The sequence below is a fragment of the Homo sapiens genome, chromosome 13, assembly GCF_000001405.40.
Source record: "Homo sapiens chromosome 13, GRCh38.p14 Primary Assembly".
NCBI classification, from domain to species: Eukaryota; Metazoa; Chordata; class Mammalia; order Primates; family Hominidae; genus Homo; species Homo sapiens.
In genome coordinates this window covers 87,852,310-87,924,398 of record NC_000013.11, presented here as the reverse complement: position 1 = coordinate 87,924,398, position 72,089 = coordinate 87,852,310, and the positions used below count along the sequence as shown (strand labels likewise).

The following is a 72,089-nucleotide window of genomic DNA, read 5'->3' as shown; positions in this document are numbered from 1 at the left end:
TATACACTTGCTATCATAAAAAAACGAATGTTATCATTAGGAGAATTCCTGCACTAAGAAACACAGAGAATAGTAGTCAGAAGAAAACATGAAAAGTAGATCTGGACATTAAGAGGTACACAGAGTTACAAGTCTCAAATATTGCTAAAAAAGTTATAAAACTCATACCACATGATTTAAGAATTTGTAGATTCCTGGTGTGTTGAGTATTCCCGAGGCCACACTTAGGCTCAATAATTTGTTAGGAAGATGCATGGGTTTCAGAAAAGCTGTTGTACTCATGTTTGGAGCTTATTACTTTGAAAGAATACAGACTAACATCAACAAGGGAAAAATATTAATAGGACAAAACCTGAAAGAAAGCAGGGGCGAACTGCCAGGTGTCCACTCCCAGTGTAGTCCCCCAGGGATGCCCATAATTCAAACGGCAGTGACAAGTGAGAACACATGCCAAGTATCACTGATAAGGAAGATTACCATAGCCTTTCTATTGGAGTTTTTTTGTTGGATGTCTGTCATATTAGAACACAGCTCCCAGGGGACTGACTTCAGTTACCAAGACGACAGTTCTGCCTCCCCACCTTGAAGCAAAAGCAGGTATTCACCATTAATCCCATGGTTAGGACATTTAAAAAAAGAGTGTGAGAGAGATTGGTTGTATTGGAGTAAGGGAATGAATTTCAGAGACTTGAAAATGAGCAAATCCACACTGAAGAGGCAAAGTCAAAAAGAAATAATAAGTTTAAAAGAAGGTGTGTTTTATCTTCTCTTTCTATTCTCCTTTTTTCCTTTTCCCTTGCTTCCATTTTCTTCTTGCTACATTTCTGAATAAAAGGTGGATCTGAGAAAGATGTATTTTGTATAGGAGCCAGCAATGGGAGATTAGTTACATACAATAAGAGTAATCAAATAAGTCATAATCAATTAACTGTAAATAATAAGAGCTAAATTTCTATCAACTAAATGAATAACAAATATGGAAAGGGAGGGCATACACACACACACACACACACGTACATGCAAAGATACATATTGTATTTGTCAGGGTTCGTCAGAGGGACATAACTAGTAGGATAGATGTATATATAAAGGGGAGCTTATTAAAGAGTATTGACTCACACGATCACAAGGCGAGGTCCCACAATAGCCTCTCTACAAGCTGAGGAGCAAAAAAGCCAGTCTAAGTCCCAAAGCTGAAGAACTTGGAGTCTGATGTTTGAGGGCAGGAAGCATCCAACACGGGAGAAAGATGTAGGCCAGAAGACTAAACCAGTCTAGTCTCTTCACACTCTTCTGCCTGCTTTTATTTTGGCCATGCTGGCAGCTGATCAGATTGTGCCCACCCAGATTGAGGGTAGGTCTGCCTTTCCCAGTCCACTGACTCAAATGTTAATTGCCTTTGGCAACACCCTCGCAGACACACCCAGGAACAATACTTTGCATCCTTCAATCCAATCAAGTTCATACTCGATATTAACCATCACACACATATATCATAGCCCTGTCCACGGAGAGTTATTGGGAGAAGTTTCAAAGCAATAGCAGTGAGCAAATTAGGTACCAAGATCCTGGTTTTTAAATTCCATTTTCTAGTAAAAGAAACCATCATCTCTTGGAGAAATGGTAGATTCCAGGACAGAGAAGGGAGAACATAAGATGAGTTGCAAGCATCTTTTTGTGCCAGAAAGTAAGAAAATTGTCATTCATTTCCAAAGGACAGAGGGCCACCATCGAATCTGGACCCAGGTATTGTTGCTCACTACTTGAAAGCCAAACATGAGAGGCAAGTGTTGGTGGGAAGAAAAGCAGGTTTAATTAGAAAGCCAGCAGACTGAGAAGATAGTGAATTAGTGCTCTAAAGTACCATCTTAAAATTTAAATTTTACCATAGGACTTTAAAAGGGAAGCTTGGTATGAAAAACCTACGGGAGTTGTGCAGAGTGTGGGGTCTGTGAGTTTTGTTCCACATAACTAACTTCAGCCCAATGGTGGCGACTAATTGCTCGTGACTCCCTCTAAGTGGGAGGACTCTGTGATCTAGGTCTATGACTGATTTGTTCCAAGATTAGCCTCTGGAATTTCTGAAGCAAGAACATAATTAGATAAGCATTCAGTGACAGAAGGGCATGCCCAGAGAGGGAAGGAAAGAACAAGTGAGAGGGGAGGGAAAGAAGAAAAATAAAGTGGGTGACTGAAATGTACTTTTTATAACTGAGATCCCTGGTAAGTGTATGCGGGGTTTCCACTGGCCAAATCTGGAATAAGTGTATCATCAAATAATTAATATTGTTAATATATTTTAATCCATAGAGCAATATAGTAATCCTTAAATACATACTGATATAAATAAAATAAAGTCTGATGAAAAATAGAAAGTGTACAAAGATTCGGTCTTTCCAGAAAACACACTTATAAATTAAAAATAGAAAATGAGTAACTACACATTGGGAATGCCTAGCAGGCGCCAGCTTCATCAAATAATCAATTTTAACAACATCAATATTGGACGATAAAATAAAGTCATGTGCCACTTGATAAAATGGAATGAGAAGAGCATGGCATTGCTGATGATATTCCTGCCAAAAATGCATAAACCGAGCCTCATGATAAGGAAATATCAGTCAAATCCAAATTGACAGGCATTCACCAAAATAACTGGTATATAATCTTTAAAACTGTCAAGGACATGAAATCAAGGAAAGACTCAGGATTTTCTCCAGATTAAGGGAAACTAAAGAGACATGAAAATTAAATATAACATGACATAATGTACTAGATGAGTTTGCTCTAAATAATATTATTGGGATAATTTTCAAACTATGAATGAAGCATGAAAATTAGATGTTAGCAATGTATTGATTATTGCTTCCTGATTTTTATGGTTTTATTGTGACTTTGTAGGAGAATGTTCTTGTTATATATATGCACACCTACATAAAGCTTAAAAAGATATCTAATAAGGGAAAGAAAAATGAAATGGCAGTAACTTGAATGATCATGAAGTTCCAAGAAAAGTGTTATTAAGATTGAGTTTGTAAGCCTAACACATCATCTGATAAAGAGAAAAAATGAAGATACAAAAATATTTAATATCTAATTGAAACAGCAAGGTGCCTGATGGTATCAAATGGTATCTATAACTCCATGAGAAAGAACAGAAGCCAAGATGTCTTCAGAGTCAGAGGGAAAAGTGAAGAACAAAAGGTCAAGCTAAAGAAGTATCTTCCCTTACAGGCAGGATAAAAGCATTCACATCTGATGACCTGTATATCTGCAATGAATAGGAGACAATGGCAGAACATAAAATACTTGGAATTCTAAATAAATGTTTATTGAAATGAATTGATTAACAGACTTCAGTCTACAGAAGAGTGATGAAAACATTTATAATAGAGTTAACTATAGTTGAAAGGAATGAAATAAAAGTTGCACTAAAGGTTTATGTGTGTTTAGAAATCATTCATTTATATAGAAATAAAATACTACTTTATATGATTCTTTCTGACTACTCTCAGCTGCTTTAATGGAGGTTTGAACAATAATACTACCTTATATTTGCATTGTGTTTCAAATTTACAATTATTTTATTTACTCATATGGAAATTCTTTAAGTTTCCAATATGTTGACTTGAAACTTGAGAGATACAGCTATTATGTGATTTTTCTAAGCACTTGATATTAGTAAGTGGCTGACATGTCAACTGACTCCAAAATTCTGTGACCCTTGGTCCTCATGTTTGACACTTAATGTTAATACGCTAATCTAAAAATTGAAGGGATTTATATTGGTGAGAATGCACTTGAAATATTTGCTCTATCTGGTCTGCACTGAACTATTCACACAATACAAGGCAATCCAGATGAAGATTAATGGAAAATGAAAATCAATCAAGGGTTTGTAGGTATGGTAAAGGGAAAGAGCAGGTTTGTTGAAAAGAATGAATTACAAGAATCATGAAGATTAAGACAATTGTACAAAGAAAATATTTGTGGATTTTACCCTTTCATAACCTGTATGATCTTCTAATTTCATGATCTTTATCCATTAAACAAAAGAGTTGATCATATGCTTTATATTTCAATTGTGAGGTTGTTTATTTTAGTGAAGTAGAAAGTGCCTCCACACAAATACAAGTAGAGTAAAACAACAGCCAAAATCCTCAGAGATATTAACATGCATAGGAGTTACAGCCTGCTTTTCACCTCTCTGACTTGAAGGCTTAAACTCTTCAATGGTTTTACTGCCCAGGAGTGATGGGCTCCAGCAGGGTTAGCTTATCACTGCAAGCCACACTTGGTTACCAGACCTAACTGAAAGAAAATGTAAAATGACTTCAGGCCTTTTGATATTTCAATGCAGATTATGTAATATGTATGGAAGAATAGGAAATGCTCAACATCACACTGAAATGTAGGCTTAAGTCCACAATTCATGAATTACATTTGATAACTCATGAATGTCTCTAGTACAATGTGAGCATAGAAATAATAAGAACTAACAATTTGGCCTTTGGAATAACAACACAGGTTTAGACAGAATTCAGAATACATAATTTCTACAAACAATAACATTGTATTACTTTAAATATTATTTCATTTTAGTTTTACAAATATTTTCCATCCTGATATTGCTGCCTCAATGCTAGGTAAGAGTACAGGGTAAAAGCACATTGAAATCTTCTGTAAGGGTAATGATAAATCAAAGCTCAGTTCAGAGATGTGCTTCTTTTTGTCGACTAGGAAAGTGTTTCAGCCACAGAGGGCTGCTGATCTACAGGTGGAATCCCTTTAGGTAGACAACAAATCCAAGGAGATTGTTTTTGGAACTTGAGAACACAGCAAAGACACTATGTGATTGGGTTTGAAGTAACCTCAATTCATCCACTTCCAGATAGAACATTGTACTTTCTTCTTATACAAAATTGTTATAATAGATGCAAAACCATGTAAAAAAGTATTTAGATGATTTCAAATAAATTCTGATTAAATAATAAGATGCAAAGTAAATTTTAATACTAAAAGTAGCACATCATGAAGAATGGGGTATCCATCCCCTCAATCATTTATCCTTTGATTTACGAACAACACAATTACACCCTCTAAGTTATTTTAAAATGTGAAATTAAGTTATTATTGACTATAGTCACCCTATTGTGCTACCAAATAGTAGGTCTTATTCATTTTGTTTGTGTGTGTGTGTGTGTGTGTGTGTCTGCCCATTAACTATCCCTACCTTCATCCAGTCTTCCGCTACCCTTCCCAGCCTCTGGTAACCATCCTTCTACTCTCTATGTCCATATGTTCAAATGTTTTGATTTTTAGATCCCACAAATATAGTGAGAACACACAATGATTCTCCTTCTGTGCCTGGCTTATTTCACTTAACATAATGATCTCCAGTTCTACCCTTGTTGTTGCAAATGCCTGTATCTCATTCTTTTTCTAAAAAATATTGACATTGCATGCCAGTTTCAAAACCTCTCAGATACTCCGTAAATATGTACACATACTATGTACACACAAAAATTAACAAAAATCCGTTAAAATAATAAATAATAAAAGCAGCATAACATTTGGGATCAATAATTAATTATGAATGATATGATTATGTTGTGTCTAAAATAATTTTATTCATATAATTTGTAACAGTAGTCATATTTTTATTTTGGATAAAATGTTAAGAAAAAAAGAGTGTCTGTCATTATTTGGTCATGCTTTAGTGCAGCTAAGGGAGTAAAGTGAAATTAAAATGTGTGATATCTAGTGGCCAAATAACTTGTTGCCCTTTAATTATATTTGGACATGGGGAGGGGGCAAATATATATTTAACATTCCTCCTTCCTTATCCAAATGAGATGAAGGAATATAAGTATTGTCAAACAAAATTTGTAGGAGAAGGGGTTAAACATAAAAGGGAGACTTTATTCAAGACTATGGCAAATAGAGGTGAAGACAATTTCAAAGGGAGATTGAGACTGAACTCAATGCTGTTGAAACAAAAAGCAGAAAAGTTTTTAAGCACTGGCATAAGAAAGTGGAAAAGTCCTGGAGGGATTTAGAGGGACGTTAGTCAATGTGATTACAAAACTTTTGGCAAATTGGCATGTATAAAAATTAGGCTACTCTTCCAGGAGACTGGAAGAGAGGGGCACTACATTCCTTGACCTGGGACAGCCCACAGTCCATGAGAAAGGCATCCTTGAGTTATAAAAGTGGCAAGAGGCTAGGAGAAGATTTATGTCTCAAATGGAAAGAGGAAGAATTTACAATTGCACATTTTCTAAAGTAAATGTTTTCTTCTTTCTTTTTTTTTTTTTTTTTCTTTGACAGAGTCTCACACTGTCACCCAGGTTGGAGTGCAGTGGTGAGATGTCGGCTCACTGCAACCTCCTCCTCCTGGGTTCAAGTGATTCTCCTGCCTCAGCTTCCCTAGTAGCTGGGACTACAGGCACACACCACAATGCCCAGCTTATTTTTGCATTTTTTTGTGGAGACAGGGTTTCACCATGTTGGCCAGGCTGGTCTCGAACTCCTGACCTCAGGTGATTCCTCCACCTCGGCCTCCCAAAGTGCTGGGATTACAGGTGTGAGCCAATGCACCCAGCCTGTTTTCTTTTTTTTTAAAAAAAGAAGGAAAATTAGAGGACTATATTCAGAAAGGAACCTCTCTAAAGATTAGTCCAGCTGCTGGTAATATGAAGGCATTCTTAGTCAATACACACACAGGCGCGCGCGCGCACGTGCAATTTTTCCTCCTCCACACTGTTTTATGCCAGCATAGTGTGTTCGTCCATTCTCACATTGCTATAAGGGAATGCCCGAGACTGGGTAATTTACAAAGAGGTTTAATTGACTCAGTTTCACACCGCTGGGGAGGCCTCAGGAAACTTACAATCATGGCGGAAGGCATCACTTCACAGGATAGCAGGAGAGAGAATGAATGCCAGCAGGGGAAAAGTCAGATGCTCTTAGAACTATCAGATTTTGCGAGAACTCACTATCACGAGAACAGCATAGGGGAAATCGCTCCCATGATTCAGTTACCTCCCACAGGGTCCTACCCATGACATGTAGGGATTATGGGGATTACAATTCAAGATGAGATTTGGGTGAGAAACAGCCAGACGATATTACATGGTAAATGGTTATGACGATGACTTTAGTTTTAAAAACGTATTTGCTAAGGCAAATGTCCAATGAGGCTTAGTTTTGTAACCATATGCTTACTTTCTATTTATTATAATTAATTGATCACCAGTCAAGTGAGAAAAATAATCATAAAATATGTAAATGGAAAAATTTTTGGAAGCCAAGATATGTATTAGAAACCAAACTATACATTCAGGAATAATTGAAGCACAGTTGAGGTTTCCTTATTTCCATTAATTCTGTTGTTTCAATTACTACCTACCCATAATTTGTGACAGTCACACCATATAATACTAATATTTTGCCCATAATGTATCCTCCTGACTGTCTTGGGGTTATCACAAGAGTCAGTGAACCAAGTAATGATTTGGAAATTCTGAATCTGAGAATTTAATTTACTTGTTGGATTGTAACCTTAATTGTTGATTCCACTTTTGTATTTTTGTAGCTTTTTGATGTGATATTGAGATGTTTGATACTGAGAAATAAACTTAACCACAAAATTATCATAAATATGAATAATAAAAATAATGGGAATTGAAATAATTATTTGATGACAAATCAATAACTTAAAAACAGTTACATAATTTAAGTGACTTATTTATTAATTTTCTTTGATCATATTTAATCTTGGAGATTAATTATTTTAATTTCAAATAGTATAAAACCTGTCATATAGCTGCTCATACAAGCTGTAGTAAAGTTCTCTCTAATACCATTGATTTTCAAAGCATTAGTGTTTTTTTGATACTGTTATAAATATGATACTATTCATAGCATGGACTAGTAAAGTAGAAGAATGCATACATTTTCTTTTTCATTCTTTTGAGAAGGAAAACATAACTTATTGGAATAGAATAAATTAAGGGAAAAATCTCTACATATAGGATGCCACTCTTAGTTTGATCAATTATCAGAATTCTGCAATATATTTATGTTTGCAGATATTTTAATGTAAAATCTATAGATTTGAATTACTTTCTTATCTGTTAAAATGATAATGTTTGTAAATGGTTTATCAGCATTGTGCCAATTATTCCTAAAAGAGTACATTGGGAGAAGGGGGACTGATACAGGTTCATTTGAATTTTTCAGTCATTTCCAATATGACTTCTTTGTACAATTAGAATTTCATGACATTCTACACTGCTTTCTGGATACTATATTGGGCCCTGGAACAAATATCTTGTCAGTGAAGGGACTTGGTTGAGTCTAGTGAAATACTGAAATGTATCTGAAATAAAATATTTCTACTTTTTTTTCTTATTCTCTTTATTTAACTATCCTAAGATTTTCAATTAGGTAAAATTTTAAAACATATGTTTGACTCTTTTGAGAAAACTGTATTTCCTCACTCACACTGGCATTAAGGAAAACATAAGATTCATTAAAACTTTTTAATTTTATTTATTTATTTATTTTGAGATGGAGTCTTGCTTTGTCGCCCTGGAGTGCAATGGCGGGATCTCAGCTCACTGCAACCTCTGCCTCCCGGGTTCAAGTGATTTTCCTGCCTCAGCCTCCTGAGTAGCTGGGATTGAAGGCGCCTGCCACAATGCCCGGCTAATTTTTGTATTTTTAGTAGAGACGGGGTTTCACCAGGTTGGTCAGGCTGGTCTCGAACTCCTGACCTCAGGTAATCCACCCCTCTCGGCCTCCCACAGTGCTGGGATTAATTTTATTTAATGTTTTCTACAACTTCCCAGGTAATAAAGAAACAAGAACTTAAATAGCAGAGTGAGAATTTAATTTTCTTTTGTTATTTTTTATCTAAGAAACACAGAAAATAAACGCAAATGAGAATATTACATGCTACAAATGATGTGGATAAAATAAGTACAGCCATATTTCATAGTTGTTTATTACATATTTTTGTCTGGGGTATGCCTACCACACAGCTGACACTGGTTGTTCTGTAATGCAAGGAGGAGCCACAACACCATTTTATCCTGTTGAGGAAAGATGACATTCTTGCACACATGTTTTCAGATGCTCCTGGAATATCTCTTATACTCATAAAAGTTATTTCATGGCACCTGCATGTTGAGACCTTTATCAAACCCCTGATTAAAAGGATCACTTTCTGCTCTTTGTCTCCGCTATGGTTAAGTGCCAGCCCCTACTTTATAAGTTACTTTCTCAAATTTATGGAAGTTTCTTGAAGCAAAAAACTGTTTGGCGTTTCCTCTCATTCTCAGAATTAAACCAAGAGCACTGGTAAAGATAATTACATAATTATAATGAACACCATTAAAGCCTTTCTTTAACTGATTTAAAAAGCAGTTGTATAAAATACACACAAAAATATTTAGCAATGAAAATAATGAATTATTAATACATGTTATAAAACATGAAACTCATAAATACATTATACTAAGCGAAAGAAACCAGTCACAAAAGACCACATTAACCAGTCTATTGATATGAAATATCTAGCACAGGGAAATCTATAGACAGAGAATATAGATTTGTGTTTGTTTAAGACTGGAGCGGGGAGACCCACAATACAGAATTGATAGCTAAAAGCAATAGGACAGGGAGACTTTTTGAGGTGAGAGAATATTCTTAAAGTGACTGTGGTGATGGTTGCATATATGTGAATATACTAAAACAATTTTAATGTACACTTTAAATGAGTGAATTTTATAGTATGTGAATTAAATCTCAATAAAGCTGTTAAAACAATTCATGGATGAATATACTAATTGGCCACCAAAGGATATAGACCTTGAATTTTTGTTTCATATATTTTAAGAGTCAACAAAATTTTTTGTTGTGAATTTGTTGTTGAATTTTTTGTATGTTAAAACTAGATGATAAACATAGTAGAAAAGTCTTTTTATGTTTTCATTTATTTTATTATATGAAACCTTGATGAGACTGCTAGTTGTAGCATGAATTTTTAATAGTTTTAAGGTTTCTGTGATGTAAGAATGTGATTGTGTAATTTCCTTTTGTTTTTATTATCTTACCCACAGAAGCCATTTTACATTTCCTCTGATAAAATATTTTAGGGAATAGATGAGGAAATCTGTAGCTTTATTTGAATTTTTCAATGGAGAAAAAAATTTAAAATTTAAAATTATTTAAAATTGAAAATATTAATTTAGTCTTAGATTTAATATTTATAAATTCAATATTCAGAAAACTAAGGATTTATTTGATAACTAGTAAACATTAATGTAGAATCATTGAGAAAAAAATCCCAATTGCACTCAAATTTGTGCAAGAATTCATTTCCATTTACAGATTGTAAACTTTATTATGTTTCTTTCTTTATAGAAGGTTCACTGGAAACAACTTCTAAGAAGATGCTTAGCATACAAGAAGATTTTTAGGGGCTGCTGTCTGGAACAAAAGCCATTAAAGGATAAGCAAAGCAAGATTGGACAGAGGAAGAAGTTAAGCTGAAATACATTGTACACAGAGGGTCAGCCCATCCCTCTGGCAGCTCTGAAGCTGACCTTCAAAGCTGTCTCACATGGAAGCAAAGAGTCTAAGATTTTTACTCCCTCAACACCCACTCAGTGGACCTGGCTGTCCCAGGGAGTGAAACATTTCCTTGAATGAAGCAGCTCCCTTTTGCCAAGGGAAACCCGGGGAGGTCACTGTGCTGCGAACACTCAGGGTGGCCCTCCCAGAAATTGAGAAAAACGGGTGCCTCCACCCTCCCAGCAACTGAGAAAGCAGATGCCCCCACCGCAAAGGGTGCATTGGGGGCTGCATTCACTACAATTTTTCAAAATAAAATGGATAAACTGAGGGAAAATATTTGATACACATATACTTAATATAACTAATTACATTAAGACATGGTGGAAGAAATATGAAAAAATGTAAAGTGTAAAAACAAAGAAAATTAAAAAATATAAAATTGTATTAAATAGAATAATAAAATATATCTTTTTTTCATGTATCTTATATAACCGTTGAAAAATTCATTCATAGGCAACGTTAGCACACATGTTGCACGTTTGGTAATTTTGATAAAATTAACTACTATCTCTAGTAATAAGCATACAGAATATTTTATTTTCTCCATCTTAGATTGTCATAGATTTATTTTGACTTTTGACCAAAATTTGAAAAACAAATAGCTGTTCATGACTTAAAGTGATGAAACTTTCTTTAATTCTATATATCTTTAATGAATGTATAAGTTCTGTATTATTCAATAAAATTTTGTGCTATATTTATTTCTCTGACACTACACTTTGTTAGCTGTGTCTTCTCAACTCTGCTGTAAGACATTTGAGAGTAAGATCATATCGTCTCTCTTTATAATTCAGAATAACAAGAATGGCACTCTGGTTCTAGACGCTAAATACATGCTGGGTGCTCAATTATCCCATCATGTTTTTGAAAGCGGAGATGTTCTCTTATTCCCCTCGCAGGGCGTGTGACAGGGGTGTGGTTTGTTTCTTCAGTGCCCTGCTGCTCAAACCCCTTGGGGGAGCATGCAGAGGGACAGGTCATGGGGAGTATTTTTTCTGACCCCACAGCCTTGTCTAGGGTTGAGTGTTTACAGCTTCTGAAGCCCCAGTGGAAGTGTGTTATAGTGCACTCTTTCGGCTTTGCCTTCTCCAGGCAGCAGGCAGCTTGTGTTAAGCAGCTCAACTGGACCCTCTGCCTTGTACACAAGACGGGGGGCTTTCTGTATCCCGGGTTCTTGCCCTAATGTACCAGAAAAATCGGATCACATGTGGGCTTGCAGAATGAGTGCAAGGTTGTATTGAGTGGTGGAAGTAACTCCCAGTAAGATGGATGGGGAGCCAGAAGGGGGATGGAAGGGGATGATGGTCCTCCCCCGCAGTTGGGACGCCCAGCGGCCGCACTCTCCTCCCACTGCCCCTGCTGAATTCCACTGCCTTTGATGGTCTGCTGGTGTCTGCTGGTGTCTATCAATTTGCTCTTCTGCTCCTCTCAATCTTCAGCTGTTTGTTTCTGTGCTCGCTAGGGTCTCGGGATTTTATGGGCACAGAATGGGGCTGTGTGGCAGGCCAAAAGGCAACTTTTGGGGCATGAAAACAGAAATGCCTCTTCTCATTTAGGTTTGTGGGTCCCTCTATAGGGACCCGGCCCTTCTCTATCCAGCACTTTCCTGCCTCCCTCCCATATCATTTTTAGAAACTTGTTTTTGAGAAATTAAAAATATACAGTAGAGCAAGAGGGTATAAAAATAATAAATCACTTATATCCTCATAACAGAATTGATAACTATTTTATAATTTTTAAGAAAATTACGACCTCTTTTTTTTTTCATTAAATAGCCTATACCTACCTAAGGCAGCCATTCAAAATCTTTCAGTAAAATAATTGGAGTGCATTTCATAAGTTATTATTCATTTGTTTATCTTCCTTATTATTACATTTGTGGAATTTGTGGAATTGAGGGTTTGGGTTTGCCCACACATTTTGGTTAAGCCAAGCATTCACATTTACTTATATTTTTCTCTTCTCCACCTTTCTTTGTGCATTCTCCTTAAATTTGTGATGTAATGAGTGCCTTCACTAAATCTTGTGTAGCCCTCATCTAGAAACAGTTCTGGGTTTATCAGTATGGTGATGATGAGAAAATAATAAATACATAAAATAAAGTGCAGTCCTGACAGCTGACATCTTGTATCTATTCTAGTTCCCATCAGTAAGGCTATCAAGTTGCCATGCTGAAAATAAAAATGTTGACAGAATACCAACCGACACGGTCTATCTGTGATCATGATGGAAAAAGACAATAACATGAATATTCTGTAATCAAGAATCATGAAAACAAATATGCAATGCAATCAAATAAGTGATCAAGCATCCCTCTCTCCCAGCTACCCTGAATGATTACTGCATCTTCACCTGTTTGCTGACAGCATTGATTCCAAAACAGACTCCCATTTCCATGCACTCTCCTCCATCCAATTCACTTAATGCTCCTCTAGTCTTCTAACAAATACTTCCTGACATCTCCTTCTGAGACACACCATGGCTCCAATGGTTTGCAATTCCTTGTGTCACATCAAGTACTCAGCATAGGTTTTTTTGAATACAAATGCATCCCAAGTAATCTGACTTTTGTTTTGTTTTGTTTTATTTTGCATCAACAGTACTAAGGAATATCTTGGCTCTATTCTTGGTCTTAAGGTTCCGTCTGTGTTGTTCTTCTCTGTGCTAAGATATTTAGCTCCAAGAGGAATTTAGCTCCAGTATTTTTTTCATCTTTTCATAAATTGAAGAACCATATTCCTGGTCTCTGGCTTACCACAAAAAAGTTGGATCCCATCTTAAGAGAAACATTTTAAACACATTTATTATTCTACTTTGGATCAAAAACCTAGCAAGCCTACGTCTTTAGTCTGTTCACCAGTCTGGTTTATATTTTTATGGCCTTCAGATATGTGTGTCTTGTATGCAACCCTCATTAAAACTTTTTAGTTTCCTCTTTATCTATTAGTGCTATGTGTTTTGGGTAGGGAAACATTTAAATATAAGCACACTGAGCCATCTTGACCAGTGAAAAAGCTTGTCTTTAGTGTCTTATTTCCTTCAATGTTTTTTATTGTTTTATTTTTAATTTGTATTTATTTATTATTTGTTTATTTATTTTTTGAGATGGAGTCTTGCTCTGTCGCCCAGGTTGGAGGGCAGTGGCGCGATCTCGGCCCACTGCAAGCTCCGCCTCCTGGGTTCACGCCATTCTCCTGCCTCAGCCTCCCGAGTAGCTGGGTTTACAGACGCCCGCCACCACGCCCGGCTAATTTTTTTGTATTTTTAGTAGAGACGGGGTTTCACCATTTTAGCCAGGATGGTCTCGATCTCCTGACCTCGTGATCCTCCCGCCTCAGCCTTCTAAAGTGCTGGGATTACAGGCGTGAGCCACCGTGCCCGGCCTATTGTTTTATTTTTAAATTTATTTATATATATACTTTTTTGAGACAGAGTCTTGCTCTGTCGCCCAGGCTGGAGTGCAGTGGTGTGATCTTGGTTCATTGCAACCTCCGCCTCCTGGATTCTAGTGTTTCTCCTGCCTCAGCCTCCCAAGTAGCTGGGACTACAGGCGCCCACCACGATGTGTGGCTAATTTTTGTATTATTAGTAGACACGGGGTTTCGCCACGTTGGCTAGGCTGGTCTCGAACTCCTGACCTCAAGTGAACCACCACCTCAGGCTCCCAAAGTGCTGGAATTACAGGTGTGAGCCACAGCGTCCAGCCCCCTCAATGTTTCTAAACAAAATAAACACAACATTATTCATAAAATCAGCATCTCTTTTGACAACCAGCACAAACCTATGCCTTTATTCTATCTCCAAAGCAATTTTTCTCTTGAGTCTATTGTTCTTGTCTGTATTTTTCTTCTTTTCCACACTACATGTGCAATTATGTATAATATATTATTATTTGTGTTTTAAAATTACATAAATGGCTTCATTGTCTTCGTATCATTCTGCAATATTATTTTTTTCACTTGACATGATTTCAAGTCTATCTATGCATCCACGGTTTTAAGTGTTTTCTTTTAACTGCTGCATGGTGCCCTTTTTCTTTAAGGACATCATCATGAGAAAATAAACATAATGTTATCATTCATATCTATCTATCTATCTATCTATCTATCTATCTATCTATCTGTCTATCTATGCAGTAAAAAACCATATCTATTTGGAAATGTTCAAAACATCCCTTTAGAGCATGGTTATTCTACAGATTTATTACAGATACAGATTATGCATGAATTTTCCACATTTATAAGGTGTCTAAAATGCCCTTATGGAGTCTATATTCTATTTTGCATACCCTATAAAGCCAGTTTTCAAAATTTTGCAAAGGTGGGTTACTTAAATCTTTTCTTTCCTATCTTGCTGATTTTAATCACTTTTCTTCATCAGAGGTGGAAATAGGTAAATAAGTTGACATATCTAATAATCTAAGAACTGAACATCTGATAAAATTCTAAATTTTATAGAAAAAGTCTGCCTCTCTTTCTAAATTACAGTTCTTAGCTTGATTCTAGATCTGAAATTTATATTCAAATTCTGTAGATCTACCGTTCACCTTGTGGTCTAGCAATTTTATAATGTGATGGTTCTTTCCTGAGAAAACAGAAATAATAAAGTGTAGTTAATTTACATCGTGGTGGGCGCCTGTAGTCCCATCTACTTGGGAGGCTGAGGCATGAGAAACACTAGAAGGACATAAAAAAGTATACACGTGTTACGCACACATATCTGATTAGAAAGCAAGAAAGATGCAAGGGGCAAGTTTCAGAAGACACAGTGTTTGAATGATATCTTGGATTTAGAATTGAATTTCTGAATATCAACATACAGATTAAAGAAGCTGACTACTTAATATTTAGTCGTCTTTTTTTTTTCTTGAGTTTCTCTAAAATACACTAATTGTTGGCTTTTGACATGTAAAATAATTTCCTAAAATGACCATTCTTATTTAAAATAAAAATTTCATCATTTGTAAAAATTGGGCCAGATGCTATGGCTCATGCCTGTAATCCCAGCACTTTGGGAAGCTGAGGTAAGCAGATCACCTGAGGCCAGGAGTTCGAGACCAGCCTGGCCAACATGGTGAAACCCCATCTCTACTAAAAATACAAAAATTAGCTGTGTGTGGTGGCATGGGCCTGTAATCCCAGAAACTTGGGAGGCTGATGCAGGAGAACGGCTTGAACCAGGGAGGCAGATGTTGCAGTGAGCTGAGATCGTGCCACTGCACTCCAGCCTGGCAAAGTGAGACTCCATTTCAAAAATAATAATAAAATAAAATAAAATATGGCACAAATTTATAATTTTTATATGAGTAAAGTAATTCTAAAAGGAAACTACAGATTTAACATAGACATCTCCTAACAAAGAGAGGCCATCATAGTGAACAGTCATTTGCAGTGTCTTGTTTTTTTCTACCAAACAGAGGCGAGAAAGTAGCCATATGAACAACAACCTGACAATCATTGACTTCAAAATATGGAATAAACACAGGACCAGAAAGTAGGCCCCTGAAAGTTATGTAGGAGACCCAAGGCAAAGTTTGACAATTCCTGTCTTCTCATATAGCTCACCAGTCTAACAATATTCCAACAGGTAGTTTTCAGTGCCAACTTTCAGTTTTAACCAAGTTATTATATTGGCTAACTCAGTAATTAATTATAAAGAACATCTACCTGAATTTAAAAAAAAACTCAATCTGAGAATCTCTGATTTTAAATTGCAGTGTATAGTAGTTTATTTCTATTAATTTGATAACTGAGGAATACAGATTTATCTTTTTGGTTTTATATTTTCTCTACTTTTGTTCTTCTTTTCCGATTTTGATAGATTTATCTGGTGTTTTTATTTCTATTATTTCACAACCTTTTGGAAAAGTATCTATTCTAAATTTACTTTTTTAATGATTGCCATTTTATTATTAATATATGTATTATCTTTAGATTTTCTAACAACTTTAACTTCCTGCTGAATCACAATTCCTCAACTTCTGTTTCGAGCTTTAGTATTTTGTTAACATAATATTTTTAAATATTTTGTTACAATCTCATAATTATTACCTAGATCATATAACTGTTGGAATAATTTCTGTGCCTATTCTTGATTTTTGCACCTGTCTTTCTTTCCCAATCTTAGTCCATCTATTGTTTATATTGGTTTATGAACTTTAATAATAGTGGATCTATGAGCAGTAAAAGTTTTTTGCAATGTAAGACTAAAATGTTTTTATTTCAGTCTCACTTATGAAGAAAAATATAACATCATAGAATTATTGGTTTGACTATTTTGGCTTAGAATATTAAAGACATTACTTCCGTGTATTTTGCTCAGATAAGAAAACTAAGCTAATCTCATTGCCATTCTGTTGTGGCTGGTCTCACTCTTCACTCTAATGTCTTTCCCCTTTGCCCTCTCTTTTTCCTGGACTCAGTGTGTACAAGCTTAAAAATGCATCTTTCTCAGTATACATCCAGTTTTCAGATATGAGGATTTATATCTTTCTCTAAATCCAAATTGTTTTCTGACACTTCACCTGCTCAGTGAGTCACTGTTCACTGTTTTGTGATCTCCTTGATGCTGCTTTGCTTTGTAAGCTCCTGATGATCTCTTACATCTTGCAACTAGTTCATTCTTTTGATGTCTTTACCTTACGTGATTCATTTTGAAACATTTCTTCAATTATATTGTCTACTTTGCAAGTTCTAACTTCAACTGTGGGCAGTTTTAAGAGTTCCTATAATTTTTCCAATGACTATAGTTTTATTTTTTTAAATGGTCATGTTTTCTGTATGTCTGTACTTATTTCATCTATATTACCTTTCTGCCCTGCTTAAACTATGGATATTTAAAAGAAACTTTTACATAATTTTTTTCAGGATGCACAACTAATCTAATTTAATCAAGCATAAATTTGTTCATTTGTTGAACCTGTTGCTAATCATATCAACCTTAACTCAAGCATGGCACTGGGCTTCTTCTTGCATCTGAAAATATTTTGTGAACTCATTTTGATGCTTTTTCCCGAACAGACCAGCTCTATGGGTTGCATAAGCTCTCCGTTTCGTATCTGTGACTTCACTCCTTTGGGTCTCTTCAGCTGCACACAGATGTAATACTGCTTATAAGGTGAAAAATGCAGTTTCTTGTCAGGCAGATGTTCTGTGTTTACCCCCATTTCTACTTCTTTCACTAATGAGTAAAATCTAAAATCTTTCCAGATGTAAGCTTGGAACAGGAACAGTGGGAGTAGCTACTTGGTCCTAACCCACAGTTTCAGAAATCAATACCCACCCAGCTTAATGTACAGATCCTGGTTTTATTTACAGGATATGTTGAGCTCTCAATCCAAAGCAGGCATTAAAGCATTGGTTCTTACTTTCCATAGGTTCTTACTTTCTATTCAGCCCTCTGTAGACCCTCAACTTAAGGTTATTGCTTTCCTCTTTATGAAGTCCATCGTGATTGCTTTTGCTTAGCATTATCATTATTAATGTCTGTAAATTCCTAACACATACCCTTTATGTTTATCTATATTTGGATCAGAGAAAGGATGTTTTCATTGCACCAAATATCATAATGGTAATTTTTCGTTTACCTTTAAGTGTTTTTTTGTCTGTAAAACTCATTTCTTATACAAAGGATCAAGTTACTATCCTACAATTCTTATTATCTCCAAATTTAGAACAGGATTCAAAATAGTAGAAAAGTATTGTAGATGAACTACTAGGTGTATTTCATGTAAATTGTGGTACTAAAGGAAATTCTGATAAATATGTGAATAAGTAAGAAGAGAGGGGTGAGGAGTAGTAAGAAGAAAAAGAAAAAAGAGAAGAAAATATTCCTTTTAAAATATGCAAAAGGAGATCTTTTTTTTCCCTCTAACAAAAACCTACATATTTTTCTCTAAGGTGAAAATGATGTCACTTTTATCCACATGTTAGCAGTACCAAGAGTCTGACACATCAAAACCTGTGTATTTCATTGCTTTGCTTATCATTAAATTGCTGGAGGAATTTGTGGCACCGTAGCTAAATACTCAAAAACTGTTCAGGGTTCCAGTCAATAAAATATATATATATTTTATATATATGTTATATATGTTATATGTTATATATGTTATATATATTATATATATGTATGTTATATATATGTTATATATACGTATGTTATATATATATGTTTTTTATATATAAGTTTTATATATATATATAACATAAGAGTCTCTTGCCCATATTTCTTCAAGTTATATATGGCTAGAAAACATGAGAAAATCTGGTGTTCTTTCTTCTAGAGATGATTAAGAATATTTATTTCCGTGTCAACACGTGTCAATTGGCATAACTGTGTATATTGCTATTTAGAATTCTAGATTTGGACCTTGCTTTCAGACTAAGTGAAGACAATTACTTATTAAAGAGCACACAGTTAATACCCCAGTTATAGGATACCAGTAAAAATATGTGTGCCTCCTTATATTCCTGTGCCTCCTTATATTCCTAATGGCCCAGTTTCAGGTTATAATAGGAAACTCTGATTGGAAAGAGCTCTTTGAATTAGCTATCCAAGATCATTTATCTTTCTATTCCTCCTAGTATTAAGGACAATGCCTTTCCCATTGTAAACACTGTCAATATTTGATATTTATCTTTCTTATACCATTTACTCTCATTCCATCTCTCTATTCAATCAAATATTAATGAATAGCAATTTGGAATTGCAACAAACAAAAAAATCAGATCTAGTTGTCATCATCATGCCCATGGTAAAATGCTCACTACGTTGTCAGTTTAAATTAGTTCTTTTATCTCAAATCCCAATAGTACTATCTTTAAGTTCTTTTCATCCTGCATTTTTATCATTATCCAGTTCTGAGTAAACTTCATGAAATCTACAGGGACATTTGAGAAACTATTGTTCCAAAAAGTGGGTCAGTGCTCTTTTGTCTATAAGATGTTCTTATCATTTTTATACAGAGTTTAATTAATGGAATTGAATTATAAGTGCACATAAAAATCTGTGTTGGTCATAAAAATAATAGTAAAGATTGCCTATGACATTTTTTTCTATAGAAAACAATTCTGCTTAAGATAATTCTTTATTGTACTGTTAGTAAAAGTTTAGTTACTGACAATGCAAAATGAACCTAATTATAAAATTATCTCACAATTCCTTGTTCCTTATGCCAGCATTAGAGTAAAAGTTGAGTTTAATGTGATTCAGAAAGTAGCAGATGGCCTAAATATTATTCATTAACTTATTTTTTTTTTTAGTAAATTTACTGTGTACACAAGCAAGAAGGGGAAAAACGTCAGGTTACTGTACTCTGTTCTGCAAATAATTTTTTGTCAAAATACAGATTATCAGCAAATGCGAATAGGAAGATATGCAAAAACTAATACATGATTATTAATAAATTAATAAATAATAAATGCAATGTATATTGACTACATAGTGCTGTGATGTAAATATCTGTACCCCACAAATTCATGTTAAAATTGTAACTCCACAGGTGATGGCATTGGGGGGTGGAGTCTTTGGCAGACGATTGGTTCACAAAAGCAGAGTCCTCACAAAGGGATTAGTGCCTTTATAAAAGAGAGCAAGTTAGTCCCTTTAACTATATAAGGGCACAGCTAGAAGGTAGCACTTATAAATCAGAGAGTGGGCTCTCACCTGACACTGAATTTGCCAGTACCTTGACCTTAGACTTTCCAACCTCCTGAACTGTGAGAAATAAATCTCTGTGTTTATAAGCCACCCAGTGCATAGTATTTTGATATAGCAGCCAAAAAGGACTAAGACACACATTTCTAATGTTCAGTATTTTTCAATGATAAGTCTCACTCCCTTACATGAAAGTACAAAATAATTCAGAAATCTCCTAGTACTACCAAACTGTGTTGTTGTTTTTCAGTTTAATCTGCATGGGTTAATTTTTCCATTCAGTATAGGAACTTATTGACTCAGCCAGGAATCTAAAAATTGTGTTTGTTAGCAAAAAAATGAAAGCAATTGGCAGACATTCATAATCCAGTTATTGTTTGACTTAAACACTCTAGCTGCCAACTGCAAGAGAAAGTGGAAAAAAAAGAACAGGAATGGGCTTAAAATTTATTTGTTGATTTGGTGGAAAAACACAAAATAGCCTCACTACATTAATTGCTTTTCATGTTTTCTTGCATTATACATTTTTTTAGTGTTGAGGATTTTGAAATGATGGCTTGGTACAAAGTTACAATTTGAATCATGTAGCCATTTGCTGTTTTCATTTAAGAGAAACAAATTCCCTATGGATATAGAAGGGAAACAGAAGTTCTTGCAGCTTCTCATTTATTTACCAGCGAAAGGAAGCAAGTGGGTGACTCTACCAGAAAATCCAGAGACACTTCCCAGCTAGGAAGGATGATCAAAGAATCTGAGAGTTGAAACATCTTCTAATAAACATTCTTTTGCTAGAAAACTCTGGAACAGAGGCAACAAGTATGCATTTCAAAGAAGTCTAAAAATTATGACTACACTTTGATTTTGGAATTGTACACAGAACAGAATACACAAAGTCCAAACATCTCATACTGTCAATGCTATTTCTTCCTATTCTTGAAGTGCAGTGACTGGACCTCCCACTGATTCTATGTGGTAACTGTAAGAAAAATCTTAAAAAGTGATTTTATTTTGTAATTTTTGGGGGGAAGAAAACTATAGGGCATAGTGATCCAATGTGAGTAAAACCAACCTTTCTTTTGCAAAAGATCCACTTGATCCCAGTGTATTAAAAAAAAAAAAAGAAAAAAAACAGCTTAAAAACTGTCTTAACGTCTCATTCTAATGTGGCCTCATTATACAAAATCTGTTCCAAGAGACAAATTTTTAATGGTTTTTTAGACCTTTAATGTAACCCCAGGATCAGGATCTGAAAATATCTATGTTTTTATTATCAGTGCATTCCCTAATGTGTTTTGTGTAGCACTAGATTAAGAATCAAAGTGCTTGTAAAAACGGGAATATCATCTCATACCAGTTGAATCGCAGTTGAGCTGTAAGTGTAAAATTTGGTTTTAAAATCAAAGGGGCAGGGCCCAGTGGCTCACACCTGTAATCCTCAGGCTTTGAGAGTCCAAGGTGGGAGGATCACTTGAGGTCAGGAGCTCAACACCAGGCTGGGCAGTATAGTGAGACCCCATCTCTACCATAAAATAAAATAAAATTAGTCAGGAGTGGTGGTGTGCACTTGTAGTCCTAGCTACTCAAGAGGCTGACACAGGAGGATCGCTTGAGCACGGGAACTTGAGGTTGCAGTGAGGTAGGATTGCACTCTATACTACAACAACAGAACATGACACTGTCTCTAAAAATAAATAAATAAAATCAAAGGGACTACAAATTTGATTTTGAAAGTCCACCCAAGTGAATTTTATGCATACTAAAGTTTAAACACTAATTTTTATAAACTTAATGAGATATGTACTTTCTTTACATGTCTACTCATCAGATATCTATTGTCAACCAAATACTTTATCAAACTTAAAGATAAAATTTAAAGTAACAATGAAATTGTTTAAGAATTTGTACTCGATCTGAGGTCACATGGGCTCTGCTCTCATTTTCAAGTCCTCTCTGTAACTCCAGGCAAGTTACTTTACCTCTTTAAGTATCAGTATAAGGTGGCTGTAAAAATTTCATAGAGAACCTGTACAAAGCACTTGGCACTAGTCAAAGTCAAGTCAGACAATAAAAAGACTAATAACATTTATTGAATACTTAATATATGCCAGGCTCTCTCCTAAGTGTTTTATACATCTTAACTCATTTACACCTTACAGCAAAATGGTAATATGGGTGAATTTGTACATACATATTACGGATGAGCAAACAAGGGCAATATGAGATAATTTCTTTATCCAAAATTACAGTTTGTAAGTGGAAGGGCCTAAAATTAAAGTTTCAGCACAAGCAATTTACTTAAGAAATGCAGGTAATCTTAGTAGTAGAGTAAGAAAGTGACAGAGAAAAGCAAATTCAGTCAGTAAAGCATTCACTATAAGACGTCTAACTCTGTGGGCCACTGAAGTTTAATATCATGGGGAAAATCTGAGAATTGTGAATGCCACACCTAGGAATTATCACAGCTGGGAGACAAGGACGTTGAATTAATTTTAGAGCAATGACCAAGTCAATAGTTGAGGTAATCTTTTGTGAATTTTAATTCCTGGGCCAATCACATGTGGGGAGTATTACCTTTCATACATGAAGAAGAGTGGGCAAAAAGAGCCATCAGATATACACATGCAGACCCTGACAGCTGGATGCAAACCGAAGCAGACAGCAAGTTCCCAGGCATGTGAGTTGGGCATAAAGTGCCTCCGTTGCAGAGGCCCAGCTGGAATTGCCTTTAACTCCAAAGCATAAACTCATATCTACTACGGTTGATTGCTTTTCTAGATTTATCCCTGCACAAACATAGCTCTAACAGTTTCAAGATATTTCTTAACTGTTTTGCTGTTGTCAGACATTTTTTTGTAGTTAATAGGGTAGAGTTGCTTATTAATTTATTTATTTTAGGTCCTAAATTTATTTATTTATAGGTCCTAAATGAATCAAAATGCCTAATAAATGGGTTCTCATCTCAAGGAGAAGACCTTTTTATAAAAAACATAAGACAAGTTTTCAGACTGGCATGAAGACATAATTGAGCTGTTAAAGAATTTTATATAGAATTAGAAAACTTCACATTCTTTCGATCCTTTTATGCTCTTTAGTTGTAGTTTTAAATCAGAATTTAATGCATTCAACCTACCTATATATTGAATGCACTCTATGCCATGATCTGTTCTAGACACTAGGTTTAAATGAAAAGCTATATAAGACTCATATTGCATAGAGAGAAATAGAAATAAGAACATTTACAAACAAAGATAATTTCATAGAAGGTTAAGTGATATGACAAATATAAATAAAGACTAAGTAAAAGGATAATCATTGTATACAAATGGCTACTTTAGCTTTGCTGATTAAGAAAAGCCTCCAGAGCAATTAACTGAAGAGAACGATGATAGGTAAGCCTTGCAAAACTCGAGGGAAATCTGGAGCCCAAGAGGATGATCAAGATAGAATTATAGAGCAATGGAAATCTAAATTAAGTCAGTAAAGAAAGGAATTTTTAAAAAGCTTCAATTTATTGAGAAACTATTATGTGTCTGAAAACTGACATTTTATTTGTTAATTTCTTAGCAATTTTGCATATTATGTTATATGTGCTTTCTAAATTGGAAAAATGAGTGATAAATTAAAATTGGATTAAGATCACGCACAAACGCTGGTGGTAAAATCTGAGTCCAGATCTAACTTGATTTAAATGTTGAACTTTAAAATAGGTCTCACCAAATTTCCAAAAAGCTAAATGGTACTTTATTTTTATGTGAAATTAAATTCGAGTCAAATATAAGAAGATAATTAGAAATTATCCAAATGTCTGGAAATTAAGAAATGTACTTCTAATTGAAATAACAATGAAAATACTGAATATTTAAATTTGCAATATACAGCTAAACTGTGCTTAGAAGGAAAGCATAACTTTCTCTTCTTTTAGCTTGTAAGTTCAAGGGTACACGTGCAGGTTTGTTCTATAGGTAAACTCGTGTCATGGAGGTTTGTTGTAAAGATTATGTTATCATCTGATTATTAAGCCTAGTACTTATAAGTTATTTTTCCTGATCCTCTCCCTCCTTCTACTCTCCACTTTCAGGTAGGTCCCAGTGTCTGTTGTTGCCCTCTATGTGACTATGTGTTCTCATTGTTTAGCTCCCACTTGTAAGTGAGAACATGCAGTATTTGGTTTCCTGTTCCTGTGTTAGTTTGCTAAGGTTAATGGCTTCTAGCTCCATCCAAATTCCTGCAAAGGACATGATCTCATTCTTTTTCATGGCTGCATAATATTCCATGGTGTATATGCACCACATTTTCTTTATTTAATCCATCATTGATGGGCATTTGGGTTGATTCCATGTCTTTGCTATTGTGAACAGTGCTGCAGCAAACATACACGTGTGTGTCTTTTTGACAGGATGATTTATATTCTTTTGGGTATATACCCAGAAATGGGATTGTTGGGTTGAATGGTAGATCTGATTTTAGCTCCTTGAGGAATCACCACACTGCTTTCCACAATGGTTGAACTAATTTACATTCCTACCAACAGCACAAAAGTGTTCCTTTTTCTCCACAATCTCACCAGCATCTGTTGTTTTTTGACTCCTTAATAATAGCCATTCTGACTGGTGTGAGATGGTATCTCACTGTGGTTTAGATTGAAAACACAACTTTCAAGACAAATTTAGAAAATAAAAAAGCCATCAAATTAATCATCTACATATTCATTATAGAAATTTAGAATTTAGAAAAAGAGAATATTGTACAAAATATAGAATATTACTTTTTAAAAAGTGGAAAAAATGTGAAATAGAAAACAAATAGCAAAAATTAGCAAAGCCAACAGTTGATTGTATGAAGAAATTAACACAGTATATGAACCCTGGACAATGTCAAGCACATAAGGAAGAGAGAAGGCACTAAAATGCAGTATCAATACAAAAAGAGCATCCTTGCAACACTCACAGACAAAAATGTGGCATCAGTAAAAAGATGATAAGGATACTAGTTTTAAAATCATCCTAGTAATTTAGAAAGTCTATATGTTTTATGTCTCTACTTGCCAAAAGTGAACTAGGAAGAAACAGAGAATTGAAAACATTTACAATCATTGCATAAATAAATCATATTTAAAATTTCCAGCAAAGAAAACTTCAGGCTCATATCCAAACTCACTGAGAAATTCTACCAAATATTAAAGGAAGAAATAGGATCTATCTTAGCAAAAGTCTTTTAAATAATAGTAAAGTGGAAACATTTCACAACATAGTTTGCAAGGCCAGCATAATATCTGGCCAAGACATTATACAAAATAAAAATCAAAGATCAATGTTTCTCATGAAAATAGGTACAAAAACTTAAAATATTACCACAGCAAATTTAGTGTTATATAAAAAGGAATGTGATTCACAAATAATTTTCATTTATCCCACAATTACAAGGTTATTTTAGCATTTTAAAATCTATCAACATATAGCGTGATGCCTCCAGGTTTGTTCTTTTGGCTTAGGATTGACCTGGCGATGCAGGCTCTTTTTTCGTTCCATATGAACTTTAAAGTAGTTTTTTTCCAATTCTGTGAAGAAAGTCATTGGTAGCTTGATGGGGATGGCACTGAATCCATAAATTACCTTGGGCAGTATGGCCATTTTCATGATATTGATTCTTCCTACCCATGAGCATGGAATGTTCTTCCATTTCTTTGCATCCTCTTTTATTTCATTGAGCAGTGGTTTGTAGTACTCCTTGAAGACGTCCTTCACGTCCCTTGTAAGTTGGATTTCTAGGTATTTTATTCACTTTGAAGCAATTGTGAATGGGAGTTCAATTGTGAATGGGAGTTCCAATTGTGAATGGATTTGGCTCTCTGTTTGGCTGTTATTGGTGTACAAGAATGCTTGTGATTTTTGTACATTGATTTTGTATCCTGAGACTTTGCTGAAGTTTCTTATCAGCTTAAGGAGATTTTGGGCTGAGACAATGGAGTTTTCTAGATATACAATCATATCATCTGCAAACAGGGACAATTTGACTTCCTCTTTTCCTAATTGAATACCCTTTATTTCCTTCTCCTGCCTAATTGCCCTGGCCAGAACTTCCAACACTATGTTGAATAGGAGTGGTGAGAGAGGGCATCCCTGTCTTGTGCCAGTTTTCAAAGGGAATGCTTCCAGTTTTTGCCCATTCAGTACGATATTGGCTGTGGGTTTGTCATAGATAGCTCTTATTATTTTGAGATATGTCCTATCAATACCTAATTTATTGAGAGTTTTTAGCATGAAGGGTTGTTGAATTTTGTCAAAGGCCTTTTCTGCATCTATTGAGATAATCATGTGGCTTTTGTCTTTGGTTCTGTTTATATGCTGGATTACATTTATTGACCAAAACAGAGATATAGATCAATGGAACAGAACAGAGCCCTCAGAAATAACGCCGCATATCTACAACTATCTGATCTTTGACAAACCTGAGAAAAACAAGCAATGGGAAAAGGATTCCCTATTTAATAAAAGGTGCTAGGAAAACTAGCTAGCCATATGTAGAAAGCTGAAACTGGATCCCTTCCTTACACCTTATACAAAAATTAATTCAAGATGGATTAAAGACTTAAACATTAGACCTAAAACCATAAAAACCCTAGAAGAAAACCTAGGCATTACCATTCAGGACATAGTCATGGGCAAGGACTTCATGTCTAAAACACCAAAAGCAATGGCAACAAAAGCCAAAATTGACAAATGGGATCTAATTAAACTAAAGAGCTTCTGCACAGCAAAAGAAACTACCATCAGAGTGAACAGGCAACCTACAACATGGGAGAAAATTTTCGCAACCTACTCATCTGACAAAGGGCTAATATGCAGAATATACAATGAACTCAAACAAATTTCCAAGAAAAAACCAAACAACCCCATCAAAAAGTGGGCGAGGACATGAACAGACACTTCTCAAAAGAAGACATTTATGCAGCCAAAAAACACATGAAAAAATGCTCACCATCACTGGCCATCAGAGAAATGCAAATCAAAACCACAATGAGATACCATCTCACACCAGTCAGAATGACAATCACTAAAAAGTCAGGAAACAACAGGTGCTGGAGAGGATGTGGAGAAATAGGAACACTTTTACATTGTTGGTGGGACTGTAAACTAGTTCAACCATTGTGGAAGTCAGTGTGGTGATTCCTCAGGGATCTAGAACTAGAAATACCATTTGACTCACCCATCCCATTACTGGGTATATACCCAAAGGACTATAAATCATGTTGCTATAAAGACACATGCACACGTATGTTTATTGCAGCACTGTTCACAATAGCAAAGACTTGGAACCAACCTAAATGTCCAACAATAATAGACTGGATTAAGAAAATGTGGCACATATACACCATGGAATACTATGCAGCCATAAAAAATGATGAGTTCATGTCCTTTGTAGGGACATGGATGAAACTGGAAATCATCATTCTCAGTAAACTATCGCAAGGACAAAAAATCAAACACTGCATGTTCTCACTCATAGGTGCGAATTGAACAATGAGAACACATGGACACAAGAAGGGGAACGTCACACTCTGGGGACTGTTGTGGGGTGGGGGGAGGGGGGAGGGATGGCATTAGGAGATGTACCTAATGCTAAATGAGGAGCTAATGGGTGCAGCACACCAGCATGGCACATGTATACATATGTAACTAACCTGCACATTGTGCACATGTACCCTAAAACTTAAAGTATAATAATAATAAAATTAAAAAATAACAAAAATAAAAAATAAATAAAATAATATCTATCAACATATTACACAATATAAAAACAACAAAAAAGTGATCCAGCTTCCAGGAAAGGCAGAGGGTGGCAGTGGGAGCAGAGTCAGGATGGTCATGTTGGAGATCATTTTCTATAAAAACTTTTGAGCTAGGAGATTTCATGAGTTTTGGACTTGCTGAACACTTGGAGCTGCTGTGAGGGTAGTGTGCCCAGACAGGGCATGGGAACTCTGTGACACCTCCCTCCACAACCATGCCCTTAGTATGTCCTCTTTGGGTGATCATCTGTGTCCCTCATAATGCACTGGTAAGCACCAAAACCTTGTGTGAATGAGATTAAGAACACTGCATCCAGATTATCCTCTAAAGTGAGACTTTCTAAAGGACAAAGGACTGTTTCCTGTGCCTCTTACTTTTTTTCTACCCTGCAGCTATGTCTGGGTCCTGCCACACAAGGCTTCCAGATTAGTCAGGAAGAAAGATGCAAACAAAAAGAGAAACAGCAAACTACAGAAGACATCCAAGACAGCCAACAAAAATGTGGCACCAGTCAAGGCTTTAAGCCCTGGAAAATTAAAGCAATTAATTCAAGAAAGAGATGCTAAGAAAAAAACCAGAACCTAAACCATCCATGCCAGTCAGAAGCTTTCTGACAAGAGCTGGAACAGCACACATGAATTTGGATAGGACTGAGGTTTCTTTTCAGAACCCAGGGTTCTTAACCTGCAGTGGGCTCACAGTGGCTCTAAGAAGAACCTTTCTTAGCAGGCGACTCTCCCAAACCCCACTGGTCATAGCCAATTTCAAGAAAGTTCCACCTTCTAAGGGTTTAGAAAAGCTACATGATGATAATTATAAGATACTCACTGACTTGGGAGGAAAGAGCTCAAAAAATGATTCAGTCCCAATGCAAGACACCACATTCTTCTTAATATAGAGGCTCTATCTGGTGTACAAAATCCCTCTTTAATCAAAAGTAAGAGCCAAGAGACAACTCAGTCCTGGTACAAAAGGGTTAAACATTCTCAAATCAATATCCCTACCCTCAGTGGCCCTGCAGCTGAGATTCTTTCTTGTCCATTGGAAAGGACATGCTGTGGTAAAGGACTATTCTCTGAAGAAACATTGAATGATACTAGTGGTTCCCCAAGACTGTTTGCTAAGGGCATTGTGTGTGCTCCTTTGCCACAAAGAACAACTGCCAAAGTTATCTCTCAAGGAAACCCCAGAATTCAATTAGAAGAGTTGGGTTAATGAGTAGAATCCCTTAAGTTATCTGATTCTTACACAGATCCCATTAAAAGTGAATATGATTGCTATCCCACCTCCAGTTTTAATAAGGTTATACCTGTACTGAACCTTAGAAACTGGATGGCTCTTGGTAGATCTACATCTTCTACATGTCTAAGAAAATTCCTTTTGGCAGGCTAAGAACAAGCAACCCTTGGTGCTAAACCAGATCATCAAGAGGCCCTCAAAGCTACTACAAATCAACAGGAAGTTGCTAATACCACCTCTGTCCTAGGACAGATCTTCAGTGCTATCCCACATCAGTGGCAACTTCATGCCAAGGCCCTGGGTAAGACCCCAGATCCAACAAAGGTTCCTGGTGCTATTCCAGTCCAAGAAGAGCTCTTTGGTACTATCTTAGACCAACAACAAACCCTTGGTATGAGTGGGGGCATTGCCCCGTACTTGCCTCTCTTCCTTCCTGTTCCTCCAAATCTAAGTGCTACCTATCAGGCTCCTCCCAAATGGCCTGAGCCCTATGGCACTGTCTCATATGGGTTTGTGGTCCAGAGTGCTATATACATTTTGCCTTTGGACTCAGGACACACTCCTCAATCATCATCAACCCCAGAGAAAAATTCATTACCTCCAGCAATGGCTATAAGCAATGTAGAAAATGAAAAGCAAGTTCATATAAGCTTTCTGCCAGATAACACTCGGGGTTTCCTAATAGCCCCTGAGAGAAGACTCTTCCATGCTTCACTGGGTATTGCCCAACTCTCCCAGGCAGGTCCCAGCGAATCAGAAAGAGGGAGCTCCCAGGTCAGCATAACCAGCACAGTTCATGTTGTCAACACCACAGTGGTGACTATGCCAGCTTGACTGGTCAGTATCTCCTCTTCTCCTTCTTAAACCACTTTATCACCCACTTTGAAAAAAAAAGGAAATGAAAGCAATATGAGGTCTGTGAACCCTACCAGCAGAAGTGCAACTTTGGTGAATGCACTAGTTGCAAGAAGAGAAAGAACAGCCATCAGATCTTAAGAAGAGGAAATGTTAGGAGCTGAAAAAGACATCATCTGTCATTGTGCCTTTGGAGGTTATAAAGGAAATCAAGAGACCCCAGAGGGAAAAGAAACTCAAAGTTTTAAAGGCAGATTTTGACAACAAATCAGTAAATGTCCCCAAGTCAGAATCCATGGACTACAATAGATGGGGAAGAACAAGGATTGGAATTGAATCCACATCCCCTTGAAATTATAACTAAACTTGAAGAATGCATGACAGCCATTGAGGTGGAGAAGATGTAAAACAAGAAATTACATTTAACTGATCATGTCAAAGGAGATTTCAGTGCTAATGTCCCAGAAGCTGAAAAATCGAAAAACTCTGAAGTTGACAAGAGACAAACCTCCAAAATTGTTTGTACAAACTGTAAGAAATGGCACTAAACATGTACACTATTTATCAATGGAAACAAATGTGTCATTTAAAAAATTTAATATTGAAGAATTTGGCAAGACATTTAAAAACAATCTTATAAATTCCTAAAAGACACCTGCCATGAGCTCTGTTGCTACTAATGCAAGTTGTTATCATCTCAAAGGAGAAGTAATGTTTTAGTCTTCCAGCAGTCTGGCTTTAACTGCAATTCCATTCCACATTCTTCACACTCCAACATACACTGTCATGGTAGTACACACAATGAAGTTGATAAACCACAAACTCCTGAGGTTATACCAAGTAAAGAACCAAAAGATGGATCTCAACCAAGTCTCTTATCCTTAATGAAAGGTAAGAGATTAACACTGGAGGAAGTGGCAGCCATAGAGGTCTTGACTCAGCTCTCAGAAGCCCCACCAGAGAATTCTTCCCCATCAAAGTCAGAGAATGATGAAGAATCAGAGCAGAGAACAGCTAGTTATCTCTTTTTAAGCCAGAATTAAATTCATCCAAGAGTGATACCAATGAAAGTATTACTCAAGGTAGAATTACTCTTGACAGTTGTTGCAAGAATTTCCATCAGTTGCCCCTAAAAAATAACAAGTTGGGATATTGTAACCAGTTACTGGACAGTAGCAAAAAAGAAAAATTGGTATAGATGGCCTATCAGGTCAAGATGCAGCTCATACTCAAATTGAAGAACATGTTGCAATACAGTTGACATAACTTGCTTCAATAATTAATTTCAATTATATAAAACCAGAGGACAAAAATGTTGAAAGTACACTGACAAGCCTTGTTGCATGTAATGTACAGCAAAAATACAATCAGGAGAAGGGTGTAATACAATAGAAACCACCTTCAAGTGTCCAAAATAATCATAGTTCATCATTAACAAAGTAAAAGAACACAACCCAGAAAAAGACAAAATCTACCTCATCAGGAGATTGTTGGAAAAAGAAGCCCATGCTTGCTGTTAAAGAGCATCTCATGTACCAGAGACTGACAACATTACCTTATATCTCTCATGAGACATCCTTACTGAAGTCAGCACCAACTCTTAGGAGTGTAAATATTGCATGTTCAGGTGGAATTACAATGGTTTCTACCAAAAGTGAAGAGGAAGTAGGTTCACCCACTGTTGAAACATCAGTTTTCCACAGCAAAGCATGCACAGAGAAATTCTGGTGAATATGCCATGAATTTCTTTACTATCCCTACAAAACACCTGATGTCTATAACTAAAGATTCTGAACTGCCCACCTGCAACTGTCTTGATCGAGTTACACGAAAAATCAAAGGCTCATATTATATACACCTGAGGCAGGACCAGGTGTTGCTGCTGTCAGGGAAATCATGGTGAATATGTATTGTGAAAAAGGAAACATAATAAGGATAGAAACAGTAGTGTACACTGGTAATGAAGGGAAAAGCTCTAATAGGTGTCCAATCATTAAGTGGGTTTTAACAAGAAGCAGTGATACAGAAAAAGCTCTCTGGTCTAGCAGTGTACAGGCCACCACTGTCCAACTGCTGTGATAGTGATGCTCATCATGGTGTGGGATGGCAATCGCTTCTCAGTGGCTGACTGGCTGTACACAGAGCTCACCAAGAATCTAAGGTCATACAGTATGCATCCCACCAACCGAAGATGCACCCTCCATTAAAATCGTACCTGTACATGTTAAGGAATTGATCCAGAGACATGTGGCACTTCATTCTCCTTTGGCTGTTCATGGAGTATGTACTTTAATGGCTGTAAGTTTGGTAGCGGCCCAAGCTCCAGAAGATTTAGAATTGATTCAAGCTCTCTCTTACATACCTACTATGAAAGAATTACTAAAGGACATAATCCAGAAAGACAATATATAAAACTGGAACAAATTTGTGTGGAACATGAGGCCATGGAAAAAAACCTTGAAGATAACTTAAAGAATTTGGCTACACAATTAGTTCCAATATATAAGCAACATGCTCCATTAGCTTACCAAAATCAGGTGGAACATGAAAATGTTGCACGAGAATGTTAGCTTGGCAGCAAGAATAGTTTTTCCTTCTCTGGCATCATAGCTTGCCTGGACTTCTCTGCCCAACCCCACAGAGACATTCACAACATGAATAATGGAAGCACTGTGGTTTGTACTTTAATTCAAGAAGATAACTGCTCTTTGGGTGTTATTCCTCAAGATAAGCAGCTCCATGTGCTACTTCTTTATACACTTTCAGACACAGATGAGTTTGGCTGAAGGGAGGGAATGGAAGCCAAGATCAAATCTGGGACCATTGAGGTCCTGGCACCTTGATGCAAAGAAAAAAAAAAAAAAGAAGAACATGTTTCATTCAGCCTGTTCCCAAGTTCTGAGAAGAAGAGGGCTGTGATGATGATGGAGGTTCTTGCATGTAAGATAAGGGCAGTGGAGAAAAAACCCATTCCCCAAATCAAGTGGAGGAATAACTCAGCAACAATAAACCTCAGTAAGGCTTTACTGCTGCCAATCTTCGCAATTAAAACAGAGACAGTGCAACCTAAAGTAAAGGAACCCTATTTTATCTTAAAAGATTTGTGAGGCCACAACACTAAAACCTATTCTCTGATTCCATCCATTTGTCACCCAGTGAAAGAGGCCATTCCATCTCCAGGCTTCTCCTGGTCCCCGAAGACTGCTTCAGCCACCCAGCTCTATTGAAGAAGGATGCAACAGTCCCCTACAGGTTTTCAGAAAGAAGTAGCATTCCCCACTGCTCACTGCACGATGCCTTCTGGAAGACTCAGTGGTGCCAATGCAGCTGCTGCGGAATGCTCTAGAATTGCACAGCCTGGCGAAGTGGCTTCTCCCCCCACTCTGTCTCCCCCTGTGACAGAGCCCTTGGTTTCTTCTCAGCCTCCCACTGGTCTAACTGAACCACTAACTTCTCATCAGCCAAGCCAGCAGCACCCCTTCCTCAACTCTTCTCAAGACCTCGCCTCTTTGATGGAAGATGATGAGCAGCATTCTGAAGCAAATGAGCCTCTATCAAACTAGTTGCTATCTGATGACTGCCTGTCACCTGCTGAAAAGAAATTGTCCCACCTAGGTGAGTATTGGTCAGACAGTGAGCACATATTTTTGGCTGCATATATTGGTCGGGTGGTCATGGCACAGCTCAGTTTTGATTCAGTGTGCCCTGTGAGAGCTTCACACTATGACTCCTGTGAGCATCTAAAGCCTAGTCAATCAATTCACCTCTCCCTTGTCTTTTACCAGCACAAAAACCTGAATAAGTCCCAACATGATCCTGAACTAAACAAAATTAAGTTTCAGGCTAAAGAAGCTAAGAATGAGAAAATGAAGGCTTCAGAGCAAAAAGACCAGGAAGCTGATGAAGGTCCTGAACTGCCCTCTAAGGAAATTATTTTAACCAAGTTCCTTCTCATAAAGCATTAACATTAACCCAAGACAATGGTGTCACCACATTTCCTTATGCTCTCACATACATTGCGGTGCCCTATAACCATTGGGTCTGAAGGCATTTCCCCGCCTCTTAATGCCCTTGCTAGTGCACTGTACTTTTTCAAGGTGCTATTAAAAGAAAATCATGTGCTGTTTACTCTGTTTTCTTCTAACTTATTTCAAGTCTGAGATAAAAAAAAAATGAGGTGAGTATTCTTAACTGAGATTATATTTTGACAATTGGTAGAAGCTGCACATTTTAAGCAAAAATAAAAGTTTTATTGTTTTAAATACAAAAAAATAAAAATTATGCTTAATTCAATAGATCTAGAAAAGGTAGTTGAAAAATTCAATTTGCTTATGATTTTAAAATATAATTAGTATTCTTAGCAGACTAGCACTAATATTGAACCTCCTTAATCTAGACAGACACATTTGTAAAACTATACCTACATGATAATCATGACACATTAACTGTACTATTAAGCTAATACAAGATTATAAATGTCTACATTGTCATTTCTCTTCCCTCAGAATATTTCAACACCTAGCCAACTGTGAAAAAAAGAATTAAGATTAGCAAAAATCAAAAAAAAAGCAAGAAAAACAAACAAAAGACAACAATGTATCCTACCTTTCATTCAATTGCAAGCAATTTGGAGCTGTTTATATTTCACATTTTTCCAGTAGAGTAGTCATTATTAGTATAATTTGTTGCTAACTCTTTGGTCAAATTTTGTAGAAACGCTCTGGTGAATAGTAAACATTCTAAGGAAAGTGAAGAGCCCTTACAGCTGAAAGCATTCAGCTTTGAAGGGTTAGTTAGACAAAGCTTTCAGAAAGGTTTGCTATAGCTCTTATCTGTATTTGCTTCTACAGTAAATGAATCTCTGTCATTGTATAGTTTTCTTGATTTGCTGTCATTATGAAGGGTTTATATAAGGCAAGTGTTTGCTCGAGGAACATTATTACTTCAATTTATAGAGAATTGATTCCTAACAACTCTGCTTCATTGAATAAAATCTTCTATCACAGAGGTTCAAGTTTAGGAGCTTTAAAACATGGTCATTTCTGCTTCCTTGTCTTGAATAAGGGTCTTAAAGTAGTGTTTTAGTCCCTTTTGCTTTGTATTCTTTCCCATTTTTTTCATTAATCAACTTGTTTTCCTTTTATTTTTAGTTGACATGTGATAATTGTAGGTTTTTATGGGATACAAAGCATAATGATTAAATCAGGGTAGTTAGCCTGTCCATCTCCTGGAATATTTATCATTTTTTTGTGTGGGCAGTTTTTGCACGTGGCTGCTTGTTTCAAAACCATTAACCCTTACCTGATTTTATTTTATTATTATGCCATATTTCAAAAACAAATCTAGATTTTGGTCCATTTTGTTTGATTTTTTATTAATAGTCTTTTAGTTGCAATACACAAAATTACAAAGGAAAATGCCATTATATTTAAAAGATGTTCAAAATTTTGTGCCTAGTTTCCTGGTACAGGACACCTTGTGATGCTTAACGAGCAAGCAAATTAGGCATCAATCAATCAGTTAAGTAATTTTGAAACTAGTCCTCTATAATACACAAAGGCAATCATCTATTGATACTTCTATATTGGTTTTGGTGGCAATTGATAAAAACAGAAGCATCGATAACTGGAAAGCATCTATTTTTCTAATTTTTCTTTCTTAGTTACTCATCCTCTTTGATTAATTTTCCACATTTTGCTTTACCCATCTCCACTGCAATGTTCTTTTCTATTCCTTCCATTCAGCAGATAGTGGAAACCGAAAGAAATGAAGCTTAGCGCTGGTAATTTGAGACTTAACAGCATCACCCATTAGCCACAATTCACTGAACAAATTGGACACTTTCGTAGACTAATTAAGTAAATAAATAAAAGTTTCTTTGGCTTGCTTGTAGTGTTTCTACTTTTTTTCGACATTCACGATACATTACATTAAATAATCTTCCTAACAGCATATATTTTAATTTATAAAGAATATTCTAGGATTTTTCAAATGCCAGACTTTGTTAAAAATGGAGTTCTTATGATAATTTAAGAGAGAAGATAATTACAATATGATTTATAAGAAAAAAATAACTACAAGCATGCTGTGTCCCCTCCAAATCTCATCTTTAAACTTACTTCTGGGACAGGCGAGGTAACACATGCCTGTAATCCCAGAGCTTTGGGAGGCCAGAGTGGGTGGATCGCTTGAACCCAGGAGTCTGAGAACAGCTTTGACAACATGGTGAAACACAATCTCTACAAAAAATACAAACACTTAGCTGGGTGTAGTGGTGCATACCTGTGGTCTCAGCTACCTGGGAGACTGAAGTGGAAGGATGACCTGAGCCCTGGAAGCAGAGGCTGCAGTGAGCTTTAATGGTACCACTGCACTTCAGCCTGGGCGACAAAGTGAGAACTTGTCTCAAAAAAAAAAAAAAAAAAAGGAAAGAAACAAAAGAAGCTTAATTTCCAGTGTGTCTGTAATGAGAGGTGGAGCCTTTAAGAAGTGATTGCTTTATGAGAGCTATGCCTCCTGAATGGATTAATCCACGGATTAATGAGTACTCACAGAAGGGGAACTGGTGGCTTTATAAGCAGAGAAAGAAAGACCTGAGCCAGCATATTAGCAAGCTCAACTCCCTTGCCATGCAAATATCTGCACTGACTCAGGGCTCTGCTGAGAGCCTCACCAACAACAAGACCCTCCCCAGATGCGACCCCTGGACCATGGTCTTCTCAAACATGCGGTCTCTGGACCTTGGACTTAGCCCCCATAACTGTAAGAAATAAAATCTTTTTCTTTATAAATTACCCAGTTTCAAGTATTCTGTTATAAGCAACAGAAAACAGACTAATACAATGCATATTTTGTGTGTGTAGCAGTAAAATGTATAGTTCACAGTAGAATAAACAGTGCATTGGTCAACCCTGGCTTCTGGAAAACTTCAGGGCTGCTACAAGTGTATTTCTGTGTGATTTCATTTCTGTCATTTTAGAAACCAGCCCCAGTGAAAGCTATGTTGTTCAAGACCCCAGCCTGGAACTGCCCTCTGGGTTTTTATAGTTTTTAAAGTAATGCAATTGGTTGACCCACCAAACCAGTTCCTTTTGAAGGTATGTAGTAGGTGCTGTCAGAGATGTAAATAGGTGTCCTCCAATACCTTTCAATATTTTTGAGTATTTATTCCTCAGATGTCCATGTCTTTTGTTTCTTACAGGTCTGAGTACCATACATTTCAGAGGACTAATCTTGGCTATTAGACCTGCTTTGCCTAGACAACAGCTACTGGGAATTTATGCCTATCCCACTGTTGGGCAGCCTGGCAGAACAGGCAAGGATTTACTTTTACACCAGTATGAAACTCAGTTATCTTGCCTCCTGTATGGACAAATGCTAAGATATAATTTATATCCCAGAGCTTCCCTCCATGGTCAGGCCGAAGCTGGACTTGGCCTGAACTTGCACCCTTGCCTGGAGCTATCACATTCTTTACCAGTTTATCTGAAAGCATTTCTATAGTAAACCGCTTGCACACTAATCCTGGTCTCATGATCTGCTGCTGCAGAACTTAAGATGGATGATAAAGAAGGCCAGTAGTCATAGCCGTATAAATCCCAACAGATTAAGTGAATTTTCCAAAATCATGGCACCAGTGGATGGTGGGTCAGAAAGTTGAGTCCTGATCTTCTCTTTTAAATGCAGAGTATTGTAAAGCAAACAAACTATAGCTTACATATCATATGATCACATCTGGAATATAATTTCATATCTTCAAAGTGTCTTCAGAATCAATGTTTTCATCGAAAATTACAGGTAAGGTCAGAGGTGATGATGATTTGAGCTGATATGTGCTATTAGGGGAAAAATAAAGAAGAAAAAATCTAAGGGAGATTACGAGCACAGAGTATTGTAATAAATAGGGACATAAAGCTAAGCCTTTTGCAGAGGTGAGATTTGAGCAAATGTTTGAAGGAGGAGAGGTGTTAGGTTATATCAGGGCAAAGAGTGTCTCAAAGAGGGAAAAGCGAGTGAAAAATTTCAATGCCTGATGTGATGTAAGACTGGCAAGGTGTCTAGTGCGGCTGTAGCAGAATTAGTGATGAGGAAAGAAGGTCAGAAAGAGAAGGTCATCTCAGATCATGTAGGACATATCCAACCACTGCTAAAATAAATTTTTACTGATTCTTGACATGCATGTGCATAATACATTTTCCACTGCATATTCCTAAGCCTGAAATGTGTGAGAGATTGTAAAATAGAATTCAGTGTGAGACACAGATGAAAGAACAAGAACAACTGCTTCACTGAAAATTGAGTAACATTAGCCTGATAGTTAACTTCTGACTTTTGCTCTCTGTGACACAACTCCACCATGGAGACTCAAAATAATGGACTTGATGGGTAATCATGGTTCCTAAGAAATTCCAAACTACACTGGAGTAGCACAGAGCTCCAAAACAAACCAATCCTGAAATGGCAAGGAAAGGATTTGTTTCAAGTAATCTATTACTTTTCCTTTTCCTCACTGTGGCTTTTTTTTTCCTTCTTTCACTGTGGCTTTTGCCATTTAAAGTTCTACTCTTAGCCTGTGCAACATAGTGAGTCGCTGTCTCTAAAAAAAGTTAAAATAAAAAAGTTTGACTTGCCTTTCATTAAGGAGATGGTCTTCCTTATATACACCACTATAAGAGTAAATCTTCAATGCATTGAACTGATTGTAAGTTATATTCACAGTTAATCTGAAGGTGCTGGCCCACAGAGACTAATTCCTCTGCATTGGAACAAATTTCCTCTGTCTTTCATGGTAGAAACACTGTTTAGTATAAGCAAAGCCATAGATGTTTATTTTTTTTTTTTTACATTTTATTTTAACCTAGTTGGAAAGACTTGTCTTCTACTAGGAGATGAAAATCACTGAAAAGATTAATTAAGATTAATTTTAACAGTAAAATGATTTTGTCTTTGGTTCAAAAATATTCTGACTGTTATGTAAAAATAGACATAACAAGGGCAAAGATAGACACAGCGAGACGCGTTAGGTTATAGAAGTAAACACAGTGCAGTGGATGCTGTTGGCAGTGCTGAGATTCTGCTCATTCACAGAGCTTATTGGCTGCTGATGACTCATCTGAATACCCTCTCCAGGAACTGACTTCAGCTGACAGCTACTGCTCAGTCCCAGATAATTTGCCTCTCTTAGGAGCAAGGCATTTCTACTGACTGATGGATGGTGCTGTGTGGGGAGGGGATCTCCGAAGAGCAATTCCAGCTCCAAAGTTCTGTGAAATTGGCTGACGCCAACATTGCAAATACATTCCAGTTCATCTCCTCCCTTGCCCAATTCTGCTTCCCAAGATTTCCCTCCATAAATATTGCTCCCAGAAACATTTCTCTCAAAATCTCCTGAAGATAATCGCGGTATCTGAATATGTTTCCTGTAGAATGCCACCTAAAAGGACTCGCAAATAGGGTGCAAAGTATAGAGAAAGACACGAGTCAAAAACTCAAGTTTCAGCCAAAAGAAAATTGAACTGAAGTCATCCCAAATAAGGTAAGTTGGAGGTAGAACAGGTTTGAGAAAAAGACCAGAGTTTAAATTTAGGACATAAAATATTTGAGATATCTATTAAACACTCAAGTGAGTATGCCAAGTAGGCAATGGGATATATAAATCTGGATGTTAAATAGAGTAGGATAGAGAAAGAAATGAGGCAACTGTCAGCATATTGATTATTTTAAATATGATTTTTGCATGGGAGAGAATATAGTCTGATTTTACATCATAGAAGGATACAGTCTCTATCAGCTTTTAGATTTTACTGACCATTTAAATCAAATATATGTGTGCATTTTGGGGTGTAGTTAAAAATTCTATTCTCTGTTAGATGTAGAGTTCTACACATAGAATGCAAATTTATTAATCATATCATTTATGAGGCATGTCTATATAAATACATGGATATTGATATAGTTTGGCCATGTCCCCACCCAAATCTAATCTTGAATTGAAGTTCCCATAATCCCCACGTGTTGTGGGAGGGACACAGTGGGAAGTAACTGAATAATGGGGGCAGTTACCCCCATGCTATTCTCATGACAGTGAGTGAATTCTCACGAGATGTGATGGTTTTATGAGGTGCTTTCCCCCTTTGCACAGCACTTCTTTCTCCTGACATCTTGTGAAGAAGGATGTGTTTGCTTCTCCGTAAGTTTCCTGAGGCCTTCCCAGCCATATGGAACTGTGAGCAAATAAACCTCTTTTCTTTATAAATCACCCAATCTTGGGTATTTCTTTACAGCAATGTGAGAATGGACTAATGCAGATACATGCATATGTTCATATATTGTGTATATATGCATGCATAATACAATTTTTATACACAGCATCTCTGTGCATTATCTTAATTAACATTATTTAATCATTAAGAATTTTGCTTATTTTTAAATCTTCATTTATTTTTGAGATAGATTTGTTAAATACCATTATTGCTTTCTCTGTTTCTCTCTACAGCTCTCTCAATTGTACTTATGTATATTTTGAAAATGAGTTGATAGAATACATTTTAAGATGAGTAAAAGAAAAATAAACATTTTACCAGCACAAAGTATTTTGTTTCTTACAATGTTTGCTTTAAATTTTATTTTGTCAAAAATAGAACACAACTGAGTTTTAATTGATATTTGCCTAATCTGTTTTTCCCCTTCTGTTTCAAAATTTCCATGCTTTTTGTTAAGTGTAGCTTCTGAAAATGATATTATAATTGAATCCTGTTTTTCTAAAACTTAATTTGAAAACCTTTGAATTTTGATACTGTAGTATAGGCAGTTTCCATTTGAGTATTGCTAAAATTTAGGACTGATTTCAGGTGTTTAAAAATATTTTCTCTTTATAGTATTTTTTCTTTTTTTCTGAATTTTAATATTAAGATTCTTTTCTATTTAAGGGTCATATATGTTATACAGTCCATTTTTATTCTTATATTTGTTCCCTGTTCATATTTCTTAATTAAAAAATAAGAGCTGCACCTTTCCCTAATAAAATTCATACATCATATCATGGATACATACTCCTTTGATTTCTCCCCTGCTTTGATCATTGGTCTATCATCATGATTATATGTCTAACATTTTAGTTCTGGGATGATTTTTTTCTTTCTCTTCTTCTGAGTCTTTCTTCACCTTATCCTCCTCCTTTATTTTCCTCACTATGAATATTTCACTAGACAACAATAAACTTTACCTTATGTATCTATTGCAATATATTCTTTGACTGATTTCTTTTCTTATTGAATATCTCTTCCTAAAAGTATTTAACTGGCCTGGTGTGGTGGCTCACACCTGGAATCCCAGCACTTTGGGAGGCCGAGGCAAGCGGATCAGTTGATGTCAGGAGATCCAGCCCATCCTAGCTAACATGGTGAAATCCCATCTCTACTAAAAATACAAAAAAAAAAAAAAATTAGCCGGGGGTGGTGGCACACGCCTATAATCCCAGCTACTCAGGAAGCTGAGGCAGGAGAATGGCGTGAACCTGGGAGGTGGAGCTTGCAGTGAGCCAAGATCATGCCACTGCACTCCAGCCTGGGCGACAGAAGGAGACTTGGTCTAAAAATAATAATAATAATAATAATACAAAAATTAGCTGGGTGTGGTGGTAGGCACCCGTAATCCCAGCTACTAGGGAGGCTGAGGCAGGAGAATAGCTTGAACCTGGGAGGCAGACGTTGTAGTGAGCCAAGATCGCGCCCTTGCACTCAAGCCTGGGCAACAGAGTGACACTCTGTCAAAAACAAAACAAAACAAAAAAAAAAGCATTTAACTGTGGATCTTCACCTGACAGATAAACCCTTTGGTATCATTGAGTCCTGGGAATATTTTTATTACATCCATACCTTTGAACAACAATTTGGTTGGAAATAAATCTAAGTACAAAGTTATTTTTCTTCGAAACTTATAACTATTATTCCCTTTCCAATATTGAAAATGAGAAGTCTGGTATTAATCTCCTTCTTAATTCTTTATAAATCATAGGCCTTTAAACTTTGCTTTCTGTGTGCTTTTAGCATTTTCTCTTAAGTTTTAATATTTTTGATTTCATTATTATATATTTAAATGTGGATTATTTCTATATTTAATATTTAAAATTTGTTTTTTATTTTGCATTAAAATTTATTTTACCTTATTATTAATTTATTTTATCTCATTATATACTATTTAAATGTCTGTATATAAAATCTTTGTCCATTTGTTCTAAGAATTCTGCTTCAGTTGGTGTAAGATGAATAGTTAACATTTCTTCAGAGTGTTTTCTATTTCTTAGATGGCTTTTTTTTTGGCATATGAGTACAAGGTTCCCTGACAGTAATTGCTACTCAATCTGGTAATCTTTTCTGGAAATGGGCAAAAGGCTAGCCCTGTAGCCAGAATCTCAGGGAAGGGAACCAAGAAATCACAGAAAGATAATGTATCATTCACATTTGTGGTTCCTTACCAGGCAATTACTTGCCACTTTTTCTCCCATTTAACTATTGGGAAAAATTAGCATTGCAAAAACCTGCTTCCTTAGCTTTGAATGGGAACTTTGAACGGTAGAAATTGAGGAACAAATGCTCAAGGGCAGATCAACTGGTTCACAACCACCATTTTTCATAGATTCCCTAACCCAATGGGCATTTATGCTGTATTGGGTTCATCCCTCCCCACTATTAGAACAAGAACTTTTGCAGAAAATTTCTATGTGAAACACTAAAGTGAAGGATAGGAATAAGGTGAAGTTAAATGATTCCTTTCAACCTATCATCTTACTGACATCTTCACCTTTATTCCCATCCTTGTCACCAGTTCAGGACAATACTGAGTCTACCCAAGAGCTTCACAAAGGTGTTTGTTTGTTTCTGGCTTATTCCTGAAAAATTTGTATCCCTTTTCTATATTTTCTCTTGGACTAGTTTTAGGGGAAGCTAGCATGATGCTAGTTTGCCATTAGTACAGGACAGATATTAGAAGCATTTTATTCTTTACTTGATTCATTAATGTCTACCCATCTTTTCTTTTGAAAATTTCATCTTCATTAGTACAATTCCAACTTTCTCTCATGAACTCATATATAACATTGCCTTTGCATTTACAATATTTTAAATATCTCGAACAATTTAAAAATAGAAATTAGAATTAGTCTGATAATAAAAATGTTATGATAATAAACATTCCTTTTATTCAGTAACCCAAATAATATTATTTTGTCCTATTATAATGCAATTAGCATTGCGAATAATTAACACAATTTGTAAAATAGAAACATGAGACACTCTTTGCCATTGAGAAATACATAATGTATATTATAGAACAAATGTAATATGTAAGAGAATTATAATACATGATTATATAATTAGTAATATCCCTCCTATCTTAGTTTGGACTGCTATAACACAAATATCATAGACTGGGTAATTTAAATAACTTTTGTTTCTCACAGTTCTGGAGTCTGGGAAGTCCAAGATCAAGGAACTGGCAGTGTCTGGTGAGGACGCTCTTCCTAGTTTGCAGAGGTGTCTTCTCCTTGTATCCTGACATTTTAGTCGGGGAGTAAGAGAGGGAAGCACTGTCCTATAGTGTTTCTTCTTATAAAGGCACACATCCCAACATGAAGGATCCATCTTCATGACCTAATCACCTCCCAAATGCCCCATCTTTAAATACCATCACATTTGCTATTAGCCTTTCAATATATGAATTTTGGGGAACACAAACATGCAGCCCATATCACTTCCTATAAATATTGCAATTCATCTATACACATGCTGATATGGTTTGGCCATTACCCCACCCAAATCTCATTTTGAACTGTAGCTCCCATAATTCCCAGATGTCTTGGGAAGGACCCAGTGGGAGGTTATTGAATCATGGGAGTGGGTCTTTCCCTTGTTGTTCTCATAATAGTGAATCAGTATCATGAGATCTTATGGTTTCATACATGGGAGTTCCTCTGCACGAGCTCTCTTGCCTGCCACCATGTATGTGTCCCCTTGCTTTTCCTATGTCTTCTGCCATAATTGTGAGGCCTCCCCAGCCATGTGGAACTGTGGGTCCATTAAACCTCTGTCCTTTATAAATTACCCAGTCTTGGGTATGTCTTTATTTGCAGTGTGAGAACAGACTAATACATGTGCCTACTATTTTCTGCCAGACTAGAGCAAGACAAGCACGTGCAAGTATTATATCTTAGTTTTTAAAATAAAAATTTCTTAAGTAAGAGTTGTTAAATAAGTATTCACTAAAGGAGTGAAATTTCAGGATTTTAATTAAAGAAAATATCAGCTTAGAATGCAGTAAAGAAGGAAGATCATGAAAATGTCAACTTGGGGTTGTTCTTGAAAAGTTTGAAGGTTTACTCAGGCAAAAAGGTTGACAAAGGTTAATTAATATATAATAATTAATATTTGACATAATGGATTCATGACAATTAATAGGAAAAGGACAGTGGCAAGAGTAAACCAGTGCAATTTTGAAGGAGTGATGGGAAATAAGCTTTAATTAAAAAGTTCATGTCATGCTTTAGGGACTTTAGAAGATATCTAATAATATGTGGCACCTATTTCTCAGACAATGTGCTAAGTGATGTTCTAAAATATTATTTGCAATTCAGTCTACCATTCATTAACTTCATGCTTCAAATGAAGAAACCGAGGCTCAGGAAAAAAGATAAAGGAAAGAATAAAAGAGATAAAATTAAAGTAAACCTGAACTTCATGTATCAGAGGAAGCAATTGTGAATGACAATCACGATCTTAAGATCACACAAGAACATTTTGTAGAATTGTAGGAGTGTTTTTGTTCCATGAATATCCTATTTCTCTGTTGGAAAGTAAGTTGGAGAACTTTGGACTAGATCTGATAAAAAATAATGATTCATGTTTTTTTGTTAATGGAAACAATGGAAGCATAATTATGATAGTGGCTGAAAAGCATTAACAAAATAATGACACTTAAGGTAATGAAAGTGCTTACTACCCTGCCGGGCCCTGAGCTAAGCATATTGTATGCACTGTCAAAAAGTACTTTGAGCAAGCCATTATTATACCAGTCTTACAGGTAAAGGCAAGTATTTATGGAGATTGTGTAAATTGTTGAAAGCTGCATATCTAGTAGGTAGTGAAAAATGCAGGCCTATCTTAAAGTGCATGCTTTGCCACCAAAAGTTTAAAAAATGTAATATATTAACACTATTTAATAAGATTGCTATGGAATGTGAGTTTCTCTGAAGAAATACTCTGAAGGACTTTGAGGCTTAATACTGGAGATTAATGAGACAGATGAGTCACTTGGAACTAAAATTATTCTGAACCTAATCTAGTCTTTTTTTGATGATTCAGAATGCATTTTGGGAGCTTCATTATCAACACAAATTATCATTATACTGGTGATTCAAAATGCTGGATGATAAGAATATTCAACAAGATCATGTAACATGGGAATGATTCATTTCATGAATAGCTAACTTTATTAGATTATATAGTTACATCCAATTCAAAATGTCCTTCATGGAGTAAGAAAGTAACAATTTTTACCCTACTTTAAAAGAAGAATAGAATAGATTAAAAATCTTGCCCAAAGTGGTGTTAAAAAGTTACAGAACCAAAGCTAAAATCAATAAAACTGATTTCAGTGTTATTCATTAATTACCAAAATATGTTCACCAGAATAATTGTCCTCCAGGGTGATGGTGATTATCCAGTTCAAACAGGTGGGAATTTGTTGCCCGGAGTGGTGGGGGAGGAGGGGATCTTTTATAAGTAAATTAGTTTCAATTTTGCATATGGAAAAGGTGTCCAAATCATAATTGAGTATAATATTCAGGTTTACATCCAAGGCAGAATTTCACTAAGACTTCTGATGGCCATTTAGTTTTGCAAAACTTCCCACATAATATGTACACACATAGATGCTCTGAATTTCCATAAATTTTGAAAAAACCATCTTGTAATCCGTGCATTATTTCTATTGTCCTGAAATTATTGCAATTATTCTATTTTCAATTGCTAAGATTATTGAAAATGACTGGCAATTTATCTCCATCATCATCTTCTCAATTTCTGTTGGATTGTCTTTAACACTCAGTGAATGAGGGTATTTATTTGCATCAGTAGAATATCGGCTCCATGGCATTCCCATGTTCTCACTGTTCAAATATGAATTATTTGTATCTCCATTGCCAGAATAGATTTATTAATAATCTTAAAGAAAATCCTGTAGCATTCCCCTTCACTGTTTTGAAACTCTTTATGAATTTGTGCTATTTAAATTATTCACGAAAGTGTTAAATGACTGGCTTATTTTTTAACGAATAGAACATATTAATAAGAAAAATCTTGAAATAAAAGTTTATCTTTTCTGGCAATATATTGCACTAGAAACTATGAGAACCCTTGCAGTAGCAACTACTGAAAAATGTTGAGTAAACTAAATCAAACAAACGTTTGTAGCTGAGCTCCCAATTAGGTACAGGATTAACCAGAGGACACAAATGAAGAGGAAACTGAAAATGAGACTGTGCATGGTCCAAACAGTTTAGTGGTTGAGGCTGAGACAGAAGGGAGCTACTGTGCTTAGAATTCGGGGTTTAAATGTCACTCCTGCACATAAGAAAAGGCTTTCAATTTAAACAAAGCAGAGCTGAGAAACAGTAAAATTAATGTCTCAAGAATGTACTATAATCATAATGGAAGAGTATATACACAAAAAATTCTGGACAGTAAGGAAAATAACCTGAAATGGATGTTTTCTATCTTCATCTGGATTCTGAATAAAATAAAATAATAACTTTTTTTTTTTTTTTGAGGCGGAGTCTCGCTCTGTCACCCAGGCTGGACTGCAGTGGCGCGATCTCTGCTCACCACAAGTTCCGCCTCCCGGCTTCACGCCATTCTCCTGCCTCAGCCTCCCGAGTAGCTGGGACTACAGGTGCCCGCCACCACGCCCTGCTAATTTTTGTACTTTCAGTAGAGACGGGGTTTCACAGTGTTACCAGGATGGTCTCGATCTCCTGACCTCGTGATCCGCCCGCCTCAGCCTCCCAAAGTGCTGGGATTACAGGCGTGAGCCACCGTGCCCAGCCAAAGTAATAATAATTAAACTTTACAATCTTTTATCAAAGAATTGACCTAAGATTTGTAGTTAGAATTTAGTCTTTCTTCCTGGAACACCCAATCTAATACAAAACTTTCACCCGGTAATGGCTTTCAGAAGAATAAGATTCAAATGATTTTTGTTTTAAAAGCTTTTGCAAGATCAGTATGAAAAGAAAATAATTAAGATATAAAGGTAATACTAAATAAGGGGACAGAATTTAACATGCCTATGCATAAAAAGCATCTATTAATACAGTGTAAATATGTAAATCCTCTTCAAATTAAGCTAAAAGCCACATGTAATAAGTTGCAATCAAAATGGTTTTCATGGTAGTTTTTGAGGGTTTTCAAACAGAAATGAAAGAACACAAGATTAAATACAGCCAAAAGTTCTTGAAGAAAGAGATGAGAAGATTTTCTCTATAATATATTCATTCTTATAATCACAGTCCTCATAGTGGTGCCAGTGAAGATAAATCTGTTAGTAAAATAGAGTTTATAGTAGAGAAGCAGACTTATGTCTGTATGGAAATTAGATGTAATGAAGAGCTGTCTTTGCAATTTTCTATTTTCTTTTTTAAGAGACAGTGTCTCATTCTGTCACCCAGGCTGGAGTGCAGTGACATTACCTTGACTCGCTGCAACCTCTGCCTCCCAGGCTCAAGTGATCCTCCCACCTCGGCCTCCCAAGTAGCTGGGACCACAGGCCACCTAGCCTGGCCAATTTTTGTATTTTTTTGGTACAAACAGTGTCTCACTATATTTCCCAGGCTGGTTGTGTCCTCCCATAATGCTGGTGGTACAAGTGTGAGCTACCTTGCCTGGACCTATAAATTTTAGAAGAAAGCAATGATTCCTTGAACAATGTGATGAAAAGAAACCTAGTTATGAATTGGAGAAAGAGAAGTAATAGATTTCTACAATATACTCAATCCAAAAATAGATTTCTTATGCATTAAAGACTAAATGTAGAAGAAAATGTATGTGATTATCTATATGGCATTGATATCAGAAATAATTTTTATATAAAGCAAGATAGAAAAATAAAACATATTTCTAAAATTTGCATTAATAATATTCTGTGCATCCAAATATTTTATACATATATTAAAATGCAAACTACAGACTATAAGATGTTTATAATGCATATAGTTGAGAAATATTCATAGCTAAAATACATAAAGAATTTTAATTTTCATTTTAAAAATTATTTATTTATATTGTAGATTCAGGGGTACTTGTGCAGATTTGTTACACGGGTATATTGCATAATGCAAGGTTTTGTGTTTCTAGTGAACCCATCACACAAATAGTGAACATAGTACTCAGTAATAAGTAATTTTTCAGTCATCACCCCCACTCCACCATCCCCACTTTTGGAGTCCCCAGTGTCTGTTGTTTTCATCTTTATGTCTACGTGTACCCATTGATTAGCTCCCTTTTATAAGTGAGAACAATCTGTATTTGATTTTCTGTTTCTGAGTTATCTCACTTAGGATATTCGCCTTCAGGTGCATCCATGTTGCTGCAAAAGACATGATTTTATTGCAATATATATAAATAAGTTTTAAAAATAAAAACTATAAGTATAATCTGCTTTTTAAAAAATGGTGAAAGATATGGGCATGCAATTTAGAGAGGAGGAGATCTGAATGGCCAATAAAGATAAGAAAGTGCTAAGCTGAATAGAAACTGGAGAAATTAAGGCCACAATGAGGTACATTTTCAAACATATTATACTGGAAAATTTTAAATAGTCTGACAATACCAAGTGTTGGTGATGATGTAGACCAGAGAGAACTCTCATAATTCTGTTGTTAGGAGTAGAAGCTGATACAACCACTTAAAGAGCAATTCTGCAATATGTAATATAATACATTTTCACATTTATGAGAAGCAAATCTGGAGGATGCTGGAGGCTGGATTAATTCCCCCTTTTGATAGTTCAGTGGAGGGCCCGTTCAACTGGAAATGGCTAACCCGCACAGAGACAGTAAGGCTTTGGATAATGCCAGCATTCCTGGCAGGTGGGGCTTTTCATCTTGGTTTTCTGAATGCTTATACTCTATAGTGTAGTTCCTGCCCCTGGATATCTCTTGACAGTCCCTTGTTACTCAGAGAAAATAGATTTTTACTCCTTTGATATGCCCTTGTTACTTAGAGAAAATAGTTTCTTATTCCCTTTAGGCAAATCTAATTGCCTCGCTGATGTGGCAGAAACCTGCATTTTCATAGAGATTTTCTCCTAATCACTTGCCCACACATTTCTCCACAAGACATCTAGAGAACCTGCCATTTCCTGCTTACCAGGTGTAATTAACTTGACAGTATCAATATACTAGACCAGCATAAGGCTTTCTGGAATGTCTGAACAATCAAGGCCTTTATGCAATATGTAAATTGTGGTAGAGAACAAGAGAATTAAGGCATTTGTACGGATGCCCTGATGGGAAATAAAAAGAATGCAGTCATCATATCGATAACCATAAATCAGGTGTCTGAGTTTGTGTTAATCTCTTTCAAAAAACATGTAAAAGTTTTCCACAGCAAATATGATCGAGGTTACCACTAGGTTAAGGTTATGTTAATTTATATCACCTTCCATTATCCATCCAGAGTTTGTGGGGCACACAAAGCAGCAATCCTGAAACTATTAAGTCTTTGGATATGTTATAACTCTTTACTATTCTACTTAGGATATGGCTATTGCTTCTGATTAACTTGGCCAGGAGAAGTGGCCAATGGTTTGAAAGTACTCCCACTTGGTCTTTGTTATGAAAGTTTTTGTTCCATACGGTGGGAAGCCAATATAAGGTTTCTGCAAGCTGATATGTACAGTCATGCATCAGTTAACAAATGGGAATACATTCTGAGAAACGAATCATTAGGTGATTTTGTTATGCAAACAACATGGAGTATACTTACACAAACCTAAGTGGTATAGCTCTGACTACACACCTAGGCTATATGGTATAGCATGTTGCTTCTAGGCTGAAAACCTGAATTTTAACACAATGGAAAATACGTGTGTATCTAAGCATAGAAATGGTATAGTAAAAATATAATTTTATAGCTTTATAGGAACACCATCCATTGTTGACTGAAACGTCATTATGACTGTATATTCATCCCGAGTATTCAGCTTAAAGCATGGAGAAAGGACAACACAATGATACCCCAAAATTGTTTGTCATGAGATGGGCTTGGACCGGGACTTCATTTATTACCTTGCCTCCATATGACCCCACTCTAAAAGGGTACTATGATGACATTTGGGATCCCTAGTATCAGTGCCAGGTAAGATCCTCTAACCAACATTTTTTTCAAATATCTATTAGTTACATTTCTCCTGATACATAATTACTTTGGTAAATTGCCATAGGTTCCATTGGAAAAGGTTCAGAAATATCTGTTATAAAAACAATGTTGGCACTGCAGGATCGTTCCTCAAGAAGATCCAGTCTCTTTTTCAATGGATGATCTTATTGTCTAGGAATTATCCTAGGTACAGAAACTGGGAAAGGAATCATGATTTCCTCTTATAGCTGCCATCATGATTCTTCTCCTGAACAACTCTATCCATTTGACATCTATAATCCAATCCAATATCTTTATTGGCTGCCTATCTGGCCCCTAGGAATACCATAGTTTATTAGCCACTGCTACAGATCCCTATAAGTAAGGTCCTTGATTGCTGTTTCAGGCTTGCTACACATGCTGGAATTAAACCCAACTTGTTTCTGACAAGGTGAGATGCTACCACTTGTCCTCTGCTTTACCAGAATATTATCATTCACATTTACACCAGTAAGCATGGGTTCATAGCTATATCTGTCAGAATACATTCTGGGCTATGGTGGACTGTCACCACCAACCTTTCTGAAGTTGCAGTACTCACTAGCATATTCCTCGTTCCCTTAGTGAAAGGAGTTTTCTGGGCCTTTTCTCTGGCCTTATATACTAAATCTATTCTATCATGCCTATATCTCTGTGCTTCTGACCTCTGTCTAAATACTCTGCCAAGACTGTTCTAGCAGGTCCACTCATTTACTGTAAGCCATCCAATCTTCAGGATTCAAATTTCCATTTCTGGCATCCTTACCAGGAAATTAAATCCTGAGTCATAAAAGAGTCTCTTTCCATATAAATTCACTCTCCCTAATACGGCCTTTTATTTGCATACCCCTGCTCTAATGTGTTTTTAAGAAGCACTCACTTGAATATCCTACTGGTTACTTCTGGTAAATATTAGCAAAGTTCTGCAGATCCTTTGGTGAATGATCCATTTCCTTTCATTTCTTCATTTGGGCCATGTAGAGTCAATCTTAATTATTGATCCAGAAGCAATGAGAACAGGAGACAGGTAAAACCTGAAGATGGAAAACATCAACATACATGGCATCCTCTTCAGGGCTGGTCTTTGCATCATCTCCAGACTTTCGAGGCTACTCTAGTCAAGAAAAATGAAGGGATTGCTTCTATCAGCCTAAGCATTTACATGAACATGTGGATTCAAGGTTTATTAGTACATTCAACCAAAAGTCCCCATATATTCTCTCAGACTCACACTATTTTCTCATCTTTCTTATCAGGGTGCTGATTTTGCCAATGTTATGGTAAAATATTGAGCCTGATTTCAGCATATGCAGGGGAAGATGGCTCTTTTAAACAATGTGATTCAAGGTCTGGTTTTCATGGCAAAGTCTGAATTAATAATTGGATGACCTAAAACTATCTTTTCTTTTTCAAGACTTCCATGAGAGTAACCAAAAGCTAGCCAACTTCACAGTCTTTCTAATTACCATTGCCCTGTATATTTCAACTCCTAGACATGTTGCACAAGCTAGTACTTCCATTTTAGGTATGTCCAATCTAATTAACCACAGGTGAGATTCTTAGTAATTATGAAGTTACAGTGTACCAAGAGCTATCATATTTATTTTATACAATAATGAAATCTTCATTCCCACCTGGGAGGCAAGCAATCATTCTAGAAACCCATCTTGAAGACTTTCATTCTAGAACCACTTCTGGTAACAAATTTGGACATAAGTATTTCAATCAGGAAATAATCAGAAGTACTATGGAGGGAAATTAATATGGTTTGGCTCTGTGTCCCCACCCAAATCTCACCTTGAATTGTAACTCCCATAATCCCCACATGTTGAGGAGGGGACCTGGTGGGAGGTGACTGGATCATGGGGGCAGATTCCCCCTGCTGTTCTCATGATAGTGAGTGAGTTCTCATGAGAGCTGATGGTTTTTATAAGTATTTGACAGTTCCTCCTTCACAGGCTGTCTCTGTCCACCATGGGAAGAAGGTGCCTGCTTTCCCTTCTGTCACGATTGTAAATTTCCTGAGGCCTCTCCATTCATAAGGAACTGTGAGTTAATTAAACCTCTTCCCTTTATACATTACCCACTCTTGGGTATGTCTTTATAGCAGTGTGAAAACAAACATACAGAAATGTTATATGAAATGGACAGAGAAGGAACCAAAGCCAATATTCCTGTGACTGGCTAACCACAGTGGGAAACTGGTTTCAATTCCTCTAGAGACCCTTTAAAAAGCTGTATAGAATATACCCCAGCATTACTAATGCTCCACTTGTCTTTGGAGGGTCAGGAAAATATGCCCCTGCTTCCAAAGGATGTTCTTACACAGAAAGAACTGTCAATAGATGGCCACCCAGGAAAGATCAAGAATATGGGCAGAATGCCAATAGTATCTCCAGTTTCTGTTCAACAATGCAGTTTCCACAGGAGACTATTGGAGGCCCCAATAGCTGATTCAAATGAAAAATTCGAATAGAAAAATATTTATTCTGTAATTTAAAAAAATGTTGCATAGATTAAAACTTCAAAGTAGTTACTTAACTGAAAAAGCTTATACAGTAAACACAAATTAGATCACTAGGAACCTTAAAGATACAGAGAAATTATGGTGTTTTGTCAAGCAATGTATACTTTGGCAGTATATTTCCTATTAGGTTTGCAAGATATCTAAAACTGGTTGATTCTGATAGTAATTATGAAAGTTTACCCCAATAAATATCAGATTCCCATGCTCCATATATTTAATCAAACTGCCTATGCATTCATTTGTTAAAACTTGACATTGCCACAGATATTTTGTTCTTAATTTAATAATTTAAACATAGAAAAATTAATATTTATTCTGATTGATTACACCATATATTTTATGTTCTGGTTATATAACTGTTAGTTAATATAACAGTACACCAATTAATTATGTTTTGATAAAACAGTTAAAGAGTAAATAATTCAGGAATGCCTATTATGTAAAAACTTTAGTATTAAATACAAAAATAATTCAGACAAGAAACATATATTCTATATTTGTGAATGATCTTGAGGAGCTAAGTTTTTAAAAAGTAACAGAATGTAAATCAAAATTTAAAAATCACATGAACAGTTTTGACATGAAGTAATCCTTTTGCCACTTATTAATATTAAAAACATAAAGTGAATTATACCATTTTGAATAACAATTTAATTACTCAGATATATTTATATTAGAAATTTTAAATAATTTTCTTATAAATTATCTAATTTGAATACTCTAGAATTCTATTCAAAATATAAAATCATATAAAAAATTAGTAAGGTCTTTATTTAATGCTTCCTATATGGTTAGCATAACTCTACTGTAGCTTACTATTGACAACACTTTTAAATACCTTAATTTTTTTGTTCTTATTTTAAATGTTCTAAATCATGTTGTACATTTTACATTTTATATACACATTACATGCAATTTTTCTTACAACATATATTATTGTGACACAGCTAATAATCTGCATTAAACTTCAGAATTAGAACTAGAATTAGAATTAGAACCTATATATAGATATATTTATATTATAGAAAATATATATAGCTATGTATTATACCATATATCTACTATATTATATATCTCTTATAATAACTAGAATTAGAACTAGAACTTTTAGCTCTTTCAAATATTTGGCAATATCCATTTTAAGTTTTAAATATAGACAGTGCCCGAAATTAAATACAGTTATGTACCACATAATGACATTTTGGTCAATATCAGACCATATGTAAGATACTGGTCCCATAGATTTTAACGCTGTATTTTTACCGTACCTTTTCTATGTTTAGATATGCTTAGATACACACATACTTACCACTGTGTTACAGTTGCCTGCATTATTCAGTACAGTTACATGTGGCACAGGCTTAAGAGCAATAGGCTATACCACACAGCCTAAGTGTGTAGTAGGTTATACCATATAGGTTTGTGTAAGTACACTCTATGATGTTCCCACAATGACAAAAATTGCCTAAAGCTGAATTCCTCAGAAAGTATCCCCACAGTTAATCAACATATAAATGTATATATAAACTGGTGTGTGTGTGTGTTTGTGTGTACGTGTATACCTTGTGTTTCCAGGTTTAGGAAAGATTTTGGCCTATTGTGGTTTTTATTCTACAAATTAAAATATTTTACTTAACCTTTTAACATATAATTTTATAATGTGGTACAAATATAATTCAAAATAGTGATTGAGTTGTGAGGAAGATGTATTTACCAGGTTCTCATACTTTGCAAAGAGGAAATATATCATTTATTCATGAAAGATTTCCTCCCTTCATAAAGGCTGGTAGGAAAATTTTTTCACATATGGAGAAATTTTTAACATCCAGATGTATTTGTTTCTCATTAAATTCTGATTAGCTGAATAGTTTATAAGAGACAATGCTTAATTCAACCAACAAATCTTACAGACACTATTTTTGAAAAGTTTAGTTTGTGAACGACTTGTATTTCATGTCTCCAGAAAGCATAGTAATAGGTATTTTAAAATTAACTTTAATATATGTGTATAGTAAATATTTTCCATTTTTATTATTAAAATCATTTTTTTGAAAACTAATTGAAGTCTTTGTTTCTTCTTAGTGAATTACCAAAGCAAAGCATACACATTATAAGCTAGCTATCCACATTTTCTCTATGGTAAATATTCTTCAAGTGTAAAGATTAGCATATCTGTGCCCTCCTCACACCATTAGTCTTATCCCTGCCTTGTAAAGATCTCATTCTATAGGGATTTGACTAATGAAGTTTTGGTGCTGAGACAATAATGGCTTCCTCAGAGCAGAGACTGCCAATTCAACCATATTGTGCTGAACTGTAGAGAACTGCGCCAAATTGTGTGTGTCTACTTCAGAAACAAGCTGTTCATTAAAAAGCAAAAGCAAAAAAAAAAAGGTAAGCAGCAAAACAACATCTTAAATAGCAGCTACGAAGTCCTGGCATGCCTTAAACATTTGATTTCTTTTCCCACAGTATCAAAACAGTGAATGTAACCATTTTTTTTGAGTATGAATAAGATTAATAAGCAAACTATATTATCAATTTTATTATCAAACTACATGTAGAGAAATTAAGATTTTTAAAAGCATCTTGCAATTTACAGTAGTGCCTTCAGGTTCAACTATCTTCATTTATTCAAAAATAAAATATTTATTCCAGTGCAACTTTATGCCAGGCACCATGCTAGTCTCTGTGTATACTCTTACTTTCTCATTGTGTTTAAAAATATGTTTTGACATTTTAGATGAGATTTTTCCCACATCAATTCAAACATAAATCAGAGTACTGTAATGTCTTGTGTTAAGATAATGTGGAATCTTGGAGACATTTTAGCCCTTGCTCTAACCAAGATTATCTCCTTGACCACATTCTAGCCAGGCTCCTCATCCTCTTCTGGACGAGGCCTCCACCTAGGCCAAACTCTCAACAGGAATGATTTTGTCCATCCCATCCCCCAACATTAAAAGACTTAAGCAAGCACTGACATCGCTTCTAACAGCTCAAGGTCATATTCCTAGGATGAACTTAGCCTCTCTTAAGTTCCTAAGAAAGCTCTAGACTGCCAAAGAATTTACCATTTGTTCTGGCCAACACCAGAAGATAGGTTCCTGAGAACCCTTCTTAAAGCCTTTACTAAAAAAGCTTTCAATTTTTGATATGGTTAGGCTTTGTGTCCCCACCCAAATCTCATTCTGAATTGTAATCCCATAATCCCCATAATCCCCACGTGTCAAGGGAGAGACCAAGTGGAGGTAATTGAACCATCGGGGTGGATTCCCCAATGCTGTTCTGGTGATAGCGAAGGATTTCTCATGGGATCTGATGGTTTTTTAAGGGGCTCTTCCCCCTTTGCTCAGCACTTCTCCTCTTGCCGCCTTGTGTAGAAAGTGCCTTGCTTCTCCTTTGCCCTCTGCCATGATTGTAAGTTTCCTGAAGCCTCCCCAGCCATGCTGAACTGTGATTCAGTTAAACCTCTTTCCTTTAAAAATTACCCAGTCTCAGGCAGTTTATTATAGCAGTATAAAAATGGACGAATACAATTGTGAAATCCTTCTTTTTTTATTGCGATGTGTATATATATATATCTCAAAACTAAGGAGTGTCTTTCTCACAGAACTGAAAGCAATTCCTTTGTGTGGGCATACAATCCTAACTTCTGTAATTGCCAGCCAGCAAACACAGCTGATCTAATCAGCATTTACACCGAGCAGCCCTTGGTAATTTTTCACTTCCCTGCCTTTCCAAATCTCTGTTCACTCCCCTCTTTACTCCCACATACTCCCTTTAAAACTCCCAGGCACCTCTGTACAAATTGAACGTGAGTTCAGTTCACACTGAGTATACTCGTAAGAGTATATTCCTGATTAAAATCTGTCCTTACCATTTTACTTAGTGTCCAGCTTGGTTTATCTTCGTCAGCTCCACTATCATGCCCTTTTTTTGGTTACTATTTTGTACCTCTGTTGACAAATTAAGTAACAATGGGTTTAGGGACCATTTCTTATTTTTCTGGACCTCCTTTGCTTCTAACGCAGTTGTCAACGAATGGTATAATTTAAAGGTATAATTTTTGCATAAAAATTAAACCAATCAATTGAAAAATAAATTAAGGCAGAAAGGATTCAACAACCAAATATTCATACAACAGAGTATTGCTAAATTGTTATAAATAATACACATTTATATTCATTTATTTTGATTTAATAGAACACCATGGATCTTATAATATTTTTCTCCATCTTTTATATAATTTTTGCATTATTGTTATGTTTCTTTAATCATTTAATAAATTAATCGGTGTGTGATAAACATTCTACTTCTTCTATCAGAGAGACAGAAGATAAATTATGTCCTTAATTTTAAGGAGTTGGGCAAAGAAATTATACCTTCCTCCTCCAACAATCTCAAGATGAATTCAAGGCGATTTAAAACCAAGGCTTTTAGTATTCATATGCATTATATAGCTTTTATGACTACTGCCATGAAAATTAATTTCTTGAAAACTATTGTGTTATAAATTTGGTTTTTAATTTTCCAATATAAACATAAATGTACATAAAGTCTCAGATCATGATTAGTTTCTTAAACTGGTATTATTTTTAAGGCCATTTTTGTTCTCTCTTACTCTTTTAGCCTTAAAATTTATATATAACCATTATTAATCGTCATCTAAATATTTTAACTTTCATTTTCAAGCTACTTGCTCATTTGCTCACAATTTAATATTTTTCCTAAACAGGTATTCCAAATAATTCAAAAATTAATGAGGTAGGCAAATAATTAGCTGACAATTTTTTCAAATTTATTTTATGAAAACACAATCACGCTTCCTCCTAATAGCTAGCATTAATTCATTTTATCTGTATTGATAGCGAGTTGTTTCAAATATTCTTTTTTCATATTTAAACCAGAAACAATAAAGACCGTCTCCTATTCCTTCCATTGCATTTTTAGTATTCTGTTGAATGACTTTTTGATTCTTTTTGTTTGTTTTGAGATGGAGTCTAACTCTGTCGCCCAGGCTGGAGTGCAATGGTGCCATCTCAGCTCACTGCAACCTCCGCCTCCAGGGTTCAAGCAATTCTCATGCCTCAGCCACCCAGGTAGTTGGGACTATAGTTGCCCACCACCACACTTGGCTAATTTTTGTATTTTTATTAGAGAGGAGGTTTCACCATGTTGGCCAGGCTGCTCTCGAACTCCTGAACTCAAATGATCCACCCTCCTCGGCCCCCCAAAGTTCTGGGATTACAGGAGTGAGTCACCGTGCCCTGTTGACTATTTGATTCTTGCATTTTTGTTGAGATCATCTATTCATGTGCCTTTACCATCATCTTTTTTTTTGTTAGAACTTTGTAGAGAATATTGATGACAACCACTTCTGTTTCAAATTATTTTCCAGATCGTTCTTTATGATCTATTAAATCACATAAATGTACAATTTTTTTTTCTATAACATGCTCAAATGTATCAGTCATAGACCTTAGATTTTTTTGTGTGGTCTCTTTGTCTAGAATAGTCTGTGAAGGCAGAAAATATTCTTTATATTTTCTTCAAATTGCACTATATTTGTTTTAGAATGCTTAATCCATTTGGAACTTATTAAACTGTGAGGTGAGAATCTATTTTTTAAAATTATTATCTTTATGCTTTTCTTTAAGTAATCCTTTCCTTTTATATTCCTATTATTTAGTTAGTTTTACTTTTGTGCTTCCTAAATTGAAGATTTAATTAATTCATTTTCAGTTGTTGAGTTCTGGATTATTATTCAACCTGCCACCAGACCATACATATACTATAATTCTGGCTTAAATTCTTTTTGAAAATAGAAATAATACTTGAGATTGTGTGTGTTCAACACAAGCTTAACTTCCAAGGAATTTCATATCATCTATCATTATTTAACTTATGTTAGTTAATGATAGTTAATAACTATCATTAGTTAACTTTTACTATTAACTAATAGTAAAAATGTTATTTTAAATCACTAAAATGATTGCTATCATTTTAATGCATTTTAATGCATATGGCAAGAAAAAAAATCTGCACAATTTCTACTTTAGTAATTTATTGATATTTATTTTGTGGTCTCAGTCATGAAAAATTGTACAAACACATATTGAACCAAAAATTAGTGTATTTTCTCTTTTAAAATGTAGTTAGTAAACATGTTTCAATATCCTTATTTGGCTCTTAGTCTCCTTTTCCAAAGAACTTCTTTCAGCTGTACCCCTTAAAAACATCAAATATTTAAATTATAATAATAATTGTTGTTAACTAGAGTTTAATCATTATATACTATTTTGAAATAAATTTAAAATTTATTATTTTAATTTGTTTGTAATAACTGGTTTCAATGCTCAATTAAATTTATTTTATACTGTAGCCTCTTGATTCTTCCGAATGTAACATCTATTTCTCCCCCACTCAGGAAGAGTATGTAGCTAGTGTTTTAAAAATATCAAGACACATTTTATGTATGTCAAGATATATTTCTGCCGCTTTTAAATACAGAGGCACAATTTTACTAGCTAATTATGAGTCACATTTGCTTACTGTCCAAATTATTTTCTCTTCAGGCATACAATGTTACAGAGAAATTTGAGACCATCCTGATTTTTTTCTTTTGGACTATCAATGTTCTTATTTTTTTTTTCCTGTTTAACTAAAATGGGTATATATGACACTGGTATCTTTGAAAATTAATTTTCCTGGTTTTTGCCATACTCTCATATTATTACTAGCTTTTTCATAGGCTGATTGCTTCTATTTCAGTTGTTATTGTATCTTTCTTAAATCTCAACTACCAAAAGCAACATTATATGTATTTCATCAATATGTATTGCTTTTTGTCTTTTTATAAACCTTTGCCAATATCCTCTGCAACAGAGAAAAAAATCATCAAATCTCTCCTACAAATCACTTGCTTGACTTTCTGCAGGGACAACTCTGCTTTTTGATGGCTATAATAAATATCAATAATGTGATTTTATGTATATTGACTTTATAGCAGTTTTCCAGATCTTTCCCAATTCTTTTTACTTGGCTCCTTATAAAATATCCTATTATTTTTATTTATTATCTTGTGGTTTTATGTTGTTTTATAGTGTTTTTTAATATTTATTTTAAAGCAGCCGGGCGTGGTGGTTCAACACTTGTAATCCCAGCACTTTGGGAGGTGGAGCTGGGCAGATCACGAGGTCAGGAGTTTGAGACCAGCCTGGCCAATATGGTGAAACCCCATCCCTACTAAAAATACAAAAATTAGCCCAATGTGGTGGCACGCACTTTTAGTCCTTGCTACTCGAAAGGCTGAGACAGAAGAATCGCTTGAACCAGGAGGCGGAGGTTGCGGTGAGCCAAGATTATGCCACTGCACTTCAGCCTGGGTGAAAGAGCGAGATTCCTTCTAAAAATATATATACACAGTATATATATATAATATATATTATATATTATATATTTTTTATAATATATATTTTTATATATTATATATATTTTATATATATTATATATGTATTTTATATATAATATATATTTATTTTATATATATTAAAGCAAAAGCAAATGCTTTCAATTTTTTTCTCTATCATCCATCTTCAATATTTCTTCTCCTTTGCTAAGTTTACACAAATTTTAACTGACTCTATGTTAGAATTGTGTGTATTTGTATTCTTGTGTCATTGGTTTTGGGGGTTATTTGCATTGTTTTTGATTTTACTGTTTTTTCTTGCTACTCAATTTAGACATGGAATGGACTCCAGATCTAAGACATAAACTATTTAATAATAATCTCTTTTTCTTGTTATCTGCCTGTGTGCTGTAGCAAAGTTTTTCCTGTATCTTACACAGAGAAGATTTGTAATTTATGTAATGATTTTAATAATCCAAAGAGTGAGTATAGGTGTTAAAATCCATGAGTCTCAACAGGGGAATATTATTTGCCACACTGCAACTTTTAAATTTCTTCTTTTGTTTAAACCAACAAGCAAAGAGCATAGCATAGTGGAGAGTTCACATTGCCTGGATGTGAAGCCAAACTCCACCATCTAGTAGTGTAGGGCCTGGAGAAAGTTTCCTCTTTTCCCTCTGCTTTACATTTCCTAATATACTAAATGGGGATAAACATACTTAGTTACTATATCATTGCACTGTGGTGAGATTTGAGTTAATATACATATGCAAAGTGCTTTGAATAGACTCTGCTTAGAAAAAGTGCTCTTATTTGCCACTATTATAATTATTTCCATTATTAGCAATATTTTTAGGAAGAAGTAAGCATTTTCCTTTATCTGACGTTTTGTATCATTTCCCTTAATTGGCAAGTTCAAGATCACTCTTATGTCCGGTTCCTTTTCCAGGTTAAGCTCTTATCACACCACAAGGACTCTGCTGGTTATAGGGGCGTATCACTTCAGGGACTGTTGAGTGCCTTTGCCAAATACTTCTGATTTTAGAAACAACCATTAGTGAATTCAAATGAAGTTTTTCCCCTCTTCTCCACTACCAGTGTTCACTTTCTGACCTAATCACTCCAAACTAATTTATTCCGGTGATGTTCTTCAGGGTTCTAGAACATGTATTTGTTAGCAATGCTATATTTTTTTCCCTGAGAAGTCACACATCAGAGCTTTCAATTCATTAATGCAGGATATAGGAAGAATTCCTCAGTTTTTGACATATAGACAAATGGCACTTTTATATAGCTTAGCACAATCCTAGAGTTTTCAGTGTTTTTTTGTTTTCTGTTCATATTATACATAATGCTGTGGATCTATGGATATGGGAGAGGGAGCAATCAGTGGAGAAGTCAGTTAGATACTGTGTTCATCACGTGAACTTTCTGCCCACAAGTCTGAACAAACGTAATTACGTATTCCTTTATATATCTAAATAGAGTATCAGGAATGTCCTGTCATATTGTTTTCCAATGGTATATTATGTTCTCAGTAATGTAATGTTACTTATCCTACTTATCGATCCATTTGGCAAATGTTTACTATATATCTAATCTATGCAGTGAATGAAAAGTCGCTAGATTAATGGAGTTCTCTCCAGTAGAGAAACTTTCATATACTGAGGGGAGGCAACCAATATAAGCAAATATTCACATGCAAGGCAAGCACAGATTGAAATAGCCCTTAAAGGAAATAAAAATAAATGCTCTAATAGAGAGTAAAAGCGGATTCAACTAGCATGGTCAAGAAGCTCTCTGTAGAGATAATATTTCAGCCTATACTTCAGGAATGATAAGAAGTTGGTATTGTTTAGAACTGGGGAATCTGAGTTGGAGGGAGTAAACTCATTTGAGGAGGTGTAGACTACAGTATAGAGTTTGAATTGCTCAGCATCTTAGCTATGGTGTGGAAGAATTTTAAGCAAAAATGCTTACAGTTCTGGTTTGAATTTTGAACACATCACTCCGCTTGCAGCTAGTGTATCTATAAAGTATATTTATTATGTACTGAGGAAGGGAATAGAAGCAGTTAGACCTCTTGGGAGACTTACTGATGAAAAAAACACTGGACAGGTTACAGGTTTAAAATCAGTTCTTATATAACTAAATGTATCTGACAACATGTAGATACTTAGCTTCCTACTGGTACATCAAGCAAGCATAGCCCACATAAACAACAATTTAAATACTTATTTTTGTCAGAAATTGATTAATATTGTTTATATTACTTTCTTTTTCTTGTTTTTTTTCCCCTAATTTGTTTTCTCTTTATTTCCTTTTAATATGCAGGCATAATCTCGGAAAGACAAACAAGCAGAACCTCATTTTTCTTTTAAGCAAAATATACTAATTATGCTTACAATAATAGAAATCAATGGATGTAAAAAATAGTCATTAGTGCACATCAAATGTCCTTTTAACCATTGTTAAGCTTTTCCAATTTTATGTAAAAATATTATTAAATAGTACCTTATAGTACTTTATAAATGTACACAAATTACCCAAAGAAAATCAATACAACTTGATGTGCCACCTGTGTTTACAGAATCTGCTAATTTCTAATATTTTGAGAAACACTAATTGTTAAAAATAAGAAAACTCTTCTTACTGTATTTTTCATATTTATACCACGAAAGTGCTCTCCTTTTCCATTTTTTATTTTTTAAAGAGAAGCCTGAAATTCTGGTGTATATAATAAACAGTGATCGTTAAATCAGTCCTTATATCTTTATTTCTGAAAGTAAATTTCACGTCATAGAGCATTTTTTATGCCTTTGCTTGAATTTTTTCTAGAGGAATTACGTCTACATTTTCAAATTTTGCTTTTGCATTCTCATACTGCATTCTCCAGGGTAATGTTTTTAAAGCATGAATCTGATAATATTCCTCCCTTGCTTAAATCCTGCCATAATTTGCCATTGCAATTAAAATAAATTGTAAATCCCATAATAATTTTCACTTCCCCAACCTCATTTATCATTATGCTTCTCAATTAACTATGATCCAGGGATATTAGTTTGCTTCTTGCCTGTTTCTTGAACACTTTCAACCCTGATCCAGGTTCTTTGTTGACTGAATTCTTTCACTCAGACTAAAAGTGTAAAAATTCTACATTGACAGCTATCAGGAGGTTGGCCCCTCAAGAAAGATAACTTAGCTTTAAGTGTCAGCCTTTGGTGTTACATTGCTCATCTAATGCCAATAGCCCTATTTACTAGCCTTTTCCTTATTCTACAGATATGCTCATTTATAACTTTATTTGAATGACATCTTCTCAGAGGGACTTTCCCTGGCCACCCAAATAAAAAGGCACCACACTTCATGTTCTACCTACCCTAGTGCCTTGTTTTGTTTCCTTCATGTACTTATTAATATCTACATTTATATTTTTCTATTTACATTAAGATATACTTATTTCTTGTCCTACAGCAGGGAAAACTCAGTAAGCATAGAGCGTTGGTCAGCCTGATGCATTACCATATCCACAACATCAAGGATGGGGCTCAGAGAGACTTAGGTGCTTAATAAATATTTGTAGAAAGTTGAATGGAGGAAGGGAAAAAAATTCTATTTATAATCACACTGTGAAATTGGAATTGGTAATTTTTGAAAAAATATACATCTAGATCAGAAGTGTGCAAACTTTTACCTGTGGGCTAGTCATGCCTACAGCCCCATTTTGAACAATTTTTTTTTTTTTTTTTTTTTTTGAGATGGAGTGTTGCTGTGTCACCCAGGCTGGAGTGCAGTGGCATGATCTCAGCTCACTGCAACCTCCACCTCCCAGGTTCAAGCAATTTTCCTGCCTCAGCCTCCTGAGTAGCTGGGATTACAGGTTCATGCTACCACACCCGGCTAATTTTTGTATTTTTAGTAGAGGTAGTGTTTCACCATGTTGGCTAGGCTGGTCTTGAACTCCTGACCTCAAGTGATCCACTTGTCTCGGCCTCCCAAAGTGCTGGGATTACAGGTGTGAGCCACCTTACCCAATGGATTTTGTACATTCTAGAGAGCAAAGAATAATTTTTACAATTTCAAAGGTTCAAAAATAAACAATGAAGAATACAGGGGAGACAGTATGTAACTAAAAACGCTTAGAATATTTACTGTCTGGCCCATACAGAATGAGTCTGTTGACACTTTTCTTGATTAAGTCCTCATTGAACCAAAGTGTTATCTGAATAGATTTGGATTACGTTCTGCTTCAATTTCCTCCTAAGAAAAAACGGAAATTGGATTGAAAAACCATCTTAATTTCCTTCCGTTTTGACTATTGAAAGTTCTTCAGAATGGAAAAAAAATAAAATAAATGTAGTTAATCACACCTACTTTCCTCATTTTTCTAGAGGATGGGGTCAGGAATGAGAAAGTGTAAGTGTAAATAGATATGAGAATTTATAAAGGGCAATACACAAAGCAAGGCCTTTCTCCAAAACAGCTGAAGAAATACGATCACTGTTTTGCACTTCAGTGAAAGAAATACATCATCAAAAGACTACTAAAAGAAAATGAAAATCTCACTTCCTGAATCTTTGACATATACACCCAAGTTGTCAACATATAAATAATGTAATTATGAAAAAAGCCAGTGATCAATTATAATAACATTTTCATGAAGGTAAAAATCATGGATCTAGTGCCAGTCTACCTGACTTCCAATCCTGGCAGCACCAGTTGCTAGATATTTGTCTCTGAGCATGCTTATTGTCTCTGTATCTCCACTTTATTCACCTTTGAATTACTAATAATAGAGTTTCTACCATAGAGAAATGTCAGAGGGTGAAATGAGTTAATATGTTTAAACTGCTTAGACAATGATTGGCACAGCATATGTACTATGATATATCGGTTAAATAAAAGAATTTCAGTGCAGCTTTATCCCATTTTTTTCATATTCATTAGGTAATAAATCGCCTGGTAAATAAAACAGTGCTACAGTCAGATTTTCTCATATTTCTGTGACGTACATGCTTAATGGAGGTTGCATAAGAATTAACCTTATATTGAATTCCACAACTCATTCATTGTGTGAGATGATGTATTTGTTTTCAAATTATTTTATCATTGTTAGAAAGAAAAGCTCTGCCTTTTCATTCCTATAAATATCAAAGTGAAAATTTAATTTTACTTTCAAAATGATTTTATTTTAATACATGAAAATAAAAGAGAATAAGCAGGCACCTATTGGTCACAATTGCTCTTTAAGCTACAGGAAGCATTTAAGCTACAGGAAGCATTTAAGCTTCCTGGAAGCCATTTACCTACATTTAACCATTTAAGCTACAGGAAGCATGACAAAGAACAGATCCATAAAATATGCACAAGGGAGAACATTTCTAATATTATAAATAATAATATGCTCCAAATGCTGTTTCTTCTTCTTCTTTGTTGTTGTGATTGCTATGTTCTTAAATCTTTATCTGGCTTTAAACAATAAAATTGTAAAATGAAGCAACAGAACAGTCTATCTAGACGCACTCCCTTTTCATTCCTATTCCTAAACCTATTAGCCTAACTCTGCAGTCTGATGATGCCAAATTTAATCTCTAAACTGGAGTCCCCATTTTTACCTGTATGTCCAACTTTCTTTATGACCTCTCAAATTTAACAACTCCAGAACCAAATTCTTAAATTTCTCCCTGAACTCTTTTTTTAGTTTTGCACATAATACTCCCTAGTGGAACATTCTTTCAGTTTCTTAAAACGAACACTCTAAATGCCATTGTAGAGAAGCCCCAGAACTCTGTTATTGAGAATTAGACAGTGGAACCTGACTGCCTGGATTGGAATCCATGAGCTGTCAAGTATAAGCATCTGACTGGGGCAAGATACCGTCCCTCTACATATCTTAATTTCGTCATCTGTAAAATGAGAAAAATAATGAGTTCTACCATTATTTTCTAATACTATATTTTCTTTATAAAATTAAATTAGATAATACAAGTAAAACAAAACAGTGATAGGTTCATCACTGTTTGTTAAATTTATATCTCTTGATTCATTTCCTTCCCTCATAGCCCACTTCATACCCATAACCAAATCCTGTTGGAAGTACCTTCAAGATACCACAGAATCTCACAATTTTTATAACATCCTGTGCCATTTTATTGTCAAGCAATAGCCTTTTACCCAGGCTTTTGCTTCCACCCTTAATCTGATTAGTCTCCTCTGCTCAAAACTTTCCAATGGTTTCCATATTTATTTTGAATAAAATCTGCAGTCATTATAATGCTAACGGAAAACTACAGAGCTAGGTTCCAATTGCCCCTGTGATCATATCTTCTACTGTACCCTCCTCTAGCTCATTCAGCTTCAGATGCATGGACCTCCTCCTGGCACACTGATGCCTCAAGGCTCTTTCCCTTGCCCTTTCCTTTACCTTTATTTACAAGACCCATTGTGTGTCCATCTCCTTAAGTGATTATTCAAAAGCCTCTTCTCAACGAGGTCTCCATGACTCCTTTTAAAAATTACACCACACACAGACAGACACACACACACACACCCTATGCACCTTACTTGCCTTGTTCTTCTCAGTGACATTCATTACTATCTGATACACTACATATTTCAATTATATATTTGATAGTGTCCATATAATCCAATTAGAATATAAGCATCATGAAGGCAGTGAGTTTTGGTTGGCGTTTTTGTTATTGTTGGATTCATTTCCTGCTCTATTTACAATGCCTTGCAAAAATTAGGTACTTAAAATATATATGACAAATAAATGAATGAATTAATAGTCAACAGGCAACCTGTAGGTTTATTCAATCATAATATATGTATTTACTACATATACTTTACTCTCTCTCTCTCTCTATATATATATGTATATAATTACTACCCAGTAGGCCCTAGGACTTGCTTTCACATACCTCACAATGTACCCCTGAGAGAAAATAGTAAAACATGCTAACATATTTCCACAAATGTCAGATAGTAGATTTTAGTATTTGATCCATATTAGTTGTGCTAAAGCACATAGAAAATAAATGAAAAAAATATTTTATATTTTGCACACACACATTTACATATATTTGTGTATGTGGACCTCTTTCAGAGATGCATATACATTTTTATATGATAACAAATGATCTTTGGCTTCCAAGTTTCTTTCTCCTCTCTTTATTGTTTTGTTGTTTTTTTCTTGTTTTATCCATTGACACCACTGACATTTCTCCTACTGCCACCCCCCTACCCCGCCACCACATAACCCTCTGCAACAAGTTAAGTGAATATTTATTGCTGTTATAAGAAGACTCAGGACAAAAGAAAGTCAAAAATTTGCTCCTTTAGAGGTTACAGGTGGTGAAAAGCAGGTCTATTTCACTTTTATGTGTTGTTCTATGAGAATAGATAGAAATTATGAGTGATCAGAGATTGCTATAAGAAGATGGAAGTACATTGTTAGAAACTAATTGTTACCCAGGGGTTCCAGGTACCAAAACCTAAAATGCTCAGAGATTATATATTTCAGATTCATTGGGGCAATATAAGCAGCATCTGTCTCTCTGTTACACAATGAAATTTCAACTTTGTTAAATAACTGGAGTTCATATCATTCTCAGGAGATGTCTGAGCTATTCATCAAGGAAGCTGAAATCATCAGAATAAAAAGAACAATTATGATAAGGTGAAACAGAAAAAGAAATTCAGACAGGAAAAAAATCAAATTAAAATGGTTGAACATAAAAATATAATATCAGGAAATTCACATCCCTAAATCAGGAAGATTTTACGTAGATGTAGCCAAGCTCTTCAATGGCACAACAGTGGGCCATGAAATCTGACAGAAGACAGGTACCAAGTTCAGAGGCATGATTCTAAAGCACATTCCTTATATTTTCCTATGTCTTGAGGAAACATTAAGGTGGTTACTGAATGACCTATGTAGTGATTCTTAAGTCATAGAAATGTACATTGCTATTGTCACTAGAAATAAGATTTTAAAATGCAGGAACTATGAAATCTCTGATTATTAAATAATATAATAAATGTTAATAAAATAAAATGATAAATATATTACTTAATAATATAAAAATAATAATTTATATTATTATATAATATAAAAATGACTTTTTAACACCGTTTGTCTAAGCACACACACTATAAAAATATTAAGAAAAAATATTTTACCATTATTAAAAGTAATGCTCCCTTATTTTCTTTGTTCTTGCCCATATACATACACTTATATAGTTAACATACACGTGTCTGGGTGCACCCATTGATACATACATATACAGTGGTGTGTATAATGTGACAGATAATATGTATTATCTATAGAGAATACATACATCCACTATCATATCAAAATTATTTAAGGAGTAAAAGTCCGCATGGCTTTATTTTAGGACAATGTTCCTCTTAGTTGACAAGTTAGGGAGAAAAAGGCATAGTAGAATTCCAACTTTTATTTTCACCTCCAACCAGGGAACAAGAACCGATATTTACTGAGTACCTACTATCTATCAAGCCTGTAGCTATTTTACCTGATTTTATCAATCAGGGTCCAATCAAGAAAGCAAAAGAAACATCAGATATTTTAAGAGAACTATTAATGTAAAAAGGTTAAACTAGTGTTGGAGAACTGGAAAAGAAAAATGAACACAGGTTAACACAGTCATAGCAAGTTTAAGAACCAAATATCACCCCTAAAGCTGGAATAATTTAAGATTATTAGAAACTAGAAACTGGGAGGTATCCCATGGATCTGTGGCTCTTACCTCTGGGGGGATGGCGATGGCATTGTCCAGCTGGTGCCGAGAATACGAAAAAAGCTAGAATCGGAATTAGTAAAAAGTTGAAGGGATATTGCAGAGGCAATGTTGACAAGCATAACAAACAAACAGGGCATGTCTTTTCTTTTTCATCTTTCCATCTCTTTCTATGTCTCCCTGTCGGTAGAACATCGCAAGGAACCAGCTGTCAAATGAGAAACTGAAGTTTCCATAGTCCAAATACCAGAAACACAAAACGGAGTTTAGAAAGCCAAGTTCAGGCCAGGCGCGGTGGCTCATGCCAATAATCCAAGCACTTTGGGGGACCGAGGCGGATCACTTGGTGTCAGGAGTTTGAAACCAGCCTTGCCAACCTGGTGAAACCCTATCTCTACTAAAAATATAAAAATTAGCCGGGCATGATGGCGGACGCCTGTAGTCCCAGCTTCTCGGGAAGCTGAGGCAGGAGAATCACGTGAACCCGGGAGGCGGAGCTTGCAGTGAGCTGAGATCGCGCCACTGCACTCCAGCGTGGGTGATAGAGCAAGACTCCATCTCAAAAAAAATAAAAAAAAATAAAAAAGCAAGCCAAGTTAAGAGTGAAAGTCAATAGCTTAATAACTGGCATACTGATTAAGTATGCAATTTTAACTTGCAGGTGTTTGAAGATTCACTTACGTTGTTACTTCTCCAGTAATGGCTACTAGCAATGTTCCATCAATCCTCCCAGCTTTACCAGCTTTACCACTGGGTAGCTGAGTTCCTTAATGGCATCTCAGTTTAGTTCTATACATTTCAGGTAGTTAAGATTATTGAAACAGATACTTTTAGATCTTACAAAATTGTCATTTTGTTTCATATTTCAAATTTTCATTTTTTTCAAAGCTTTCCTTTCTCAGCATCAATTCCCCACAACCCACCAGTGCAAACTAAACAGAGGGAGAGCAGCCTGGAGCATGATGGGAGTCAAAATCTGCTCCTTCTCATGCCCTCCTTTCTCCCTGTGGTTCCCATTCAGATTGTGGAAGGGAAGCTCTTGAGCGAAAACAAACATCATCTCCTTCTTTGGCTCTCTGTAATAAATCTGAGGTCTGCTCCTTGTTGACTCATAATGACTCTTCTATGGCTTCATTCTGTATGGCTTCAGTGAACTGTTGGTGGACTGATGATCATAAGAGAGCCCTGATAATAAAAGCTGAATCCTTACTCTTCTAACCAGGTATTACTGGCTCATCGACAGTTTAAACAAATGTCTGACCACTCCAGTGGGAAGTGCCACGTCAAATTAAGTGGCAAATTCAGAGACACCTGTGTTTTAGCTCTCTGCTTGTTTTGTCACCCATAAACCTATAGTTACTCCCCTTTATGACCTACAACCCTGAATCCTGTGGAGGAGAGATGGATCGATTATTTGTGACTTTTCGTGATTGGGGTTTGGTGGTAGGTGCTCTTGCTCTCCTTTCTCCTGGCCACCTGCCTGCCAAGTCTTCTCCACATTTTTGTTCATATCTGGAAGCTTATTTGGTAAATAAGCAAACATTCAACCAGGGAGTAAAGATCTGACTCCTTGTGCAGTCTGTTACAGACTTCATGATATCTTCTCTTGATATTTTGACCCCTTATAGTAGGAAATGTGAGGGAATTGCTTCTTTTTATCAACTGTGCCCCACCCAAAGGCTGTCCCTAGCCCTTTATGATTTTTTTAAAATTTCTCCTAATGCTATCCCTCCTCTAGACCCCCCCACCCCCTGACAGGCCCCAATGTGTGATGTTCCCCTCCCTGTGTCCACCATGTGTTCTCATTGTTCAACTCTCACTTATGAGTGAGAACCTGTGGTGTTTGCTTTCTGTTCCTGTGTTAGTTTGCTGAGAATGATGGTTTCCAGCTTCATCCATGTCCCTGCAAAGGACATGAATTCATCCTTTTTTATGGCTGCATAGTATTCCATGGTGTATATGTGCCACATTTTCTTTATCCAGTCTATCATTGATGAGCATTTGGGTTGGCTCCATGTCTTTGCTATTGTGAATAGTGCTGAAATAAATATACATGCACATAAGTCTTTATAGTAGAATGATTTATAATCCTTTGGGTATATACCTAGTAATGGGATTGCTGGGTCAAATGGTATTTCTGGTTCTAGATCCTTGAGGAATCGCCACATTGTCTTCCACAATGGTTGAACTAATTTACACTCCCACCCACAGTGTAAAAACGTTCCTATTTCTCCACATCTTCTCCAGTATCTGTTTTTTCCTGACTTTTTAATGATCGCCATCCTTTGTACACTTGTTTTCATTCAGGTGATGACAGAGGTGGTGGCAGGGTTGTTTCTGTTGAGGTGATGCTCCAAGATTATCTTTGGGACTTTAGCTAGCTCTAATAGCTGATAGTTTCCCAAACTCACAACACTGGGTCCTTCACACATTGTGTTCTCAATTGTGGATCTCACCCAATACAACTTTGTATATATAAACTTAGTTATCACAGCAATGTATGAAGTACTCTTATTGTTCCATTCTAAAAATGAGAAAATTGATGGTCAGTCTTAGTAAATGATAGTTGTATATTTACAACAAAGTCATGTCCAATCAAGCTCAAGCTCTTTTTACTTAATCGGGGGGTATCTGGAAAAACTGTCTCAGTCTTCAGAACATCTAAGGGACCTATATTTGAACAGGTTGGAAGGGGTTCTAAATGAGATTATGTCTACTGTATAAAATTCGTCCTAAAGGATTAACGGAAATGGTAAG

The 72,089-nt window shown here is 35.5% G+C and overlaps 1 long non-coding RNA gene and 1 pseudogene across 1 annotated transcript; one reads left to right on the top strand and one right to left on the bottom strand.

Annotated features, from left to right (window-relative positions):
- The first annotated feature begins 30,801 nt into the window (after positions 1-30,801).
- On the top strand, positions 30,802-34,456 carry TET1P1 (tet methylcytosine dioxygenase 1 pseudogene 1; annotated as a pseudogene).
- Positions 50,882-70,576, bottom strand: LOC105370304 (uncharacterized). The gene is made up of 3 exons (XR_931628.3): positions 70,014-70,576; positions 69,342-69,395; positions 50,882-51,743 (listed from the first exon to the last, which is right to left on the bottom strand). It is a non-coding gene; the product is annotated as an uncharacterized LOC105370304 (long non-coding RNA).
- Between the last annotated feature and the right edge of the window lie 1,513 nt (positions 70,577-72,089).